Genomic DNA, 72,089 nt, shown 5'->3' with positions numbered 1-72,089 from the left:
TGGCCGTACACGTCCCTGTATGACCATACACCCATTTCAGTCGACTTTTGATGCTTCTAACACTTAAATCTAAGTGTTTTCTAAGTTCTAGGGTGTTTTCCTTTCATGATTAGTGGTATATAGACTAATTATATTCATATATGTGCCAATATATGCTCATTAGGATCCATTGTGTTCAAGACTACACTTGACACTTAGCATCCTTCACCAATCTTACGTTTGAGTAACTTACCGCAGGTGAGTTCATACCCCCGTATTTTCATAGTTTTTACTGTTTTAAGGGGGGGGGGGGGGAATACAAGTCTAACACAAAGATTTTGTGTTATAACAAATAATTTCAAATAGATTACAGTTATCAAAACAAATGGTTTCAAATATCTTATCGAAATGAATTTCAGTATCATCAAATCAAGTGGTTTTAAGTGATTGTTTCAAAAAGACATCAAATCACCAAAATGAATTTCAAAATATGAAACTTCTTTTAAATGTTTTATAAACTTATATTTTCCTCCAAAAATCACGTTTGTATATATATATATATATATATATATATATATATATATATATATATATATATATATATATATATATATATATAAGATTTAAAAGGTTTAGGACTGACAACCCACTTTGGTTCCTTTTCCTTGTTTGGATGTGGGATTATAAGTAACAGTTGTCTGTCTGAGTGTCATTTATATTTTACTTATATATATATTTTTATATGTATACAAATATAAAAGTTAGTTCATTAAATTTCAATGACCCTTTGTAACATGTTGAGCAAGGGGTTACATTCATGAATACTCATTATCAATTCAGAATGATCATATAAATTATAGTAGATGTAATTTATGATTCATAGTACATTGATTTAAAATTCAAAGTATACTAGAGTACATTATTTTACAAGAACAAAGGTTGATTCAAAACTATTCAAGGGTATACATTCTTTCAAGATTCATGATAAGGATATTAATTCAAGAACATACAAAAAATATTCATTTCAGAAGGATTAGATTTTCATATCTATTATACAAATAATGTTATATGCTTTTATGAGTCAAGTAGTACAGTTTGTTTAATTCATTTTAAACAATGTTGTAAAGTCCTGATATTATGACCAGAATCTTCAGCAGGGGATCGAAACAATGTCTGTATAGATCTATATTGGGATTGACAATCCCTCACTCGGTCTGCTAGCTACAGTCAGGCATACACGCCTGTGAGTGACAATTGTTATCATCAACTTTCAGCGCATTCATAGCGTTGGGTCAGGCCACCTAGTCAGTATGGTTATAAAAACTCATTTAAGATATTAACAACATGTTAATGTATAATTAACTAAACTTAAGTACTTTTTTAAAAGTACTAGTTTTACAAGATACAATTTATAGGTTACAGTTTACTATATTTCAGTTTGAGTAACTAAAACTACTTTCTCATACAGCAGAAAATATAGGATTTTCTGGAAACATTATACATATCCAAGAAACAGAAAACCTTCTTTCAAAACATAAATACTTATGCACTCACTCAACTTTATGTTGATACTCTCTTTTCAAATTACTTGTATTCTTCCGGAAACCAGTAGACAGGTACACCCCGAGCTTTTGAGAAGATGGAGTTGTTTATGTCTTGTCTTCTTCTTTTGTACAACTTTTTAGTTACAATATACATTCGTGAAACTCAAGTAAACATTTACACTTTTTAATACAATCGTTGTTTGTACTTTGATTACTATTATACATGTGTTGTGATACTACAAATGAAGTCCTCCACCCTCAGACGTTTCCGCCGTCTGGTTTGGGGGTGTGACACCTAACCCTAAGCATCACTTCTCTTGCAGCCACCACCATTCCATCGTGACCTCTTCAGCCGCCACCCAGCCAAGATCTTCCGCCGATGCGGTGCCAAGCCCGCTGCCGCCGCTACACCGCGGTCCGACGCCATTGACGCTCCAGTCGCCGGTGAAAACGAAGAGTCACGAGATCGGGAAGCTCAGTTCGTGGTACCATTGCTGTTCGCGTTGGGTCGCACACACACTCTCTTCTCATTTCTTCTGGTGCTGCCTCAACCCACGTCTGCTGCCGTCGTGTTGATGTCGTCTCCGCCCATTTCTTGTCGTCGAGAAGGTGGTTGTGGTTGCATTTCGATATTTTGTGTGAACTGCCGATTCACACTTGTTCATGGCGGTGTATGGGTCATCTAGTGTAGGGGGTGTGTTTCAGTTCATGTCAGCGTATATGTTCAACTGTTAGCCGGAGATTGCTAGGACCACCACGGGAACCACCATAGCGGCCCATCATGGTGGTTGTTATCTTGCTGTCGCTGTACACCACCGTAAGGTGGGAGATTGTGTGCGTTTTTTCGAGCAAAATATGGATGTGTGTGTGTTCTGGTGTGTATGAATCAGTGGAGGTTTTGATTTGGCCGGAAAAGTCACCACCACCACCATGAGGTGGTGGCTGCCACTCTTTACCGTCGCCTGCCGCTACAAGGTGGTTGTGCGTGTGTTTTTTTAGTGTGTGTGTATTTTTTTGGGATAAACATTGTAAAATGTAATTAGCGGATAGTATAATAAAGAAAACATATAACTACCACCGTCAGGTGGTGGCTGCCGCCACCAGCCGCCGTGTTGGGTGGCGGTGTGCCTTGTTGTGTTTTGACTCATTGGGATGATTGGACAGAATGGGCCCAATGAAACCCTGGTGGGCCCGATGAAACCCTAATGGGCCCAATAAAGCCCTAATTGACCTAAAAGCCCAAACATGTGACTAATGGGCTAGTATTGGGGTGGAAACCCTAATTAGGGTTTGGAAAACTCTAATGTCATGAAACCCTAATTTTGGGATTGGTCGGGACCGCACGAGAATTAATTATTAAACCTAAAATAATAATTAATAATCATTGAAAAATTAACCTAAGGCAATATTGTACTTAATGGATCAAGTCCTTAATGGGTTAAGTAAGAAACACTTAACCCTAATCGTCATTTCATGTGGAAACCCTAATTTCACTTGGGCCTTGAGTTGGGCCTTTCTATTGGGCTTTGGTGATGGGATTATTAATGGTCTTTCCAAGAATAAGTAAATGGACTAAATAATTGTATGGGTTTTAGGATAAGGCCCATATGAGAGTCTTGGGCCCAATTTGGAAAATTGGGCCATAGACGGGCCATATTTGGACCTTTATAATTATGTGATATTCCGCCATGGGAATACCAAGAGTTTGGACTAGAATAATTGGATGGGCCTTAAGGAAAGACCATGTAGAGGTTTGGGCCCAATTTCGAAAATTGGGCCATATGTTGGGCTTTAGTTCATTGGTTGACTATTGAGTCTTTGGAGTGTGAGTTGGACCTTAGGCTTCGAACCTAATTATTAATTGGGTATTGTTTGATGTTGACAGTTTGGGAATCTGTCAACCAGCAGCTGGAGTTTTATCTGCGGGGCTTCAACAGTGTCAGGTGAGTTTTCCTCACTATACTCAAGGGGTCTAAGGCATCAAGGCCGGCCCTTTTTGGATTGTTATCATGATATGTTATGCTAGTATGAACTGTTAGATCGGTATCCTGGTAGATAGGATGGTATATGATATTATGATCTGTTAGATCGGTATCCTGGTAGATAGGATGGTATATGCTATTATGATCTGTTAGATCAGTATCATTGTAGATGGGATGTTATATGCTGTTATGATCCGTTAGATCAGTATCCTGGTAAATAGGATGTTATATGTTGATATGATCTGTTAGATCAGTATCCTGGTAGATAGGGTGTGCTACGTTGTTATGATCTATTAGATCGGTTTGTCTGTCTATAGACTGTTATGTGATTATTTTTTATATGTGCACATGTTGTTTGGCGGTTGAGGCTTATCTGCTTTGTACGAAAGCCAATAGACCTGGGCATTCCAACCTGTTGGTTGTGGGTCGTGAGTATTCCATCCCGATGATGATTGGGCTCATAGTATGTGGGCATTCCAACCTGTTGGTTGTGGGCCTGGGGTATTCCATCCCGAGGATGATTGGACCCATATTATGTTGTTTGTGTTTATATGTGTATTGTTGTGTGTATGGGTATTTTGGGGGAACTCACTAAGCTTTGTGCTTACGGTTTCAATTTATTGTTTCAGGTGCTTCAGATGTCTCGACAAGGCGAAGGCGTGACCGTACACATCCTCGTGTTTGGACTTATGGTTTCTGGGATACTCTGATATTAAACTATTTTGAAAACATTTTGTAATAACTAATGGCTTTTGGATGTTTGAAAAAGTTTTAAATTTGCTTTATTTTTATGGGCGTTACACAGTCAGTCTTACCATTAGTAGGTCTCATTGACGAAGCCGATCTATAAGGGGGTATAAGGAAACTGCCTGTAAAATGGCGGTTGAATGGGTGGCCACTCTCACCCACCGCTTCCTTGATTGGTGGAGGGTCGTTAGCAGAACGGGTAGGATAAGCCATTTATCTCTCATTTATAAGTATAATGATAAATATAAAGTAACTAAATGTTTTTATAAATTCCTAAATCTAAGTTACTTTAGGAAAATGTGAATTCGATGCTAATCCATGAAATTTCACATTGCACTTTGTCAAGTCGTTAGTGGAGCGTGTGTGGTTAACCGGCACACTAACTTGGACTAACAAAGGGTGGAAATGGGTTTCTCGTAAATTATCATTGATTAATGGATCGCATGTGGTTAACCGCCACATTGATTAAGTGGTAAATGATAACGAGAGTACCAAGCTAATTTACATAGTTATTCACAACTTATTTGTGATCCTCGGTATCCCAGTCAAAAATTTGAAGGGCATAATTGAGATTAATCATGCCATTGAATAGTTCAACGAATCTCAAAGATCTAGGTATTTCATTTCATTCAAAAACCTAATTCATTTAAAATTTTGTTTTCATGGTGGAATTAGTAAATCGTCATTTACCCCTTCAAATAATTTACAACTGGATTACGGCATCCATCTTCCGAATTCTGAATTATTATGTTGGGTTCTAGCCTTAATATTTCATTTTGGGTGTTATATTAAGGATTCCTTATCTAATCAAAACTTTTCCTTCTTCTTTTGCAGATGTCTGTCTGCCTCAAACAATGCTCCCGGTTCCTCCAACAACACTTTCTCGCTCTTGAGTATCTGCGCCAAGGTGACATTCGATGGGTCCAATTTTAATGATTGGATTGCAACATCCAAATGACCTTAGGGTTCGAGGACAAGGAATACATCCTCAACAAAGAGCTGAACGAGATCGATGAGCCCAAATCTACTCTTGAAGAGATAGTTGAGTATAAGGCCCACTGCAAGGACGCGACCAAAGTGTCGTGCATCATGGTGGCCACTATGACTCCTGAGCTACAGCGGTTCTATGAGGACTACTGGCCTTATGAGATGTGCCAGGACTTGATGGAGAAGTAACATCCATGAGCATGTAAAGAGAGGTACGAGATAGTCCGGGCACTCATCACCACCAAGATGAAGGATGGAGAGTCCATCACAAGCCACCTGCAACGCATGCAGAGATATGTGGATCGTTTGCTCAAGCTAAATATGAACTTTGATGAAGAGTTAGATATTCACATAATCCTACACTCTTTACCTCCTTGCTATGATCAGTTCAAAATGACTTATCATTTGAGCAAATAGGATGTCACATTGAGCAAACTTCAAGGCTTGTTGAGAACTTCTGAAAGTGGACTAAAAGGAAAGTCTATTGAATCCACTCCTCCTACTGCTGCTTCTCCAATCATGGTGATTGGACAAGGGAAGGGGAAAAAGAGGTAAGCTCCCTCTAAGCAAACCTAGAAGGGAAAGTCTCATGATGGGTCTTCTTCTAGTGGACCCAAAGCAAAATCCGGTTCTGCTCCCCCTGCCTCATATCCAAAAGATGCAACGTGTTTCTACTGCCAAGACAAGGGGCATTGGAAGAGAAGCTGCCTTAAGTACCTGCAGGACATTAAGGATGGCAAGATCAAGCCTACCTCGGCAGGTATTTACACTATTTTGTCTAAAAACTCATCGCATTCTATTCTTGGGTCCATGATACAGGATGTGGTTTTCACATTTGCTCTGACTTGCAGGGACTAAGAGAAAGTAGGAATATGGATCTTGGGAAGATGAACCTGATAATGGACAATATGAGATCATCACCTGTTACCAAGATCGGCGTTTATTCTTTAAAGCTTAGTAGTGGATTATGTTTAGACTTAAATAATTGTTGCTACTCGTCAGAAATGACGAGGAATATTATTTCTTTTCATGATTTGTATAGACAAGGCTTTAGATTTTCATTTAATAATGAAATTGGTTCTATTAATGCTTATTATAATGGTGTTTTTTTTATTCTAAAGTATTGCCTTGTGATGGTGTATATGAAACTGTGATGGTTGTAGACAATTTAGGAAATAGTGTGTTACAAATTGATTCGTCTAATTGTTTAGACAAAGCATGCTTGTGGCATTGTCGTCTTGGAAATTTCAACAAGAAGCGCATTGCCCAACTCCAAAAGGATGGAGTGTTGGAATCATTTGACCTAAGGTCAGATGATACATGCGAATCTTGTCTGCTTGGAAAGATGACTAAATCACCTTTCCTGGTACTTGTGAAAGAGGTGGGGGATTTTTGGATCTCATACACACCGATGTGTGTGGGCCCTTCAGATCCGCCACAAGGGATGCAAATCGATTTTATGTGACTTTTACCGATGATTATAACAGATATGGATATATCTACTTAATCAAGCATAAGTCAGAAACCTTTGAAAAGTTCAAAGAGTTTAAACATGAAGTCGATAATCAAGTGGGCAGGAAGATCAAGATGCTCAGATCCGATAGGGGTGGTGAGTATCTTAGTATCGAGTTCTACGACTATCTTAAGGAATGTGGAATTGTTTCACAATTGAAACCTCCTAGGACACCACAACTTAATGGTGTGGCTCAGAGGCGTAATTGAACCTTGTTGGACATGGTTCGTTCCCTGATGAGTCGAGCTTCGCTTCCGATATCATTCTGGGGGTATGCCTTAGAGACTACCACCCATATGTGGACACGGAAGGTTCCCTCGTTGGCAAAGAAGGTTGCAAAAACACCTCACAAGATGTGGACACGGAAGGTTCCCTCGTTGGCACACATCAAGGTTTGGGGTTGTGAAGCTTCCGTTAGATAAGAGACTCACGACAAGCTTGAAACTCAAAGTGAGCGGTGTATTTTCATCGGCTACCCATAAAAGACCTTTGGATACTTGTTCTACAGACCTAGTGAGAATGTGGTCTTCGTAGCACGAATGGGAGTTTTCCGTGAGAGGGAACTCATGCAAAAAGGAAAGTGGGAGTATAATTGATCTTGAAGAAATTCAAGAGTCAAGCGATGAAGGAACCTATAACACTAGTGCTCAACCCGAGGAAGAATTTCATGTTGAACCTATTGATGAGTTGTTACCGCTTAGGCATTCTAGTAGGGTTAGCGTTCCTCATGTGTTGTATGGTTTTCATATAACTGCAGAAGGTGAAACATTTATCAGTGATAGTACACTGATAAATTTGGATGAACCTGCTAACTACAAGGAAGCCATGGCGGGCCCTGAGTCTACTAAATGGAAAGAGGCAATGGACAGCGAGATCCAGTCCATGTATGAAAATCAAGTTTGGAACTTGGTTGACAATGTACCAGGTCGTAAGATAGTTGGGTGCAAGTGGATCTTCAAGAAAAAGACCGACATGGATGGAAAGGTGCACACGTTCAAGGCACGAATGGTTGCGAAGGGATTTACTCAAACCCCAGGGGTTGACTATGATGAGACCTTCTCACCAGTGGCTAAGATAAAATCTATTAGGGTTATGCTAGCCATAGTTGCGTTTCATGATTATGAAATATGGCAGATGGATGTTAAAATTGCTTTCCTTAATGGAAAGTTGGCTGAAGATGTTTACATGAGTCAGCCAGAGGATTTTGTAGATACCAAGTACACTAATAGAGTGTGTAAGCTTTAAAAGTCAATCTATGGATTGAAGCAAGCTTCTCGCAGATGGAATATTTACTTCGATGAGGAAGTCAAAGAGTTTGGTTTCTCTAGGAGTGAGGATGAGTCATGTGTATATGTCAAAGCTAGTGGGAGTATAGTTAGCTTTCTAGTATTGTATATTGATGACATACTGCTTATAGGAAACGATGTTCCAACCTTGCAGGAAGTTAAGTCCTAGCTTGGAAAGTGTTTCGCTATGAAGGATCTAGGAGAAGCTACTTACATTCTAGGAATAAGGATCTTGAGAAATAGGAGTAGAAAACTAATTGTACTTAGTCAAAGTACTTACTTGGATAAAGTGCTAAAGCGTTTTACCATGGAGAATTCCAAGAAAGGAGAATTACCTATCTAGAGCAACACCAAGCTGAGTAAGACTCAGAGTCCGAGTACCGATGCCGAGATAGTACAAATGAGTCGGATTTCATATGCTTCCACTGTTGGATCGATCATGTATGCTATGACATGTACTCTCCCTAATGTGGCTTTTTCTTTGAGCATGGTTAGTCAATATCAAGGAAACCTGCGTAAAGCACACTGGATAGCGGTTAAGAACATTCTTAAGTATCTATGAAGGACTAATGATTGGGTCCTTGTTCTTGGTGGCAGTGATGACTTAAGAGTTACTGGTTATAGTAACGTCAGTTTTCAGACAGACCGAGACAACTTCCGTTCTCAGTCTGGTTGGGTGTTTACACTCAACGGAGGAGCAGTGACTTGGAAAAGTTCCAAGCACGAGACCGTGGCTGATTCAACGTGTGATTCAGAATATATAGTTGCGAGCGAAGCATCAAAGGAGGCTATATGGTTGAAGAACTTCATTGGAGACCTTAGAGTAGTGCCAGCCATAAATGAGCCTATGGAAATTTTATGTGATAATGAAGGAGCGGTTGCCTTAACCAAGGAGCCAAGGGATCATGACAGATCCAGACATATTGACAGAAAATATCACTTCATCAGGCATCATGTAGAAGAAGGACTCCTCATCGTCAAGAGGGTACCGTCAGAAGAGAATCTTGCAGATCACCTCACAAAGGTTCTGAGTAGGATTAAGCACATTCAGCATGCAAGGAACATTGGTCTGAAGGACGATATTAGTTTTAATGATTAGATAGATATTTTAGAAACTTGTAACAATATAAATATAATTGACATTGACGATTATGTAATGGAGATTTATATATAAGTAACCGTTTACTGTCTTTTGTCAATTGTTTATCTTGTGTTTCACTTTTTCATGTTTTACTTCTTTAATAATTGGATTGTTAAAACTATCCACAGTCGTTCATACTTTGTAAGTAAGTAGTGAATTAAGACTGTCATGAATTGGCTTGTAGATTGTCTAAGTGTTTAGACATAGAAATGATTTGCTACAACGTTTATGAGTACTCCTGAAATGGGGATGTGAGTATTGGATTAAACCTACGCTCATTTGAATTACTTCATCGAATTTATCACGAGTAATTATGAGACGATAATATTGTATAATCTTTAAACCGAGATATATGAGTTGTTGTTTACGAGTTGGTTGTGCATTGATAATGCGTAAATGCATTAGTAACTTGATGTTATAAAACACATTGTTGTGTATGATTGATGAGTAAATAATACAAGCGATATGTTGGGCCCCTCGATGATTTTGTGTTGACTTATGAGTCGGGCCCGATCAGGAATGAGTTGATGTGTTCAATTAAGCTCTTTTTTATACAAATTAGAAATCGGGAAACAAACTGTTGGACAATGAGAATGATTATATTCCATGTATTTTTCCGCATGATATCTTGAAGAACAGAAGATTATGTAATCCCTTATCTTAAGGACACACGACTGACTAGGTCAGAGTTAGACAACGGCTTTTGATAGCTATGATTTCTAATTAGATTCTGAAGTCGTACTTGAAATTATAGGTATTAGACTTATCCAAGTGGGAGGCTGTTGGATTAGGTGTCTAAGCTCATAACTATAATTGGTATGAACTTGATTTGATAGTAGCATGGTCCTTTTGGGTTGCCTTCACTTTAGCAACTTGATAAGATGACTTATGGAGAGAGAGGTTAATAAATGATTTATTAATATATTATGAGAATAATATATTAATTAGAAATCATATTATTTAATTAGTATTTGATCAGAAATTAATTTGGAATTAAATTTGGGATTAAAGGAACTAATTAAAAGAACGATGACTGTTTTGCAAATCATTGATAGTTGCAAAATTGGGTTGCTGGACTACTTTGGAATGGAGTGGACGAAATCTATAAGGATGCCTTATTGAATTCATCTAAGGATTCTAGAATAGGAGGTCCATGGACTACTTAAAGCGTAAGCAAGAAATTAGGGGTTCTACCTGAAAACCCTAGCAACCTCAGCTATTTAAAGACCCCTACACCTAGGTTTTTCGTCCAATGCTTAGAGCATAGAAACCCTAGCCGATTTCTGCATATTCCGTCCTCTCTCCTCTCATCCTCTTGCTATAAGTGTTTGTGAGCCATTAGAGGTGCAACATTTGGGGCACTAAGCTTTCAAAAGTCAAGATCAAGCAAGGAATTCTTGTTATTACTACATAACAAGCAACGTAATCTTCTTAACCCGTTTAATATCTGAATTTCGAATTATATATGCTAGATCTAGGGTTATTACTTTGGAATTTCTTTTGCATGTTCAATTAGTGAAAAACTTCGATCCAAAGCAATTAGGGTTGCATGAACACATAGGATGTTGTTATGCTCAAAACCCATCAGGCAAGACATCTCCTTCATGGCGCAACTTCCCTTCTTAATGGAGCAACAACATCTTCATGGCTCAACATCTCCTTTGCTCAACATCTCCTTGGCTTAATATCACCTTGGTGCAATTTCAGACATGAAGACGTATCATGTTATCATTTGGTGCAACATCCCCAAGGCTGGCGCAACTTCCTTCAACATGGCGCAACATTATGTTCCATGTTGCTCCAAGTGCTCCATGTTGCTCCAAGTGCTCCATCTTGCTCCAAGTTGCTCCATGTTGCTCCAACCCACTCCAAGTTTCTCCAACTCACCTTTCGGAAGATCCATTCCTTTGTTACTTGATCCATTCCATTTTCAGATGATCTGAAGCCATCTTAGCTGATCCGTTCCTTTGTCATTTTCTCCATGAACTACAAGTGCTCCATTGAGATCTAAGTGCTTCAAATGCTCCATGAGAATACTCCAAATGCTCGAGTCACTTTAACAGTCTCTAATTGCTTCATGTGTGCATTTGATGCTTTAAACTACCATCATATCATATTTTAATTTAGAAAACTAGATCAAATTCATATATATATATATATATATATATATATATATATATATATATATATATATATATATATATATAAGCTTAAATGAACTTATTTATGGAAAATATAAGAATTGCCTCTACAAGATTGTTGAGAATTTTTCTCCCATCATGGAAATAAAATCTCAAGGATGTTAGAGAAAGATTGTTTGTCAAGGCGAAGAAATCTACAAAGCTTAGAAACTCAAATTGTGTAAGGTTGAGGAATGTTACAAATAATAGAAATTTCTCCAAGTGAACTATGAGGTTTTAGAATCGATACCGTCTCTTAGATCCATCTTCACATATCCCAATTTCCTCATGTATGTACATAATTTCATTTCATTTCATCAATTTTAATTAAATAACCAAAACTTTTACTATCTTTATTTAAAAGAGAGAAAGGAAGTTACGCCAGTTCACGATGACAGATGAAATAAAGCTGCTCAACCGCATTGCCTTGTTCCATAATCACTTCCCCTGGGAGAAAAAACTCTTCATACACTTTAGTTACAATTTGATTGATGAATTCTAAAGAACATCCTTTGAAAAGTGAAACTTTTTCAATGTATGACTTGTAGAGCGTTTGTGATATCCGAAAAGAATGACATTCACAACATCATTTCAAAGTACAATTTGCCTTAATAAGAAAAAAGATTGAAATTAAAAATGTTGTAACTCTACCTTCGTACGAATGGAATCGGAAGATCGCGAATAATAGTGAAATCAATGTAGTTGCTCTCATATTGTAATCGAAGGTGACCTTTTATCTGGTTTCATATGTCTCTCCCAAGTCTATTTCTATTAATATATTTAAGAAGATTTGTCATTCTATCTCTATATCTTTGTGTCATTGATCCTTTCACTATTAATGCTATCATTCACCGCATGTATTTCACCATGTCAAATGACACATAAATCATTAAAAATATTTCACCATGTACAAACAAAAAATCCACACAACTATGACATTGTACTTTTTATATTTATCTTAGGGAAAATGGCACAAAAGACATTATGTTTTCACTTTTTTCGATTTTGATACTGCATTATTTTTTGTTTTAAATAGAAGATCATATTTTCCTATTTTGTTTAATTTCAACCGTTTCATCAGACCAGAGTGTGTCATGCTGAGTTGGAAAATACGATGTCCAAATCATTAAAAAAAAGTGAAGATAGCGTCTTTAGAAACAAAATTGGAAAATGCACCGATAAAGTTGACAAAAAATGAAAATGTAATGTCTTTTGTGTTGGAAAAAAATGAAAAGGTCAAAATTGAAGATAGTTGGGAAATGCAGTGTTTAATGTCAAAATCGAAAAAATAAAAGAATGAAAAGGTGAAAACATAATGTTTTTTGTGCTATGTGCCCTTTATCTTATTAACACTATACTTGGAACAATCTATAATTTGGTAGATTATTCAAAGTACAAATTCATTTAAGATATTAATAATAAACAAATCAATGAAAGTACATTGTTATTTATAACAACTGTGATGGAGGTGAACTTAAACACGATCAATGCACCTGTTTTCCATGGCAAGTTTGAATCTACTGCCTCTCTGTTATTTACCCAGTTGAAGGATAGAAATTGAATCTCATCAAACACTATATCTTGATGATTATAACACCTATTAAAAACTCTGGAATTGCGTGTTTTCCAAAGCGACCATATAACTGTATAGCACAAGGCACCCAACAATTCTACTTTCAGATCCCCGCTTACACCATTGACGAACCCAATTCCAGATTCCCAAGTGCAGAAACCGCAATTTATCAATTGAATCCATCCAAATCGCAGAAAATTTATCAACTTCAAACAGATTGGTGATTACACAAAAGTGTGAATCCATTTCCATAGTAGACTCAGAGTGGTTGAAGTGTAGTTCAGGATGGTTGAAGTGGATATCAATTAAAAGGTATGTATTGGTGTCTTTCCTCATTTTTCTGTGCTATCTTCTTCCAACACTCCTATTGGGATCACTTGTACATGCTCCTTGCAAAAATGTTAGTCTGATGAATATTAACTGTTTGATGAAATGCCTGGATGAATTTTATTTATTTTTTGAATTTAATGCCACATCAGCTGTATGGTATTGGTTTGTTTATAGTGCAGTGTTGTGATTTCATAGAGTACTTGATAACAAAGAATATTTACAGAAAATAAATGGTCTCCAAACATTTGTTAGTTATGCCCCAAACATTTTGTACACACCCAATATTACAGAATGAGAGAAGTATGGTTTTCAGGCAATGCTATTGATATATTAGCTAACATTACACTTTAAAATGTGAACCAGACTTACTTATTTTTGTAGCTAGTTAATGTTCTTATATCCTTGGCAAAACTTGGTTAACATTAAATAGCATGTCTTTGGAAAAATTTGATGCCCATCAATATATGTGGAGGGAGAGCCCTTGTTTTACTTCTTTCCTGATTGCAGTAACAATGTTCACAAATGACAATCACTTTGCAATTTCTTCCATGATCCATTGAGTATCCATGCATGAAACTACTGGTGCCAATTTGGTGCTAGCTACCAGTAGACATGGAAGGGAGATTCAGATGAAGAAGCTTTTTATACTTGCATTAATAAGATTACATCTAACACGCAGGTGGTCAAAGCTTGACTTTTTTGTGATGGTGTTGTCCTTGGTTTCCAGTAGTCAGTTTTTAGAAGCATAGTAATTTGCATTTACTTATTTGTTCACAAACATATGTGAAGTTTCTTAACAAAAAGCTATTCAAATGAATACATATTGACAAGATGCATATATATAGGGAACTTAAGAAAAGTAAAAAGAACACTGAAAGTAGAATATATTGATCAAGCAAGAGATGTCAATTCAAAGCAGATCCTTCGTTAACCGATTTGAAACTTGTTGCATTGTTGGTCTTTCATGTGGATTGGAGTTCAAACATGCTCTTGAGAGACTCAAAACCAACTTAACTTGTTTCTCAACTTGGGATGAGGGAGGATGTATCCGACTATCTCCCACGTTTGCTTGCACCAAATAATCATCATCATCAGACAATGTTGGTAAAGATGTTATGAGATCTCCTGGATGCTTTCCCATTATCACTTCTACTGGAACAACTCCAAAGCTATACACATCGCATTTCTCATTTGCCACCATCGTATAAGCAAGCTCTACATCCAAAGACACATGAGATAAAAACAAAAAAGCTATATCAACCCCACAAGATTCTAACATAGATACATATATGTACATATACATATTTATATATATCATAAAAGTTAAGAAGATGTAGAACTACAATCACAATATAGTATTACCTGGCGCGATGTAACCATAGGTGCCAGCAATTGCAGTCCAGTTGGATGAATCGAGCTTTAAAATCTTGGATGTGCCAAAATCAGAAATATGTGCCTCATAATTAGAATCAAGAAGGATGTTGGCTATGGATATGTCTCTATGAGTTATAGGTGGTGAGCAGTCATGATGCATATAAGCCAAACCATTAGCTACACCCTTTACAATATTTACCCTTTTCAACCAATCCAATTCTTTTGCCAAGACATCGCTTCTTAAGATTGATTCAAGGCTTCCATTTTCAAGGTATTCATAAATCAGAAATGAGTGGCGGACATGGGAGCAATATCCATAGAGTTTCACTATGTTTCGATGCCTTATGTTCGTTAATGCTCGTACCTCATTAAGGAATCCATTATGATCAACATTCTCAGATGATGGGTGTAGTTTCTTGACAGCTACCACATGGTCAGGTTGTAGCTCAGCTTTGTAAACTATACCATATCCTCCGGTCCCAATGCAGTATGCTTCATCGAAATCATTTGTTGCTTTCAAGATATCAACATACACCACTTTTCCATCAAAACTTGTAATAGAGAAATAATCACCGATTTCTTCATCCGATGGTTTTTGTGGAGACTTTTTCTTTCGTTGTTGATAAGCAATGAGGCGGTACGTGAATACACCAAGTAAAACAGACCCGATAAGAGGGAGCATAATTACAAGGATAAGCTTATGATGAAAGGGATCATTTTTCTTCTTCATAGTTTGACTTGGACAAAGTTTCACTCCCGTAACATTCCCACACAAATCTGGATTGTTTTCTATGGACGCATTCACAAAGTTAGCACAAGGGGGGATTGGACCTGACAGCTTATTGAAAGAAAGGTTGATATGAATCCCGTTAGGCAAACTTGTAAAAGCATCAGGAATAGAACCAGATAGTCTATTGTGAGAAAGATCCAATTTTATCAAACTTTGCAGACTTTGAACTTCAGATGGTATCTCTTTTATGAGAAAATTCTGAGATAAATCAAGTTCTGTGAGCTGAACTAATTTACCAATCTGGGAGGGAATTTTCTCACTGAGCTTGTTATTACTAAGATTCAAGTAGTGGATATGTGCCCATTGACCAATACTTGTTGGAATCGACCCATTCAATCTATTTTTGGATAGATCGACTACTTCAAGGAGTTCACAAATTCCAAGCTCCAGAGGTATAACGCCTGAAAGTTGGTTGCCAGCCAAGTACAGTTCCAACATACTTTTTATCTTCCCAAACTTCTTTGGGATCTCACCAACCAAACGATTTGAAGACAGATTAAGTCTTCTTAGTTGAGTTAAATTTCCAAACTCTGGAGGAATAGAACCACTAATTTGATTGTTGTTCATCTGAAAATCAGTGAGAGACTTCAACTTCCCAAGTTCACTAGGAATGGGACCAGCAAGCTCATTGTAAGACATATAAAGGAGATTTAAAGATGTCAAATCACCAAACGATGAAGGAATAAAACCACTAAGCTGATTTACTCTCACCGAAAGACGAGTGAGAGACTTCAACTTCCCAAGTTCACTAGGAATGGGACCAGATAAATTATTCCCCTGGAGGTACAATGTCTGTAGGTTGCTGAGGTTTGCTAGTGATGAAGGAATAGAACCACTAAGCAGATTGGTGCTCATGAAAAGTTCAGTGAGAGACTTTAAATTCCCAAGTTCAATAGGAATGGGACCAGAGAGTTGATTTTGGTGCAAATAAAGGACATTCAAAGATGTCAGATTGCCCAGTGATGAAGGAATAGAGCCATTAAGTTGATTGTGGCTCACCTGAAGATCAGTGAGAGACTTCAAATTCCCAAGTTCAATAGGAATAGGGCCGGTTAGTTGATTTCTGTACAAATAAAGGAAATTCAAAGATGTCAGATTGCCCAGTGATGAAGGAATAGAGCCACTAAGTTGATTGGTGCTCACATGAAGAATAATGAGAGACTTTAAATTCCCAAGTTCAATAGGAATGGGACCAGAGAGTTGATTGTTTTGCAAAAAAAGAACATTCAAAGATGTCAAATCACCCAATGATGAAGGAATAGAGCCATTAAGTTGATTGTAGCTCACCTCAAGATCAGCAAGATACTTCAAATTCCCAAGTTCAATAGGAATGTGACCAGATAATTTATTCTCACTTAGGTACAGAAATTGTAGGTTACTCAGGTTTGCTAGAGATAAAGGAATAGAGCCATTAAGTTGATTGTGGCTCACCTGAAGATCAGCAAGAGACTTCAAATTCCCAAGTTCAATAGGAATAGAACCAGAGAGTTGATTTCTGTACAAATAAAGGAGATTTAAAGATGTCAAATTACCCAATGATGAAGGAATAGAACCACTAAGTTGATTGTGGCTTACAGCAAGATCGGTGAGAGACTTCAAATTCCCAAGTTCAATAGGAATGGGACCAGATATATTGTTTGAGTATAGGTACAAGATGGTTAGTGGGTGCAGGGTTCCTATTTCAGGTGGGATTACTCCAGAAAACATATTCTTAGAAAAATCAAGATGGATAAGTTTGGACAAGTGTCTTATTGCTGGTGGGATGGGGCCAAAGAAGTTGTTTAGACTGAGATCAAAATGCGTAAGATTGCGTAGCAAAGAGAATGAAAATCGATGAAGCGTACCCTTTAATCCAGATGATGTGAGGTTCAACCTCTGAATGCTCCCATCAGCATTGCAAACTACTCCAATCCAAGAAGTGCATGGAACTGATGCACTGGAATTTAAAGGGAGGGGAATCCATGAAGAGAGCAAGGAGTTGCTGGGGATTTGAAGGCTTGTTTTCCATTTAAAAAGAGCATTGGCTTCCTCCAAAGAAGCAGAACTGAAATTTTGTCTGTGGGAGAGTGTTATGATTAGTAGAGCCAGAGAGAAAAATAACAAGTTTGAAGAAGACATTATTTGCTTTGTCATGTTGCTTTTAATAAAAAAGGAAAGGTTTGCATGTCCTAATTTATACTTGAGCTACCTTAAGCTTTTTCTGTTGTCTTCTTTTTTCACGTGCTTGAAGAGGAAATTTGGACAATTTAATAATTTTCCACTAGGCGTGTCTTTTATATAACGTGTGATCAAACTTTTCCACAAAGATGTGTATTACACTTTGAATTGTATGTATCTGTCATGACATTAATCCTTTTTTAGAACAATAGAATTCATTGTAACCTGAAGTTTAGCAAGGCGCTAGGATAACAAAAAGACAACATGCCATATTATATGTTATTGCTGGATTTAACAATATAATAATATAACTTAACTAGATTATTTAGATGTATTTATTTTTGTTTTCTGATAAGTGATAATAGAAGTTTTACTCAAATTGTGTGTTACTTCATAATCAGTTGTGTAACTGATGATTATTATATTAATAATAAGCAGGTGAAAACAGTGTGAATGGGTCAATATATATAGGGACATAAAGGTCCTTTAAAAGGACATAAAGGTCCTTTAAAAGAATCTGAAAAACAAATGGACATGGTGTGTTCATTGAAGGCGTGAATGAGGAAAAATCGTAAATTAAAGAATTTAATATGAAGATAATTAAATAAAAAGTGATGGTTCTTATTGTTCCCTGCATGTATTTCATAAGTTATTTCCTTTTATCTCCTGAAGCAGTGGGTATCCAACTCAAATAAAATGACAAAATAAGCAAAAAAAAGTAATTATTGGACGGGATTGTCAATAATATTATCTAAAACAAAAATTATATTAACCCTAATCCCAAATATCAAACCTAACTTTAACAAAAGCTCATAAATATCTTAAAATTGCTACAGGGGAGTTCTTATATTCTAAAAACAATCAATAACCAACATAAATAAATCAAATAAAAAAAAGCAATATCATTTATAAACAATAAAAAACTACCAAAATACACTTTATTAATAAACAAATATATAATTTAGTCTACTTTGGAATATATATATATATATATATATATATATATATATATATATATATATATATATATATATATATATTGCAACATGGGTTTCTAAAAGTGTTCTTTACCTTTTACTAATGAAAGATCAAAATAGACTAAGTCCAAATCAAGGTACAAATTGTATAAAATATAATATACTAACCTTAGGTATATACGAACAACTTGTCTAACTAGAAGATCATTCGTTCAATCCCAAACATATAGTAACTACGTCGTTTGAAAAAAAAAAAAAGTCTGGATCAAGGTATAAGTTTTATAGAATATAATATAAATTGTGAAACAACCATTTTCCTGAAAATAGCAAATTTGCACCTATTATTAATAATTCTCGTATTTACATTTTCTTCTCTAAAATAATTTCGACTAAATAATTTTTATTCTTCATAATTTAAACTTAAATTATTGGTAATTTTAAGTTATGATTTTAGTCCTTACTATATTTTAAATTTATGGTTTTGGTTCTTTACATAATTGTTTTTATAGTTTTTATTTTTATTAATATTACTTTTTTATTTAAACGTTTAATTAATAAGTTCAAGTTTTCACACTTTATTTTGAATGTCTACTCCATACATAATTGTTTGGTTTGAAACCTTATTTTATACTTTTATGATCCAATTTATATAGGATTTTTCCGCCGCAACGCGTGGGGCGACGAAATACTTGTTATTGTTACTTTGAAACAACAATCGTGTAACGTGTGTAAGTTGTGATATGATATTGTTCATAACTAGGGCTGTAAACGAATCGAACGAATACGAACGAGACTTGTTCATGTTCGTTCGTTTAAGTTAACTGAACAAATGAACGAACAGTAACAGTTAAACGAACGAGTTTTCTTGTTCATGTTCGTTCGTTTAACAAATTACATTGTTTATGTTCGTTCGTTTATGTTCGTGAACATGTTAAACGAACATAAACAAACGAACATAAACGAATAAAGATAAACAAACATATATGAACATAAATGAACATATAATATAGTAATGTAATAAACACACTTAAACATATATAAAGATAAAAGGAACTTATATAAATGAACATAAACAAACGTAAACGAACAACATAAACGAACGTTCACGAACATAATTAAACGAACGAGACCATTGTTCATGTTCGTTCGTTTAACTAAACGAACGAGAATTTGTGCTCATGTTCGTTCATTTATTAAATAAACGAATATAAATGAACTTCCCGACGAACGGTTCACGAACAGTTCGCTGAACATTCAGTTCGTTTACAGCCCTATTCATAGCCAAGTACTAGTGCCTAGTTGCAGACTACTTTTCATCTACTGAGTACGACTTTTTAGCTTACTAATATTACCAACAGGCAACATGCAATAGAAGTGAAACTCTATTCTAGTTATTTCATCTTTCACTTCCAATTTACCAAAGTAAAGGCGAGACTAGAGAGAGAATAAATACCGACAAAAAGAAGGGAGCGCAAGTGAGGTGAAGACAAGAGTGGAGAAGCAACAAGCAGGTGGTTGGTGGTCGCCGGAGAGGAACATATGACAACAGAAATAGGCAGCAAGTGGCTGAGATGAGCCGAACCGCTTTAGTGATGTGGAGGCGGAGAATAAACTAACAATAAAAAGTGAAATACAAGTTATGTTATGGTTTGTTTCAACTGATTAGTTTACACAATCCTTAGAATTCATCTTCACAAAATTTTTGATGGAAATAAAAGCCCAATATAACTTCGATTAAATAGTTAGAGGTTGTTTGTTTTTTTTAGAGAAACCTCTTCAGAAATTTTTTTTGCTGGGCGACGCAACACACGCACAACATTTTCCTTCTTGCAGCAGTTTGTTTTTTTAGAAGACTTCAGACTATAAAATCTATGTGTGTGTTCTGCGCGGCCCAGCACTTGACTTGTCTCTTCAAACATCTTCAAATTTCATTTTTTCCAAATGATTTTTTTTAGAAATTTGGTATAACTTGATTTTTTTTTTTTAAAAAAAATTTGATTTATGGATTTGATACAATTTCTTTTTATAGTTTCCATAATTTTTTATAACTTGATTAAAAAAAAACTTTGATTTTTTTAATTTTTTCTTTTAATAATATTTTCAGTTTCGGTTGCATCTTTTTTAATATGTGTGATTATTTTACGAATTTTCTAGACATTGTTTGCAATATTTTCTTATTTTTTTATAATTTTCTTTTTTTATGTTATTTAAAATTAGTTTTTTCTAGAAAAAAACTAATAGCTTTTTTTTCACATTTTTTTAGATTTTTTTAAAAGTTATATATTTTTGCTTTTTTACATGTTATTTTTAGTATTCTTTAAATGTTTTAAGACCACAATTATTAAAATTTCAGTTTTGAGAACTATTTTCAGTTTGTAAAATCAGTTTATTTAAATTTTATTTTATTGTTGCAGCCTGCAGATGTTAAAAAACAAACATGCTTTTTATTATAAGTTGCAACTGTATGGTCCACCTCTTCTCCTGCAAATGATTTCATTTCAGAGGTAGTCCGCAGACTTCATGAATTTTCGCTTCGAAAAAACAAACAACACCTTAGACATATTTATTTTTGTTTTCCAAGTAATTTTAATAAAACCTTAATTATAAAAGCAAACATACCTATCAAATTGATCAATGCTCCCAATTTACCAGCCAAAAGAAACGAGGAATTATGTCTTGAAACGAAGCAACACCAAAAAAAAACTATAAACTTTGATATCTTCGCATCGTAAGAAAGAATTCTGCACATGAAGCTTTAAGATGAATGCAAGGGCAACACCAAAAAACGGTTGAATTTCGCCAAAGCAACACTAGGGGAAAAATGGTCAAAAGTTGAATCAAAAAGGAGAAAGCCATCTCACAGCATGTATGCAACAGTACAAAAAATGTTAATTTCACCAAAGTAACATGAGGGGCAAAACAATAAAAAATTGAATCGAAAGGGAGGAAGCCATCTCACAACATGAATGTACACCACCATAAAGATTTATGAAGGACATCCATCCAACAACAATTACACAAGTGTAAAAGGGAAGCCAACAAATTTTTATCAGCTTACACAGTTAACAAAACCAATTCAAGACTCCCAAGTGCAGTAACCGCAACCAAATCATCTGAACCCATATCGATTACCAAATTCATATTGAATCCATTGGAAACCACTACTAAATCATTTGAATCCATCCAAATCATAAAAAAATTATCAACTAAAAACAGATTGATGATTCTTCAAAAGTGTGAATCAATTTCTGTTGTAGACGCAGAGTGGTTGAAGTGTGTTGAAATATATACTTGTTTATCAATCTTAACATTAATTTTGTTTAAGGGTTGTTTATGTTATTCGTGATATAGTTGTGGGGTATTGTTGTTTATTCATTGCGGATGTCGGTTTGTGCATGGGTCATGGGTCGCTCCATGGTGCTCTGCGCGTCTTTATTATACCAAGCTACTTAATATGTATTTCATTCATTTTTTCTCTAACTCCCTTTAAACTTAGATATTTTTCTCTCGTCTCTCCGAAGAGACTTCCGATTAGGGTTTTGTGTAATAGTTGTGTTCTTTAGTTCTTGCTTAATAATCAGAGCATGAGTGTATTCTGTAGTGAGATTTCCCTTGTAAAAGTTCTATACGAACGATTTGGTTTACAATAAAAAGTAAACTGATCATGTTGGGAAGTTCTTGAGTTTCTAGTTTCTTAACAGGGTATCAGAGATATAGGCTATTCGATTGCTATTGTACATCGATCTTCAAAGCTTGTGTGTTAGTAGTTTATCTCTATTTCTGCTTTCTTTGTTGTGTTTCACATTGTTAAACCTTTTAGATTTGATACAAATCGTGTCGGATATAGGGTTTTGACTTGCTATCGATTGGTACTGCGAACTGATCTGATGATTCCTGAGTTAATCATTTCAGATGTTACTTTCTTAGATCTTGTTACTGTGAAGTTTTTTGTAACATCCCAAAAACCATGTTAAGGGTCGGGATGACTATAAAAAGTTGAGAGAGATTTTGAGAGAGATTTGGGAGTGATTTCACATACTTGGAGAGATTTGGAAGAGATTTCACATACTTGGAGAGATTTCACATACTTAGAGAGATTTGGGAGAGATTTCATATACTTGGAGAGATTTCACATACTTGGAGAGATTTGGGAGAGATTTCACATACTTGGAGAGATTTCACATACTTAGAGAGATTTGGGAGAGATTTCACATATTTGGAGAGATTTGGGAGAGATTTCACATAATTGGAGAGATTTCACATACTTGGAGAGATTTGCGAGAGATTTCACATACTTGGAGAGATTTCGCATACTTGGAGAGATTTGGGAGAGATTTCACATACTTGGAGAGATTTCACATACTTAGAGAGATTTGGGAGAGATTTAAACTTAGCCATTATTATCGCATAATCTCGTATGCAAGGTTCGTGAACCCCGTTATACTTCGTTTATGATTGTTTTAAGTCCCAGAGAGGGTCCTTAGTCGTGTTTTGAAGCGTTTAACTCCCTTTTTAGGGTTTTTACATTGTTAACACTTAGAATATCTGGAACACTTGAATCCTTGACATACAAATGCCCAGTTTATACATAGAATAACTTTTAGCATACTAGTACTAATTAAGTTTGACTTGTTAATTTTGACTTTGACTTTGACTTGAATTTGACGGTTGTCACACATACTAATATGACGGAAGCCTGTTTTGGCGTTTCTCAGGCGCCCTCATTCTGGATAAAGACATTTGTCACCCTAGACTGGCCGGTCTAGCTATAGCGAACAACGAAGGTGCGGGATGTCAACCCCGTATAGATCTATACACAAATTCCCGATCTCCCTTCAGGAGACTCTGACTATAACTCCTTACAGGACTTTAGACGTACACTAATATTTTTATATTTAGGTACTTTTGAGATTTGTCTGACTAGAATATTAACAACCTTTTGAGCAATCGCTTGAGGTCCATTATTCGTTAGATAAATAATGAATTTTGTACTCATTGAATAGAAATATCGTTCTCGTTCCATATCGTTTATTGAAAGATAAGCCATTTTGAACGCTTAACAAAATGACCCAACATAATCGGTATTGACAAAATGGACTTTCCTTTTTATAAATTGTTGGCTCAGGCCCATATTAGTCAAGAGAAAAAGTGTCAAGTTATAATTTGTGTAAATTTATGATTGCAGGTTATGACACGCATTTTTTGTTTTATGACATATAGAACATTACTTATGTTCTTGAAGGTTTTACGACAGCAGTTTATGACATGCAAATATGCTGTCATGAAAACTCTGTTTTCATATATTTTTCTTGATAAAATTATTTATATTAAATATTTATAAATAACCACAAATAGTTTGTTAATCTGGTAAAAAGTCATAAGTATGACATAATATTCCAATATAACCCTTGTATTTATGTTTGGCCAAAAATGATCCAAAATATTATTATTTCCATACTTTAATCATTTTCAAAATATTTTGTCCAACAACTTGTTTAAGCAAATATTGAAGCAAATCCTTATAGTTGTTGTTATAAAAATTCGTGACTTATACTTGGTAACATACTAGTTCTTGATTCCAAATGTGATTTGTGAGATATAATCCAAACTCTTGAGACTTAACCAAAATCTCGAGTTTTTGGACTATTTATAAGGGTTTTCATACTTAAACACATGTAAGATGACATGCATACACAAAAAGCAAATAGATCATGATTTACACAAGACTTTGACTTGTATTCTCCCCTCAAAAACAATAGAAATCTCGAAAAAATGGGGGTATGAAGCTCACCTTGAGTTAGTTTTGTGGGTGATCTGGCTAGTTGATGAGGAGTTTCCAAGTTCTAACCCTTGGAGAGTTTGATAAACTCTTTGAACTTGAGGATTTCCTAAGGATATTAACACATAATTTTATGTGTACATATAGTGATATTAATAGAATAATGTGAAGGATCACTTAGCAAATTGGAGATACTTACAAGAATTTTGGAAATATCTTTGGAGAAATCAGATTGAAACTTGAATGCACTTGGGAGCATCCGCTTGCTCTTGAAGAGTTTGTTAAATGGGTGAGGAAAGGACTCTTGAAGGAGGGTGAAATCTTCCAGGGAGTGAATATGGAGTAAAAGTGAGGATAGTAAGATGGAGTTCTTCTTTTGAATAAAGGAAAAGAAGTTGATTTGATGTGTGCTTGGATATCTGGAGGATATTGCTAGTTTATCCGTGATTATCTTGGAACTTGTTGAAATGTCGCATCATAGAGTCAATGGCTTTTGTCTTATTCACATCTTATGTGTTAGAAAAATATCTTAAAATGATGAAATGATGAAATGGTTCGAAATCCGGAGCCAAATCGCAAATTCCGGAGTCAAATTCAAAATTCCGGAGTCAAAACATGAGTTCCAAAGCCTCCAGGTGAGCTCCGAAGGCCATTCTCGTGTTCCGGAGGGAGTTCATAAATTCCGAAGCTTCAAATTCCGGAGTGGAAATTCCGGAGCCAAACCTCCAATTTCCGGAGCCAGGTTAGGAGTTCCGAAGATGGTTCTCAATTCCGGAGCTGATTCAGAAATTCCGTGGTCGAAGGCGGAGTCAACATGTCCGAACCAAACATGCGAAGCCTTCTGGAGAGGCACGAGATCGAAGTCAGATATTCCGGATCAGAAGACGTCCGGGGCATGCTTCATTCCGAAGCACCTAAGTTCCGGAGCATATGCATTCCGAAGAGGGGTGTTTTCTGGATCTAAGGAGTTCCGAAGTGAGAGAGAAGTTTCCAAAAAAAAGAAAAGAAATTCCTAAGTGAGAGAGTTCCGAACTAGGCTTGCTCTTCTAAGTTTCTTCCTTTCATTTTTGAGTTGGTTTGACTAAGGAAAAACTACATAGAAAGATTTGATACACATGGAGAGATTTGGGAGAGATTTCACATACTTGGAGAGATTTGGGATCTAACTTTACTTGGCTCATTAGGAATCATATTGTACGCTTAAATGTGTTAGCACAAGTCTTCACAATAGTTATTGCTTACATGAGGAAGGAATTTCCTAGCCAAAATGCTAGTTATGACATCATCCCCCCGTTAGAGGGAATTTTGTCCCAAAATTCTTTCGAAAGGTAGGGTCATGAATAGGGGAATAAGTGAAGGTACTTTCGATTCATCTGGTCTTCGCGTTCCCAAGTGAATTCCGGATCACTCCTAGTGTTCTCTCGAACCCTCACAATCGGGATGCGGCTTTGTTTTGTGTGCTTAACTTTTTCGTTCATTGTCTCGATAGGCTGATCAATGATTAGGAGGTTGTAGTTCACTTTAGTCTTGTCTAGTGGAACCGGGAGGGTTTTTCCCGATAAACACTCCCTAGGTTCGACACATGGAACATAGGGTATACGTCACTAAGCTTGGAGGGTAGTTGGAGGTTGTAGGCTACCGGACCGATCTGTGCAAGGATCTCGAATGGTCTGATGCTTTGGGGATTTATTTTACCTTTCTTTTCAAATCGTGTCATCCTTCCTCGAGGGAAGATCCTTAGTAATACCCTGATCCCCTACTTGGGATTCCAAGGCTTTGATCCGCTATCTGCATAGCTCTTTTATCGGCTTTACGATGTTTGGGATCGTGTTCGGGTAGATTATTCAAATACAAATTCATGTAATATATTAATAATAAACAAATCAATGAAAGTACATTGTTATTTATAACAACTATGATGGAGGTGAACTTAAACACGATCAATGCACCTGTTTTCCATGGCAAGTTTGAATCTACTGCCTCTCTGTTATTTACCCAGTTGAAGGATAGAAATCGAATCTCATCAAACACTATATCTTGATGATTATAACACCTATTAAAAACTCTGGAATTGCGTGTTTTCCAAAGCGACCATATAACTGTATAGCACAATGCACCCAACAATTCTACTTTCAGACCCCGCTTACACCATTGACGAACCCAATTCCAGATTCCCAAAGTGCAGAAACCGCAACTTATCAGTTGGTGATTACACAAAAGTGTGAATCCATTTCCATAGTAGACTCAGAGTGGTTGAAGTGTAGTTAAGGATGGTTGAAGTGGATATCAATTAAAAGGTATGTATTTGTGTCTTTCCTTATTTTTCTGTGCTATCTTCTTCCAACACTCCTATTGGGATCACTTGTACATGCTCCTTGCAAAAATGTTAATCTAATCAAGGTTGTAGAACTCGTTACTCGGTACCTGTTCGGCCGACTACCGAGTACTCCTGAGTACTCGGGAGTACTCAGGAGTACTCGGGGAGTACTCGGATTTGGTAATTCATGTAGAAATATTTTTAGGGAAATTATATATGTCAAAATCATAAGTTAAAATCATAAACTGATTGAAATATATAACAAAATTAGATACTATGAATACACAAAAACTAAAAAAACACGTAATGGTCTCACTTTGTGAATAATTATAGAAAATTTAAGATATATATGTAGTAAGAATCACACGTGTGTGTGTTAAATAATAAATCATTAAGTATATTATACATATTAATCACCAAGTTGATCGATTTTTACAACACTGCTCAGTTCAGTAAGGGGCCGATCGGGGAGTACTCGGGATTTTGTAACTCGCTTCGGTAAGGGGCCGAGTAGCGAGTACTCAGAGGAGTAATCGGCCAACTCGGCGAGTTTTACAACACAGAGTCTAATGAATATTAACTGTTTGATGAAATTCCTGGATGATTTTTTTTTTGAATTTAATGCCACATCAGCTGTATGGTATCGGTTTGTTCATAGTGCAGTGTTGTGCTTTCATAGAGTACTTGAAAACAAAGAATATTTACAGAAAATAAATGGTCTCCAAACATTTGTTAGTTATGCCCCAAAAAATTGTTCACATCCAATACAGAATGAGAGAAGTATGGTTTTCAGGCAATGCTATTGATTATATATTAGCTAATATTACACTTTAAAATGTGAACCAGACTTACTTATTTTTGTAGCTAGTTAATGTTCTTATGGTATCCTTGGCAAAACTTGGTTAACATTAAATAGCATGTCTTTGGAAAAATTTGATGCCCATCAAGATATGTGGAGGGAGAGCCCTTAATTGTTTTACTTCTTTCCTGATTGCAGTAACAATATTCACAAATGACAATCACTTTGCAATTTCTTCCATAATCCATTGAGTATCCATGCATGAAACTACTGGTGCCAATTTGGTGCTAGCTACCAGTAGACATGGAAGGGAGATTCAGATGAAGAAGCTTTTTATACTTGCATTAATAAGATTAGTCAAAGCTTGACTTTTTTGTGATGGTGTTGTCCTTGGTTTCCAGTAGTCAATTTTTAGAAGCATAGTAATTTGCATTTACTTATTTGTTCACAAACATATGTGAAGTTTCTTAACAAAAAGCTATTCAAATGAATACATATTGACAAGATGCATATATATAGGGAACTTAAGAAAAGTAAAAAGAACACTGAAAGTAGAATATATTGATCAGGCAAGAGATGTCAATTCAAAGCAGATCCTTCGTTAACCGATTTGAAACTTGTTGCATTGTTGGTCTTTCATGTGGATTGGAGTTCAAACATGCTCTTGAGAGACTCAAAACCAACTTAACTTGTTTCTCAACTTGGGATGAGGGAGGATGTATCCGACTATCTCCCACGTTTGCTGGCACCAAATAATCATCATCATCAGACAATGTTGGTAAAGATGTTATGAGATCTCCTGGATGCTTTCCCATTATCACTTCTACTGCAACAACTCCAAAGCTATACACATCGCATTTCACATTTGCCACCATCGTATAAGCAAGCTCTACATCCAAAGATACATGAGATAAAAACAAAAAAAGCTATATCAACCCCAAAAACAAAAAATGAAAATAAAAAAAATAAAAAACTATATCAACCCCACAAGATTCTAACATAGATACATATTTATACATATTTCTATATATCATAAAACTTAAGAAGATGTAGAACTAAACTCACAAGGTTGAGTTACCTGGCGTGATGTAACCATAGGTGCCTGCAATTGCAGTCCAGTTGGAAGAGTCTAGCTTTAAAAGCTTGGACGTGCCAAAATCAGAAATATGCGCCTCATAATCAGAATCAAGAAGGATATTGGCTATGGATATGTCTCTATGAATTATAGGAGGTGAGCAGTCGTGATGCATATAAGCCAAACCATTAGCTATACCCTTTACAATATTTACTCGTTTCAACCAATCCAAATCTTTTGCTAACACATCGCTTCTTAAGATTGATCCAAGGCTTCCCTTTTCAAGGTATTCATAAATCAAAAATGAGTGGCGGACATGGGAGCAAAATCCATACAGTTTCACTATGTTTCGATGCTTTATGTTCGTTAATTCTCGTACCTCATTAAGGAATCCATTATGATCAACATTCTCAGATGATGGGTGAAGTTTCTTGACAGCTACCACGTTGTTAGGTTGCAGCTCGGCTTTGTACACAGTCCCATATCCTCCGGTCCCAATGCAGTATGCTTCATCAAAATCATTTGTTGCCTTCAAGATATCAGCATACACTACCTTTCCATCAAAACTTGTAATAAAGAAATAATCACCGATTTCTTCATCCGATGGTTTTTGTGGAGACTTTTTCTTTTGTTGTAGATTAGCAATGAGGCCATATGTGAATACGCCAAGTAAAACAGACCCGATAAGAGGGAGCATAATTACAAGGATAAGCTTATGATGAAAGGGATCATTTTTCTTCTTCATAATTTGACTTGGACAAAGTTTCACTCCCGTGACATTTCCACACAAATCTAGATTGTTTTCTATAGACGCATTCACAAAGTTAGCGCAAGGGGGGATTGGACCTGACAGCTTATTGAAAGAAAGGTTGATACGAATCCCGTTAGGCAAACTTGTAAATGCATCAGGAATAGAACCAGAGAGTCTGTTGTGAGAGAGATCCAATTTTTGCAAACTTTGCAGACTTTGAGCTTCAGATGGTATCTCTTTTATGAGAAAATTCTGAGATAAATCAAGTTCTGTAAGCTGAACTAATTTACCAATCTGGGAGGGAATTTTCTCACTGAGCTTGTTATTACTAAGATTCAAGTAGTGGATATGTGCCCATTGACCAATACTTGTTGGAATCGACCCATTCAATCTATTTTTGGATAGATCGAGTACTTCAAGGAGTTCACAAAATCCAAGCTCCAGAGGTATAACACCTGAAACTTGGTTGCCAGCCAAATACAAATACAACATACTTTTCATCTTCCCAAACTCCTTTGGGATCTCTCCTACCAAATGATTTGAAGACAGATTAAGTCTTTGTAGTTGAGTTAAATTTCCAAACTCTGGAGGAATAGGACCACTAATTTGATTGTTGTTCACCTGGAAATCAGTGAGAGACTTCAACTTCCCAAGTTCACTAGGAATGGGACCAGCAAGCTCATTGTTATGCATATAAAGGAGAATTAAAGATGTCAAATCACCAAATGATGAAGGAATAAAACCACTAAGCTGATTTCCCCTCACCGAAAGATGAGTGAGAGACTTCAACTTCCCAAGTTCACTAGGAATGAGACCAGAGAGTTGATTGTTGGGCAAATAAAGGTGATTCAAAGATGTCAAATTACCCAATGATGAAGGAATAGAACCACTAAGTTGATTCACAAGACGAGTGAGAGACTTCAAATTCCCAAGTTCAATAGGAATGGGTCCAGATAATTTATTCCAATCGAGGTACAGAAGTTGTAGGTTACTCAGGTTTGCTAGAGATAAAGGAATAGAACCATTAAGTATATTGAAGCTCACATCAAGATGAGTGATAGACTTCAAATTCCCAAGTTCAATAGGAATGGGACCAGTGAGGTAATTGTGGAACAAATAAAGGACATTCAAAGATGTCAAATCACCCAATGACGAAGGAATAGAACCATTAAGTTGATTCTCATTCACAGCAAGATCAGTGAGAGACTTCAAATTCCCAAGTTCAATAGGAATAGAACTAGAGAGTTGATTTCTGTACAAATAAAGGAGATTTAAAGATGTCAAATTACCCAATGATGAAGGAATAGAACCACTAAGTTGATTGTGGCTTACAGCAAGATCGGTGAGAGACTTCAAATTCCCAAGTTCAATAGGAATGGGACCAGATATATTGTTTGAGTATAGGTACAAGATGGTTAGCGGGTGCAGGGTTCCTATTTCAGGTGGGATTACTCCAGAAAACATATTCTTAGAAAAATCAAGATGGATAAGTTTGGACAAGTGTCTTATTGCTGGTGGGATGGGGCCAAAGAAGTTGTTTAGACTGAGATCAAAATGCGTAAGATTGCGTAGCAAAGAGAATGAAAATCGATGAAGCGTACCCTTTAATCCAGATGATGTGAGGTTCAACCTCTGAATGCTCCCATCAGCATTGCAAACTACTCCAATCCAAGAAGTGCATGGAACCGATGCACTGGAATTCAAAGGCAGGGGAATCCATGAAGAGAGTAAGGAGTTTTTGGGGATTTCAAGGCTTGCTTTCCATTTAAGAAGAGCATTGGCTTCCTCCAAAGAAGCAGAAGCGAAATTTGGTATGGGGGAGAGTGTGATGATTAATAGAGTTAGAGAGAAAAATAACAAGTTTGAAGAAGACATTATTTGCTTTGTCATGTTGCTTTCAATAAAAATGGAATGGATTGCATGTCCTAATTTATACTTGAGCTATCTTTTTCTCCTGTGTTCTTTTTCATGTGCTCGAAAGGAAATTTGGACAATGTCATATTTTTCCACAAGAAGTGTCTTTTACATTAGAAGTCAATGTCATATATATTTTTCCACGAAGGAGTGTATTACACTTTGAATGTTGAGTGTGAAGCCATTGGGTTAGTCAAAAGAAGTGGCAGGAAACAAGGACTCTCATGTGAACATGGAAAAATTGTTACGGCTGCAGAATTTCAACAATGGTGGCCTTATCAATTTCACATGTATGTGAATGGAAGAAAAGGCTTATGACTCAAAATATTATAAATATGCTTCTTCCTTTCATTTGTAAAACTTGTATCTAGTGTAACAAAGAAAGAGTGCAGATTAGCACCAAGAAATGTAAATTCCTAGTTACCGGTGGACGTAGGTCAGAGAAGGACCGAACCACGTTAAATCCATCATGTTCATCCTTGTATTCTTGTTTTTTCGTGAGCTGTATGTGTTTAGAGTCGTGTGTTAAGTGTCTCGATCCTTGGAATGGATTGCATGTCCTAATTTATACTTGAGCTATCTTTTTCTCCTGTGTTCTTTTTCATGTGCTCGAAAGGAAATTTGGACAATGTCATATTTTTCCACAAGGAGTGTCTTTTACATTAGAAGTCAATGTCATATATATTTTTCCACGAAGGAGTGTATTACACTTTGAATTGTATCTATCTGTCATGACATTGTTCCTTTTTTCTTAGAAAAATAAAAATTCTTATAACCCGAAATTTAGCAAGGCACTAGGATTACAAATAGACAACAATATTAGATGTTATTGTTGGATTTAACAATGTATTACTATAACTTAACTTGATTATTTAGACATTTATTTTTGTTTTCTGATAAATGCTAATAGAAGTTTCACTCAAACTGTGTTTTACTTCATAATCAATTCTGTAACTGATGACTATTATATAGATGATCCACGTCTAAACTGTTTGCGTTGGTCAATGGAGATATGGATATATGGGTCCTTTAAAAGAATCTAAAAAAATGGACATGATTTGTTCCTTGAACCTGTGAATGAGGGAAATAATATAAATATGAAGATAATTAAATAAAATTTAATGGTTATTATATTGTTCCCTGCATCTATTTCATCTGTTAAGTCCTTTTATCTCCTGAAGTGTCCTTACATAGACTTAAAAATGAAGATAATTAAATAAAAAGTGAAATACAACTGTATTATTGTTTGTTTCTCATATTTCCACAACTGATTAGTTTACACAAATCATTAGAATTAATCTGCACATCGTATTTCTTGAATCAATTCTCTCTCTTAGCAGTGGCAAATCTAGAACCAAAATCAACGTGGTTCCCTATATAAATGAAATGGAAAAAAGTATGAAAATGTAGGTCTTTTGGCAAAAATAAGGTAGTTCTTTATGTTTTTTTATATAGAATTTTTGTATTAAAAAAGAAAAAAGGTAGGTCCTACTTGAGTGTGAATAGTTACGTCCCTGTCTCTTAGGGTCCTTATCTTCACATATTAGTGACATCCACTAATGTTCTTGGGTCCTCTCTATGTCAATGGGTCAATGGAGAGAACTTCCTATGGTCTTTCAAAAGAATCTAAAATAAATGAATGAACCTTTCAACGAGGGAAAAGCAATGATTTAGAAAGTGTTATTTTTTTTAAATAACACCAAGCTATCATATTTTAATTTTTTTAGTTACAAAAGACCATGTATCTCACGGTTAAAAAAGATCATGAATCACCCATTTCACAAAATGGGTTTTTCAATGAATATTTTGTGAAAATGATGTCACTTCTAAAAAATTTCAATTTTTTTAAAGACGAAGCTTCTTAAGATCATTTTATCTCATTTTCAGTCACCTCATGTCAACTGAGCATTCAACACCAATCCCCGATCTCGTAAATCACCATGTACAATTCAAAACAATATTGATAAATTTATAAGTGTAACTAATTTCGAATTTTGTGTGGGTTAAACCCAACCACAAAGATGTACCACACTTATGATGCATCTAGTACAAATCCACATTGCACATTGTATAAAAAGTGAACGGAAAGTGAAGTGTGACAGTTTCCTAGGTTTTGAAAAGTGAGGGGAAAATGAAGTGAAGCCGAGGTGACCGAAAGAAGGTGAAAGGTAAAATATGACCCCATCCTAGGGCATTAGTCTCACTTGTACAATACCACAGCCTCCCCTTAGTTACTCTAGTACATGTGCTCCCTTTTCAATTCAAATATCAACTCTTAAGATCCTGCTTATTTCTAATTTCCAAATCACAAAGGAGCTGCTCCTACTCCTACTGCTACTGCTATCTTAAATCTATTATCTACATGAACTTAGCTCACATTAACCTGTCAAAGCAACATTCGAAATTTATGTTGTAATAACACTCCATTTTTTTTATACAGTTTCACCAAACATCGTCAATTATCAATATTTACTCAATTTTTGTATGAAATACAACTTTGGATCGGAATCAAGAATAACCTATTAAAATTTTAGAACCCTCTTTATAGTTCCAGAACTTAAATCACTCATCTATTCACATAAATTTGGAATTAATCAATAATGTCCCCCATTATAAGAGAAAATTACAAATATAGCTAAATTCCTTAATAACTTGGCCAAAAATAGCGTTTTTCCAAAAATATTCTTCCAAATTGATGGCCATTAGCCTCACCTGAAATTTGGGACTCTCTAGCTGCGATTTGGCCTTGTTGGGCTGAGATTTGGGCCCATTTTTGGCCCATGGTCCGGAGGTTTATAAATCTAAAATTTGGAAATAACCTTTATTTTTACATTTTCAACTTTAAGAAATCCTCTTTAGCTCTCTCTAATAGGTCAAGAATATTATTCTCACAAAATACATCTAAGTTTCTATCAAGTGTAGTACAACCATTGTAGTTTAAAAGAAAACAATGATATTCTCCTTACACCTGCCAGAAAAACGTTATATTCCATGTACTTGTACAACAATCAACCCTTATATTTCACATCTCAAATTATAAAACAAAAAAGCAACGATACCAAGAGTTAAAATAATGGTTTTTCTAGCAAAGCCGAAAGATACCTCTCATTTAACTGAGGTCCTCTATCCAACTTCTTCCCGACCACCCACTTCACTTTATTAAACCCTACACTTTCCAAAAGTGGCACATAAACCCCTTCAAGTTCCTCCCCTACACAAAAGAAATGATCAAGCCAAAACAACCCACCAGGCCTTAAAACCCTATAAATATCAAAAAACAAAAAATGTAACAAAGTAGTCGGAATCCAATTGCTCAATACATGCATCGAGTGAACTATATCCAGAGTGTTATCAAAAAACGGAAGCCTCTGCGAAACACTTATATACATAGGCACAACACCTCTTGACGCTATAAAACTATTAAAAGGGCCATTTAAATTCATTGAAGTTGTTATTATCGTTATATTCCTTTCCATCATTCTAACTGCAAACGTCCCCACACCACCTCCGATATCGAGCCCGATTCGAATCGTTCCGTGTTTCTTCATCGCTAACACTTCATCAATCGAGAAATCTGTTCTGCTTTTACCCTTGATCATCCACCGTGTTTTCTCTCTACCCTCAAGGTCAAAACAGTCTTTACAGTCGTCAAAATGTTTTTGGTTGTGGGACCGGTTTATAAGGCATGTGTAGTTCTTGCAAGTGTATGCTGTCCAAATGACTGATGAATCGGGTGGTGTTGACCAGAAGCTTTTGGGAATCGGGTAGGGTTCAGTGTAGTCTGGTGGTGATGGTGGGCGGCAGCGGCGGCGGGGGAGCGGCTCGCAGCCTTTGAGGAGGAGCTTTTGTGCTAAAAGTTCATCATCCGGGCAGGACCCGTTGACCGGGTAGGTCATGTAGTTTTTAAGTTCTTGAAAAAGGGTACACGGGCTACCCACCGGAGGGTATAGTTTGTCTGAATCGAAATTTGAGTTCAGTCCAAATGGGAGGTGTTTTGGTGAGGTGAAGGCGAGGAATTCCGGCGGGAGGTGGTGGTCGGACGGCGGTTGACTGGAGGAAGGGTTGATCACCGGTGGTGGGGTTAAGGAACAATTAGGGGCGTAGAAAGTGGTGGAGATGAATAAGGTTAAGAGATTTGATGACAGAAGGATGAAAAGATAGAACATGTCCATGGCTGACTTGAAATTGGATGGAGTCTTTTTAATGTTCTTATAAAAGGAAAAACAAATAAAGAATTGTTATTTCGTACTAACTATCAAGTTAATCAAATGTGTGTAGAGTTTTTTTTAATATATGTGAAGAAAGAATCTATTGGAAAGTAAGAGTAGGTACTATTTTTTTAATGAGTTTCTCATATTTTAGTGTGTGACATTGGTATGGAGCTGGTAGAAGGTCGTCACTCAGCTGGGTTCAATGTAAGGCCAAGTTTATATTTTTCAGACATCATTTTTAGTGAATAATATCATGATCTGCTAGCTTAAAAATGTGTAAATATTTGTTTTTGGTATCATAAATTGATATATATGGTAATTTTTTGAAATTGGTAACTTGAATTTTGAATGGACCCGCACCTTTCCATTAGCTAATCGGATATTGCCAAAATGTGGGCCGAAGCCCAAAATAATAGCAAATAAACAGAGTTATCACTACACACTTAAACAGCATGAAGAATTTGCATGTAGATGGGCTAAGGCCCACTTAGATTTGATTGTTTCACCTTTCCTCAAGTTTTTGAAATACGTACATTGTATTAAAAGTTACTACATGTTTTGCCACAAGTATGACAAGATTCTTAAACTTTGGCCAATAATATGATAACATTTGTATTCTACAACTATTGGGACTTATAATATACGCAGAAGATTATCACGTTAGCTTTGTAGGTAAATTGCGAATATGCAGAAAATTATCACGTTAGCTTTGTAGGTAAATTGCTAATATTTCGAAAATTGTTTATTTACAGGAGATCTTGAGTATTTAAAGGTTGAAACTTAAGATGAAATTTATTTATATTGCAATGAAGACGATAATGTTTGTGTTACATAATCACAATGATACACAAACCACACACTCATTCTTCACTTATCAAATACAACTTTTGTCCATCTAAAATCATATCAACATCAAGAATTTTACCTGCATCTTCTGTTACTATACAACAAGTGTCATAACTTTCCAACTTCAATTGTTCGGCTGCTGTTTTTATAAGTTGCTCTGTTGTTCGTGGAATCCATAAAACCACTCCACACGTGCTTTTGTCCTTATGTTCCCATGGGTGAAATGGGTATACTGTACATTTCCTAGGATGCATTTTATCTGTCATCAAATACATATATATTTTGTCACTTGTCTTCTTATAAGTCTGACAAACATGAAACATAGCCTTAATAAGAAAAAAAAATTAAGTTAAAAAGTTTGAAAAAAGACCTGTTATTTCTTGAGCACCTTCCGGAAGTTCCGACAACTGAGCATCTTTTGCTTCTTCTAGTAATTTGATCAACATCTTGTTTCCAGACATCCTCCCTTCATCAAGTGGAGTATTACCCCATCTACATATATACATTCAAATTAACAAAACTAATACTAACATATATATAACCAAATTTTGTTAGTTAATATTAGTGAATTAATTAATTATGGTGTAGATACTATACCTGTCCTTTGATAGAACACTAGCTCCAGCTTCCACCAACAACTTGACAATTATATAAGATCCTTGTGATGCAGCCACATGAAGTGGAGTTCTAAAGTCATAATCTTTTGAATTTGGATCAATCCCATTTGACAAAATCCTTCTTATATAATCAATATCTCCTCTTGCTACACTTGTACACAAAAACCAACCAGCATCATCTATCTTCAATGAGCCTCCTTCTTTCACTAATATGGAAGCCACTTTATCATGTCCATTCTTAATAGCTTCTAATAATGGAGTGTTCCCAAAATTATCTGTATATCACCAAAATTAATAAAACCATTAACACGAGTAAAACTGATGCATAAAAGTGAAAATATATAAAGATTAAAGATGGAATGAAGTTTAATTACCTAAAACATTCACTTCTACCTTTTCTTGAATAAGAAAAAGAGTGATATCTTCATATCCTTTTGATGCAGCAAGATGCTGTTTGTTCATTTCAAGAATTTGTCAGATGAGATCTTTTCTTTTACAAAATTAGAATTTAATATTTATTAAAAGTAGTTTAATTACCAATGGAGTCCTTCCATCATAATCTTTCTTATTTGGATCAGCTCCAGCTCGAATCAAGCTTTTAAGCTGATACAAATCACCATAGAAAGCTGAACTGTTGACCCTGAGTGCAAGCTCTGCTTCATGTTTTCCAATGTGTAAAATGATATCTGTCTCTAATTGCTTCATTCGTGCATCTGATGCGTTAAACTGCCATCATATCATATATTAATTTCAAAAAGCCAGATTGAATTCATATATAAAAGCTGAATTGAACTTATTTGTGGAAAATGAATGAATCACCTCTACAAGATTGTTGAGAATTTTTCTCCCATCATGAAAATAAATCTCAAGGATATTAGAGAAAGATTGTTTGTCAAGGCGAAGAAGTCTACAAAGCTCACAAACTCGAACTGTGTAAGGTTGAGGAATGTTACAAAGAATAGAAACCTCTCCAAATGAACTATGAGGTTTTAGAATCGATACTGTTTCTTCAGATCCATCTTCACATATACCAATTTCCTCCTACACACATATAATTTCATTTCATTTCATTCTTAATTAAAAATCCAAAAGGTTTACTAATTTTAATTAAAAAAGGAGAAGGAAGGAAGTTATACCAGTTCACCATGACAGATGAAATAAAGCTGCTCAACCGCATTGCCTTGTTCCATAATCACTTCCCCTGGGAGAAAAAATTCTTCATGCACTTTTGTTACAACTTGATTGATGAATTCTAAAGAGCATCCTTTGAAAAGTGAAACTTTTTCAATGTATGACTTGTATAGCGTTTGAGATATCTGGAAAGAATCACATTTACAATATCATTAAACATATAATTCTAATGATTTCAGAACATAGAATGTCTTAATAAGAAAAAGATTGAAAGTCTACCTTTGCACGAATGGAAATTGGAAGATCGCGAAGAACAGAGGAATCAGTGTAGTTGCTCTCGTATTGTAATCGAAGGTGACCTTTTATCTGATTTCTTATATCTCTCCCAAGTCTATTTCTATTCATATATTTAAGAAGATCTGTCATTCTATCTCTATATCTTTCTGTCTTTGATCCTTTCACTATTAAAGCTGTCATATTACCAATCAAATATGCCCCCAAAACCATGTCAAATGACACATAAATCATCACAAATATCATTTCTCTCATATTCACCGCATGTATTTCACCATAACCTATACAAAGCACAAACAAACAAATCCACACAATTATGACATTGTAATTTAGATTTTTCTTATATAATAAACAAATGAATGAAAGTACATTGTAATTTATGTTGATGAAAATGAACTTACCAACTGTGGCCATAGTAACAATGGCAAAATATAAAGAAGTTGTGTAGCGTTTCCAAAGATCAATCTCTCTGAAATTTGAGTAGCTATAATCGCCTAATTTTAAGCTCCCAATCCAGGTGTATCCTTCTTCGACAGCTGGCAGAGTCGTAGCCAAATAATAGAATATGCAAGCAGCCGTATGAGTGCAATAGAGTTCAACAGCGATTAATTTTATAATCCTTGAAAAAAGATAATTGACACGAATGTCCTTTTCTAATCTTGAAAAGAATTCCAAGACTTTGCGTACTCGAACCAATCTAATTAGCAAAAGGTACCTCACTTCTTCTTTTCTTCCGGAAGCCTAATATAAATAAATAATCGTTTTACCATTTAGTAAATAATAATTTTATCATTGCATAATGTATTAATGGCTTAATGCGTACCCTGTAGATGTTATCCCAAGGCATACATGCTAGTATATCAAACAAAAAATGAGATTTGAGGTACCTGAAATCACAAAAAGGTGGATTTTGATTTAAAAAAAATTTATAGAATGGTTTATTGATTTGGATATGTAGAGAAGAAATTACAAACCTAACAGCGATTAAGTTGCGATTAGAAATCATTTTGTAAGTTTGGGTGTCTCTGTAGGCTATAAAGAAATGGAGAACAACATCTATGAGGAAAGCGATTTGACCAGCTATGTCTAAGAAATAGAGGTTTTTAGGCAATCCCCTGAAGAATCCAAATTCCATTGGTGTGAAGAAAGAAGAGTAAACTGCCCATATTAATATGAACTTCTCCCATGCTTTATACCAGCTGCATTCAAAAGTTTTTGTGCCATATGTTAGAATTTTCATCCTTGGTTATACTTGTATGATCTTATAGTATAAATGAGACCAATTTAAATGCTTAAATGTTATAGAAGAATAGGATATTGTTTATTGTATTCCTTGTATCTAAGGGTACAAACTTTAAACCAAAAGCTAATCATCCAACACCTACTTCAAACCGCTTTTGGAAGCTTTTAGCTTTTATGTTTTATGTCTTTTTACATAATTCAAAAGCTAACAGTTACTTTTGAAGAGCACTTGTAGACAAATAAGAGTTCTATATTCAGCTAGTTTTGTCAAACATACTTTTTAATAAATGGAACGAGTACCACAAATCTTCATTTAAGTGTGGAATATATGGAATAAGAAATACTAAATTTTGGAAACTGAATCCTTTTTAGGTGGTATGTAAGTTCAATATATGATAATTATACATATTGATATTTATTTTAGAATTGTAGGATATGGATTAATGTATATTATGATGCCAATATATGTGACTCCACTGGGAGATGAAACCTAAATAGAAAAATAATTAACATAACAATTTTCAAAGGTATAAATAATTAACATAGCAATTTCTTTTTAGGAATTTAAACCTTAAATAAATATTTTACTATGAGCAACATAACAAATGAAAATTATTGTAAGTATCATAAACCATCACATGGGGTTTTGGAGAGGACATAAATATTTGATTAGATATTTTCCTAAAATTTCGTTCCAAGATTAGTGGGATCACAAGTGGTTTGTTATGAATACAATATAATTAGTTTATTCCCCGCCGTACAAAAAAAAAATATATAATTAGTTTATTTATTTAATTAGAAATTCAAACAAAATAAGTAATATAAACATTTATATATAAGAGAAGTATCAAAATAGGGACTCACAATATAAATCAAGATCGAGTTCACATGTTTATCTAACAAGTGGTGTTTTTAATAATAAATAGCCCCCTTAACAAGTGGTGTTCACATCTAATTAATACCTTGCAGTTTTTAATAACAATAACTCTATTGTCAAACTCTAACAAAATAGATGAAATATTATATATATATATATATATATATATATATATATATATATATATATATATATATATATATATATATATATATATATATATATAGAGAGAGAGAGCTAGGTTCATTTGTTTAAACTAATTATTGTGTTATTGTATGCATAATTGTGGGCCAATCAAAATTAAATAAAAAATTAAATAATTAAATAAATAAATAAGGGTAATTTAGTAATTTGTTTAATAACTTCCAAAAATAATCCCTATAATCATGGTATTGACTTTTATTAAATCTCGTTCCCCTCTTTATATAAAAACCGATTTCTGAAAACCCTAAATTGAGCAACAGGAGCGACGGTGAGAGTTACTTGTTTGGCCGTGCACAAGAACGGATATGAATTTGCACCGTTTTCATTCTCGAGTTGTCCGGCAGATGTGAAGGGTTACTTCTTGGCCAAAATATCATCGTCAGAGCTTCTAAAAAATGATCTCTGGGAGGTAACTGAGTGCAAGTCTTTCCTTGAGAACTCACCACGGACAAGCTACAAAGTTCCTGAAGACACAAATGGAGGAATCACGGGTGCTCATCTTAATTGATTTCTTTAATTTTTTGTGATCACATGAAGATGCGACTTGTAAGATTTAATATTTGATGTTGCTTTTTTTTTAATTGAATTTGTCCTTTAAACATGAAACAATATATATTTGTGTTCAAAGATTAAGTATCTAAGATCATTTTTTCACACCACAAAATTGATTTTGTTATAATTTTGTAATAATATTATTTATTTTGTTATAATTTTGTGATAATATTATTTATAAAGGTATTGTCATAAAAAAGATGGAATACATAATTAATTGTTAAAAGCAAAGTGAGTGTTACCAGCCCTACAAACGTTTGCAGGTATGTACACCCAGATATAATCTTGAAGTTGAATATGCTTGCTTGCTGTAATTTGTTTTAACTCTGTGTACGTGTACCTATTATTTAAGATACATGCTTATGTATATTTAGATTCTGCCCACCAACTGTTCGCTGAAATGCTTGAATGAAACAGTTCCTCTATTTCCATCCAAACAGAAAGACAAACAGTTCCTCTAATTCTGTTGGCATTTGTTCACGAATTGTATGAAATCACGAATCCAATTCTGTTGGAATGAAATCATGAATTCTAATTCTGTTGGAATGGAATCACGAATCCATTTCTCTTTAATGGTTTTTGCGTGACTTTATTTTGGTTTGCTTGAATTTTATGCTTGAATTTTATCTTATATTGTTGGTTAATAATGATCAAGTGTTGAATACCATTATTTTTTGTAGGTACGAAACGAGAGATATCAAAGCAAAACATGGTACATATGAAACTTACAACATTCTACTGGAATGGAATCTTGAATTCTGATTCTGTGAGAACAGAATCTTGAAGATGAACATTGTATGGGATGAAGATTATCAATGACCACCAATCTTCCAAAAAGAATGAAATATTCTACCAGAATAATATACAATATAATGAAAAAAAAATATATGTAATAGTATATTCTGGTAGAATGATTCATATATTGTGTTTTTTGTGTTATTAATAAGTGTAACATTCGCATAGAATAATATATAATTTTTTTTTCTTTTCTAAAAATGTAATGAAATTTTTTTTAACTTGTATCCAAATTTTTGTTACTATTCTTCAAGAAGTTCATTAAATCAAAAGATATATTATGTCAGAATGTGTAATTCTTGTATGGTTCAATCATATTTGTTATTTTTCCATATATTGATAAACATATTCCGTCAGAATTTTCGAATTAGGAGAATTATCATCCATACAATCAGATTTTTAAAATTAATAGAATCTATTTTCCTTAAAATAAGTAATTTTCCTTTTTTTAAATTTATGTTAATTGACTAAAATACCCTTAGAATGAAATTAGTTGGTATTTTTTTAATTATATTTAATTTAATTTAATAATATGTATTATTCACTTTTCAAAATTAAGTAAAATGATTGGCCCACAATTATGCATACAATAACACAATAATTACTTTGAATAGAATAACCTATATATATATATATATATATATATATATATATATATATATATATATATATATATATATATATATATATATATATATTTGTATCAAGTTAATAATAATACACAACTTGAAGAAAAAATGAGGAAACCAAATTTAATGTAAAAAAGTTGAAATCTCAATCGTTATTAAAAAATTTATTAAACTTAGACAAAAACAAATTAAACAATCGTTAATCTAATCTATTAAAACATAAAATAAAATTATTATATTTTTATCATAATTTTTAATATTTTTAACTATATAATTAATAAAATAGCACCAATATGAAATATGATATATGTTTAAACATATAAAATATTTTCTAAAATATTTTAAATAAACAGAAATAAATATTTAGTTATTAAAACTCTTACCAAGAAAAATTTTGTAGTGGAAATTTTTTTTAAAGATAATTTGTATATACATTTAAAATAATAAATAAATTTTAGATATGGTTAAACCAATTATGGATGCTCTAATCTAGACTTTTCTATTTACGAAAACAACTAATAAACACCTTTAAAAAAGCATGTTGTAAATAAACAATTCTATTTTTATCTTGTATGCTGTTTAAAAGTTGAAAATTGAAAAACGTCCATTCATGAACATATTATGAATGAACATATTATGAACGTATCTTCATCTATGAATATGAAAATATGTTCACTAGACACTAGTGGGCATAAAAAATACATACAACTGATATTACTTTTTATACATGTGTAATTGTGAAAATCTATTAAAAAAATTCTTTTTATTTTGATAACACGTTAACTATAAAGTATAAACACCTTAAAAAAAACATGTTTTGAATAAATAAATCCCAAACGACCCATGCATATTTCTAAACATATATAGACTTCATGATTTATAATTTATATGATATAGCTATATATGGCAATTTCACAATGACCCTTGAATCTTGATGATTCATTGTCGGCTAAAATATTTTATCTTATGGAACATGTACATCAATGACGGCTAAAATATTTTACAGCGAGTCAGCGACCCGATGACTCAGACCCTGTTTAGGTGAGTATTATCTGATCCACTTTAAAAAACAATTCTTCACTTTTAATCCAAAAATAAAAAAATAAAAATTGAATATATGTTAGATTTTGGGATAAATTTTGCAAATACGAAAAGTGCCAAAGCGAAGTAACGGTTGAGATTCCTCTTGTCACGTAGTTTCACACACACACACACACAAAATGAGTCGACATAAATACATATACAGAAAGAGAATGCAGCGTGTGTATATGCAAATATATATATATATATTCATAGAGAGAGAAAGAGAGAGAACCTGTTTTGAGGATGAATGAAGAGGGCAGGAGAGCATCCTCTGATTCCATCGATGAATTTCTCTGTATTGAAATCTCTACGACTCGGATCTAGGTCAAGATCCCCTGCCAATAACGTGAATCGACTCCGACGTTTCGTTAACCTTCCGTGATCCTGATCTCGAACATCCTCCACCACGTACTCCTCCCCCACCACTTCATCCTCTACCGCCTTCCTCCGCCTCTCATCCGCCGTTGATCCAATCCTCATTATATTATCTATATCGATCAACCACAACCAATTATCATAAGAGTGCCCAAATTAATCGATCGAAGTAATTGATTAAGGCAAATTGATAATGACCTAACTGATTGAAGATTGAATGAGTGATCAGAGTTGTGTATTAGTTCTCTGTAGATTGACTAGGGCAGTAATGACGATTGGCAAATTGATTGAACTAGGTTAATTGTTAACTGTTTGTAAATGAGAAAAAATGTCACGGGAAATGAGGTCTGTATTCAAGTGGCGAAAGAGATGGAAGGAGAGAGAGAACAATTTCAATGGAAGATGGATGTAGAAGACGATGATAATTGATAACATATTTAGCACTATTTATATAAGCCATTCAAAATTATAAAAATATAGAATAACTGATTCACTACAAAAATATAATAAATACTCAATATTAATATGCCACTTATATAAAAAAAAATTGTTAATACGTGAGACCGAACAAATATATTTTTTTATATTTGTTGTATTTTTTATATTTTTCTAATATATATTAGCAAGTGTTTTTTTTTTCTTTTTTTCTTAGACAATGTTCTATATAACTTGAAGTGTGGCAAAAGGTCGAGTCTTAAGCTTTAAAAACTATGTTGAGATCATGACGTTTTTAAAACCTAACTTTCAGGTAGGCGGGTGTGTGTATGTGTGTGTTAAAAGACTTTAAGATGATGTTTCTTATGATGTGAGGTCTACCCCGCGCATGACGAACCTTTAACGACATTTTCAATCCAATACTAAAACCTATTTTATTATATAATTTTTAGCGAAAACTTGTTTCAACGCAACAGCAAGCCTCGAAAATTTCATTAAAATGAGGTGGGGAGGTAGAAACATCAAAGTTAAGTCTTTTAATCACTTGAGAACTAATTTGTTAACTATAATCTCCCATAATTTGACCCTTCGTTTTTACTTGCTAATTAGTAGATTTAATGTGTACTTTTTATGCATAATGATCGCGATCAAGGCACGAAGTGAAAACTCCCCATATCCAACATCGTACTATCTAATCTCTAATGGCTTTCAATGGAACAAATCATCACTATGTATGGAAAACTTGTTGGGTACTTGTTTAACAATGGGTGAATTTAAATATAGGCAACCTCCCCCCACCCCCACCCACCCCAATGCTAAATTTATATAAGGTTGAAAATAAAAGGGAAAAGGACTCATGAAAGTAACTTTTGATTGTGTCTACATTTAGTCGTGTACATCATATACCATCCAACTTTGTTAAAGTTGTTCACATTTTACCTTTGTGACCGGGTGTTGCAAGTTAAAAGGGTAATATGTTAACAAGTTCAACAAGTTAGATGATATATAATATAAAAAATGCCAAAATCTAAACAAAATCAAAGTTTTTTTAGAATCAATATTTACATGAGAACTAAATAATTTTTTTCCCGGGCAAAATATTTCAAAACCAACACCACCACACAACCTCTATGTATCGTCTAAGTCAGTCACACCATAATAATAAAAACGTTTGGCTATGATCTTGTACTTCACTCCAATTATGTGATAGGCTTGTAGTCATTAATACCCAAGGGATTTGCAACTTTTGGGATTAAAGGAAGGATAAATTACACGAATGGCCTGTATGATGGGGTAGTTTGTACGTTTGGTCCCTAACTTTATTTTTTTAACTCGGACCATCCTTATATTTTTGTTTTGTTTCAGGATGAGTTCCTACCAAACCTAAAAAAACTATATTCCTTTTTTCTTTTTCTTTTTAATTTATTGTTTAATATTATTATTAACAGTTTGCTTCCTGTATGTCTTCCCTTCCCCTTCCGTTTCCCTGTCACTATCTCCATAACCATTATAAGACTCACCAGATTAAATCATGGGCACCCCATACATTGCTGGAAAACTTGCTACCACTCACCAAACCCTAGTGCATAATTACCTTTTGCTTCATAGTTCCCATCTATTTCACCAAACCCTAGTGCATAATTACCTTTTGCTTCATAGTTCCCATCTATTTGATCTTAGAGTAAATTGCATAATAAATCCTCCATGTGTAATCACCCATCCATGAAAGAGAGAGAGGAACATGGTGGGGATTGGAGATGCAAACTCTAGTCGACCTGGATTAACTGAAGAATGTCAGGTTGGAAGAGGGTGTGAGAGGGGAAGAAGAAGGCGAGGCGGCTACAGAAAAGAAGAATGAGAGTGAGAGGTGGTGATGGAGATATGGAGGTGAACGTGCCAACCTCGTGAATACGATCGTGGAGAGATGAAAAGGCTTAGGTTTAACGTTTTTATTTCTTACTTCTTTTATATATAATTTATACAATAATAAATAAATAAATAAATTATAAAAAAATTATAAGGGTAGGGATGAAATCTGAAACAAAACAAAGTTGTTTTGTCACTTCAACAAGCCCAAATTGCATCATTGACCACTTCTTGAATAGGCATAATCAGAAGCGGAACACAAGCTATAAAACCAGAGGGCCAAAATCATAATTTCAAAACATAGTCAATTTTAATATTATAGTATAAATTTAAAACATATTAAAAATATAAATAAATAAATTAATACGAAATGTTGTTACATTTGTGAAAATGGGAATGGTTAATCTGTTTTTGAAGTATAATAAAATTGTCTTTTAACTTTACTTGAATTGTTTTACAAATTTTATAGTAATACTCTTAACAACAATTAAGAAATTACAAAATTATTTGATACTAACTAATAAATATAAAAAAAACTAACAGTTAAATATATAACTTTTAGCAAATAAAATTAAACTGCAAATTGAGGATTTCTATACCATTTTCCGTCACACACCTTGATTTAATAAAAAAATCATAAATTAATAGATAATAAATAAATGGTTTGCAACTTTTGGTTTTACTTTCACAGGTTTTCATTTACCTCTTCGTATCTTTTTCACATTCCTACACTTTATTTTATCACATTCAAGAAAAGAGAAAGAGAAATAGAAAGATAGAGACCCAAAGTGAGAGTGAGAGCGAGAAAGAAAAAAAAAAAAAAAAACTTTACAAAAGCGGAGAGACAAAGCACATATTCGGCAATGGCAAAGAGGATAGAGGGAGTGATGAGCACTCCGGTGGTAGCAGCGATGTTCAACGGTGAGAATTCCATCAAATTTCAGGACTCCGTTAGTGACATTATTTCCCGATGAGCAATTTTTCAGACAGCAGAGTTATTCTTTAGTTTAGGGTTTAATACTTTACGAAGGAGTGTGTAAATTGAAAGTAAATTAGAACAGTTTTTTGGGTTTATTTGTAGAGTTTCAGTTTCCAAAAATCACGATTTGGTTATGATTTTTTCCGTAAATTTCTGAAATTGTGTTGCATACTTGTATAATTTCCTTTTTATTACTGATAATGATAACCGAGGGGCATAAAGTTAGCTTAAAAAATAAAACCCATCTTATATATAATAGAGGTATTAATAAGTAAAAAAATCAGGGGGCATGGCCCCCGTGGCCCTATACAGGATCCGCCACTGCCGGCATAATATCCAAGCTAAGAACGTGATTCGGCTCTAGCCTCTTAAACCGACGATTAGCAATCGAAGAAGCTAGGATTAAGGTGCCATAATTAATGTTTCCAACACCATGCTTTCTAGGGCATGTTAAGTAAGATTAATTCATTGGCGAACTCATGCATGTTAAAAGAGTTATAATTAAACAGAAACGTTGGTTTTAAGACTTTTTGCATGATCTTCTTAAACCATTCGCTGATTTTTTTAGAGGAGAGTTGCCAATTCCACTTAAAAAACGTGGAATTAAAGATTAATTGGGTAAACATATACATAACAACCATTCATATTATCACAAAGCTACATCACTTTTTTTAGGAAATGAAAGTACGAATATGAAACAAGATAATGTGCAACTTCCCACATGATTTTTCAATAAAAAAAATGACGATAAGTGTGATGTTGAAATTGATGGTGGTGTAGATTTGTCGTTAAATCTTTTTCTAAATTGCTAGGACGTTTGTTTTTTAATTATCATTTTACAGTAAAGTTAAAATCATAAAAACGTGTATTTCTATATGTATCACAAAAGACCATTATTTATGAATTAGGGTAACTGAATTATCAAACTAAATGTCGATGTGACATCTACATGATAGTTACGCATCCATTTTTACACTTATGTATGTTTCTTTAACTCGCTTCAATATATATATATATATATATATATATATATATATATATATATATATATATATATATATATATATATATATTAACAATATAGATATGTACTTATACTAATGCTTAAATTTCATCCATCTTTAGTATACTAATGTATACCTTTATCCTAAGTTTTATGTTGAGAATGGAAGTCCACATTGCCATAAACCACTAACTGTTCATATTTATAACACTTTGCCAACTCAAAAACCTCTAATGGTTGTCTTTGGAGCATCCACTCCTCAATAACCTACCATGCTTTTGTGATTATAGTATATTTCATGACAAAGACAAATGTTAAGAAAATTTGTAATTTTATATTTCAAGAAGTATGTTATTATATCTTATGTTTTTACATTTATGATTATAACGATTTCGATTGTTATGTATAGTTTTTCTTGGGAACGTCATAATTTTAGCAAGAAGCTAGCTAGAAATAGGGACATTACAAACTTGAAATCTCTTAACTCAAGTTGTGCAACAAACCAGCCTGGTTTAAGACTTTAAGTTACAATTCCGATTTTTTTTTGAACCGGCAAATGAATACATTAAAAAAGAGAGAGAGAGAGAGAGAGAGAGAGAGAGAGAGAGAGAGAGAGAGAGAGAGAGAGAGAGAGAGAGAGAGAGAGAGAGACCACTGCATAGCAAGAAGCTAGGCGAAGGCGAGAGTCGAAACAATCACACGTAAGTGAGACAGAAAGAGTAAAGCGACATTTATAGAAATGGACTGCAAATCCAGTTACTCCATGTTAAATCGCCTGAGTTGGATCTATGTTTGAACCAAAGGAACACCGTCGACTTCATGAGATCCGCCACCTTGATTGGTGGAAGCCTAACCTTGTTGAACAGTCTATCGTTTCTAGCCCTCCATAGCCCCCAAATCGTACCATAAATTATACCCAACAAGACATTTCTTTTCTTGGGGCAGATGCCCCATTTTGTTGCAAACTGTATCACCTCTGTCGCTGAACTATGAGACTGTAACAAGTTTATTCCACACCATTTGGAAGTCCATTCCCATGTAGTTATCGCAAACAGACATTCACATAATATATGTTTTGTGTTTTCCTCCATATGTATACAACCACTACACTCCATTGTTGCAATGTTAAGTCCCTAGAGTTTAAGGGCAGTAGCAGACGGAATCGTGTCCATCATTGCTCTCCATACAAAACAGGAGACTTTAAGAGGTACCTCTTTAATCCAGTCGAAACATACATTATCCACCATGTGAGGTTTTTCATCAATTTTCTTACGCAATGCTGTTATGTTGTAGTTCCCACTCGAATTTAAGATGCATCGCCAGGTGTCCCTGCTACTAGAAAGATGAACATTTGAGAGTAGTTGAGACAGTTGATTGAGAGAGTCCTCGTGAGGTTGTGTTGTCGAGTACCATGAGAATCCATGAGCATATATACGGTCTGCCGCTTTACACTTTTTATGTGACTCCAACACGTAAAGGATAGGGAACAATTGTTTCAATGTTCTGTGACATGTCCAGTCGTCCATCCAGAACATAGTTTCCTCTCCACAACTGACTATTTTGGACATTATGATGTTTTGAGAGATGTTCCTTTTTAACAACTCATTTTTAACATTGGCAATGTTTTTCCAGGTTCCCGTAATCGCCATATTGGCAAGATATACTGTCGGTTTGTTGTTTAAGAAATGTATGCTCGAGATCGTTTTTGCCTACAGAGAGTGCGGATATGTCTTTAATCTCCACCACCATTTACAAATTAATGCCAGGTTGGAAGCTTTAATTGAAGCGATGCTGAGACCACCATCTTTTTTTTTCTTTTTCAGTTGTGACCTTACACCAAGCTACCCAGTTGATCTTCTTATTTTCGCTTGTCCCACCCCAAAGGAATTTACGTCCGATCTTCTCAAGTATATCTATGACACCTGCAGGAGCAAAAAAGAGTGCCATAAAATATGAGGAGAGATTCGCAATGACAGATTGTATTAATGTAGTTATTAACTAGGGTTTCTAACTTCTCTTGAAAGGGAGGGGTTGATTGATGGGTTTTGAGCAAGAACATCATTCCTATGGTGTACATGCAAACCCTAATAGCTTTTGGATCTAGTTTATCTAATGAACATGCAATTGAGTAACCAAAGCTATAAACCCAAGATCTAGCATACAGTTAATCATATTAACATGTGAAAGGGTTTTAGATCTTACCTTGATTGTTATATAGCAATAACAATCTCAAATCCTCTTTGTAATGGCTTTGGAAAGCTTAGAGTCACAAGTGTCACTCCTCTAATGGCTCACAAACACCAAGAGCAAGAGGATGAAGAATAAGGAGAGAGGAGGCTGCCCAAAACGTCCAAAAACCCTAGTGGAACTCTTAGCCACGTTTTTGGGGCTTAAGGGTACTATATATACATGTAGGCTATTAGGGTTTTCAACTAGGAAACCCTAATCTGACTGCTTAAGCCCTAAGCAGCCCATGGACCCTTTTAGAATATCCCTTGGACGATTTCTAATGGGTTTCCCCATAGAATTCGTCCAACCTATTATTCCAAAATGATCCATAGCCCAAATACAATTATCTTATAATTACAGTTCCAGTCCCTTAAGTTTAATTAATCTCTTTTAGCCACAAAATTAATTCTTAATTAATTATTGACTAATATTAATTAAACAATATGATTTCTCCTTTAATATATTATTCTCATAATATATTAATAAATCATAATTAATCATTTCTCTTCATAATTCATCCTATCAAGTTGCTTTGGTGAAGGCAACCCAAAAGGACCATGCACCATCGGGTCAAGTACATACCAAAATAGTTATGGACTTAGACACTAATCCAACAGTCTCCCACTTGGATAAGTCTAATAACTATTCTGCGTATGACTTCAGATCCTGGTCCGCAATCGTAGCTTTCAAAAACCGCTGTCAACTCTGATCCTATCAGAAGCGTGTCCTTTAGATAAGGGATCATATATTCCTCCATTCTAGATATCATATAGACGTGAGACATGGATTGAAATCATTCTCTCAGTCTATGTGCTGTTTCCCGATTTCTGATTTACGACGACTGACTAATTGAACAAATCAAATTAGCCCTGGCCCAGCCGAGCACTTTCCTTTGTCATTACTAAATCATCGAGGGGCCCACATATATCGCTTTTATCCCACATTGGGTAAAAGGAACGGATAAACTTCGACTCAATGCTCGCTTGTACTCACTCACCGAATCACACACAACAATACGTTTTATAACACCAAGTTACTGGTGCGTTTATATATTATCAATGTGCAACCGACTCACAAGATACAACTCACACATCTCGGTTTCAAGAATATAAGATATTATCGTCTCACCAATCACTCGTGATAAAATCCATGAAGCGATCCAAGTGAGCGTGGGTTTAATCCAATGCTCAAATCATATTCGTAAGCACTCATGAACGTTGTAGCAACCTTTTGCTATGTCTAATACACTTTAGACAATCTACACACCAATTCATGACAATCTTCTTTCATACCTACTCCCAAAGTATGAGCGATTGTGGAACGTTCAAATAATTCGATTATTCTCAATAACTCAATTATTTAGGAAGTCAAAACATGCAAATTGAAACACAAGAATAATACTAATCTTATATGGCCCCAAACTTTGAGTATAAATAAAACACTTTTATTTAATCACCATATTTATTACTCATTATTTGTTGTTTCGGTTAATCAACTTCTTACTTGAATTATAACGACAATTGTCCCATGCTCTTAGCATGCACACTATGTTTACTTATGGTCCTTACTCTGTAAAATAATATAATTGAACAACATTTTCAATCACACTCATTTTACAATTTCCAATCCTTACCACAAATGTAAGAATACCAAATTCTTGCCACTTATAGAACATGTTAGATTCTAACACTTTATGCAACAGTCCTTTCGTAATGTCATGGCACAAAAGTCACAAAGACTCGGCCAATGAAATCATAAAATGCTCTATTTACAAGACAATTCCATAGACATGAAGTCTCACATTCAAAGTACATTCCTTTGAACATCCTTCTTGCATAAAAGTTTCTAATCTAGACATATGGATTTCCATATTTCCTATATAACAACTCATTATTAATAGAATCATATCTAATGATAATAATGTCAATATGGTCCTTCCATTATTATACTTCCAACTGTTCATAAGTGATCAATCCTTGGCGAACCTTAGATTATCCTTGACAGTGGTTTAACTAATTCAGTCAAATCCGATTCTAGTCCTCTTTCCCTCTTAATGCCCTAGGCATTCGGAAAATTTTAGAACAGTCGAATATTACAATGACATGATACTTTACCAGTCTTTTGCTATAATATTTCTATTTGCCATGTTCTCACGATTCGAACTATGAAAATGGATGATGTAATCATAATCGAGTGCGAGAACGCAACAAATATTCCCATGTATAGAATTCTCTTACGTTGAATCCTTTCAACATAACATCCATATATCTTTTGGACTAAATTTGATCAAAATTTATCGATCTAAGCCTTTAGATTTGAAACAAAGTATAACATTCTCTCCCTTAATTATAGCAAAACAACTTTTCAACCTATGCAACTTTGCAAAGTGAAACTTTTGTTTTCTATAATTAATATTGCTATCTTGCAATAATAATCATGCTCCCACTAACATGATGATTATATCCATACTAGCATAACATTTATGCTCCCACTAGCTTTGACACGTATTCAGAAACTAGCTAAACTTCTAGAAAACAATACTTATTGACTTCCAAAGTTCATTGTTTCTAATACGATATGCTTTGATAAGCTTTTATCTAAGCATCTCAAACTCATACACCCTTCTTTAGACAGCTCGCATGTGTGTCTAAACAATTCCAGAACTTATAGCAATAAGTCTCGATTGTTCAAACTAATTGTCAAATCTCACAATTCGAACTATGAAAAGGGATGCCGTAATCCTAATCGAATTTGAGAATGCAATTTACATAATCACTATCTCCTTAAAATCTCTCTTAGCGAAAGCGTTTCCTCACAATCATTTTCATGAAGGAGAGAAACCTTATGACACTTAGATTTTATGGTGCATGTGTTCCTATCCATGCAAATTTGTTATAATCATAATCGTAAGATAATGTTTGTGACAAATTCAACCTCTTATGGACAGAACTTGTTCATTCTTAATTTCTTGCCATCAAGGGTCCCACCATTGCTTCCAAGTTATTTAGCAGCTCACCTATGCCAGTCAATGTACTTTCAATGATCAAGGTGTTTGCCCTTATGCATTCAATTGAGAATTCGTAGAACTCATATGCATAATCACTCAACTGGATTGGCACAGAAATAACACGATAGGTTACAATCCTCTAGTCGTGTGCTAGTGTTTAATAGGTTTTCTTCTTGATTTGTTCTTGCAACTTTTCAAGATCCTTTGACTCCCACTGACCTCTTGACATATAAGATTCTCTTGTCAAGAACATTTATTGACAAACAAATACTCAAGAGTTAGTGTGTGTCTTTATCAAGACAAACCTTCTCACAATTTGGTTACTAGTTGGTCTTTGTCTTATTCAAGACATCACAACTTACAAAAATGTGCAAATGTAAGAACATTTCTACTTAAGATTATCTCACTCAATTCACAATCTTGGAGTATGACTCTAAGACTTGATATTGGAGCGAAGTATGATACATCTTATCGACTTAACCATTTATACAATTCACCATTCCTCTTCTTAGCCAAACTAGTGAACTAAGGTATCCTTAGAGGATGAATTGTAATATGGTTCCTACAAGACGATCATAAAATACGATACAAAAGTACTCTCCCTTCTTCTTAGATTGGAGAACCCTTTATCTTTTCTGCCTTCATCGATTCTTCTTATTCGTTCTGCTATTCATTGAAACTTTTCAATAATTCAGAATTACACTTAATCTTGTAAGCATAATCATGTTTACTAGACTTTTAGTAAATCATGACGAATAAACTTATCGTTCTTGGTGGTGGATTTGACCAGTGCACAACATTGTGTACCAGATTTCCTAGTCCTTTACTTGACTCACATACTTATGTGAACAAGGAATTAGTCTCAATTTCCCAAATACGAAGGTTCTCATTCATCACACAATACCAGTTGCATGATTCCAAGTTTCTGTCCAATTGAAACTTGGGTGATGAGAAACTTTCCTCATTTGGTAAATTTCTGACATAGCACAAATAACGTAACTAAGAATCAAATCCATTCATAATATTGCTAACAATAGAACCATTCAAACACCAATTCTCATAAAATCCATCGCAAGGAAATATAAATAAGATAAATCAAATTTTATTTTATTGCGGAAAATATTGTCCTTACAACACGATTACAAATGAAAACTATGTAAATATTACTTAGCAATCTATCCTAACTCTAAAGTAGTAGCTCAAACAATCTGATGGGATCAAAATCTATTTCTTCATGACCAGATTTAGCTCATTTCTTTCCTTTTAAGCTTCCCTTTTCTTCGATTCTACAAAACACCAAATGTAATCTTATCACATCATGTATTAAGAATCTAAAAGGAACTCAATGGAGTAGGATAGTGGATTTTACCTGATGCAAAGTCATACATCTTGACTCTCCCATCTCTTAGATCTCTCAGGTAGTTAAGGCAGCTTCGTAACCAATGCCCGCTCTTTTGGCAGTAGAAACATGTGGATTCTCTTGGAATGGTACAAGGGACTATCTCAGACTCAGCCTTTCTCTTGCGTAGAGAAAACTTTTCTGGACTTCCAATGTTACCATTTCCCATAGAGGGTTGGGATATTGATTTACCAGACAAATTTGCTGACCGGTGCGCCAAATCATTTCTGATTCAGGAGCAATAAGCAAATGAGTCAAATCAATAAGGGTCATTTCGTGGTCCTTCATATAGTACTCTCTAACGAACTTACCATATGATCCGGGAAGTGACTGAACAGCCAACTTCCTAACAATCCCAATCTATCAATATGTAACCTTTTATCCAAGACATGAGCACATATAGACTTTCCATTTTCTTGTCTTTTTCCAATAGGGCTTGAGTGACCTTGAACTTTTCAAGTCTTCGAACATGTGGGTCAGGGAGAATTATTGGAGGAGGTGGAGGAATAGAAGCATGATTTCTATTTCCACAATCAAATCATGGAACATCATCTCCATTTGGAAAACTTTTTCCAACGGATTTAGGAAGACCATAGTTGTCAGACTTTGACATCTATAAGACGGGAGAAAATTCAAGTTTAGTTGATTGAGTCCTTAAAACACCCAAATGAGATATTAAGGCTAGGACCCAACACAATATCCTACAAATTGGAAGAGGGATGCCGTAATCCAACTTGCAGAATATTTGAAGGTAAGTGAATTACGATTCACTAATTTTCCACCATGAAAAACGAAAAAGAATTTAAGTTTTAAATGTATTGAAAATTCCTAGATCTTTTGAGATTCATTGAACTTTTCAATGTCATGTTTAATCTCGATTATGCCCTTCATTTGTGACTGGGATGCCGAGGATCACAAATAAGGTGTGAATAACCATGCGAATGTACATGATGCCCTCAATGTTACAGTCACCTAATCGACGTGCCGGTTAACCACACACGCTCCATCGATCTATGACAAACATCGAGTCACCCTTCGCTACCAATGCCAAACCCAACTTAGTGTGCCGGTTAACCACACACGCTCCACTAATTGTCTCGACAAGGGTACAAAGTGTAATTCCATAGAATTGCATCGATTTCACTTTTTCCTAAAGTAACTAAGATTTGGGAATTTAGTAAAAACATTTAGTTACTTTATTCATTATACTTTTAATGAGGAGAGGGTTCGCCCTATCCTACCCGTTCGGCTAACGACCCTCCACCAGTCAAGAGTGCGGTGGGTAAGAGTGGATACCCATTCAATCGCCATTTTATAGGCAATTTCCTTAAACACCCCTTATAGACCAGCTTCGTGAATGAGGCCTACTAACGGTAAGACTAGCAGTTTAAGTTATATATATATAATATTAGACTTTTAATGTTATATATAGTATAGGGTGTATTTTACACTTTTAAAATACTAGGTGGCTTAATTTTATAAATTACACTTTTAATTTAAATTAAATTGTAAACCAAAACTTTATGGATTTATTAAATCTCTTTTAATTATACACTTTAATTAATTAATAAAACCATAAGGGTGTGATTTGAACTTTTCAAAACAATACTAGGGTTTTAGAATTTAACATTTTAAATTAAACTTTTAACCAACTCTTAAATTCCAAAAACTTGAGGGCAAGTTTTGAAACATTTCAAAACATTAGGGTTTAACTTATTTAAATTTTCAAAAACAAAACCTTTAAGTTCAAATTTAAACTATAAAACCTAAAGGGATTAATTTGAAACTTTTCCAAACTTTATCAAGAATATTCTAGATCACATAATTCAAATAAGGCAATTAACAATTAATTGGTGGTTATCTAATTAGATCTAGTTCAAATTCTTGCAAGATAATGATCAAATAATTCAAATAATTTAACATTTATCAAATAAGGTAACAATTATCTAATTAGATGACCAAAATCTTTTATTTTGACAAAGATAATCATAAAGAATCAATAAAATTCGTATTTTATTAATTGTAAACAATTATGGCAATTATCCTAAGTCAAAAAAGGTAAAAATCCCGAAATCTGCTCTAACTGATGCTCGAACTCGCCGAGTTCCTCTATGGACTCGCCGAGTTGGAGCTACTCACCGAGTCCACATTGGAACTCGCCGAATTCATCAGTCAGGGGGCCAAAAAACGATTTTTCAAGCAAGCAATGAACAATTAAGCATCAATTCATTAACAAACAGCCCTAGGCTCTGATACCACTGATGGGTTTTGAGCAAAAACATCATTCCTATGGTGTACATGCAAACCCTAATAGCTTTTGGATCTAGTTTGTCTAATGAACATGCAATTGAGTAACCAAAGCTATAAACCCTAGATCTAGCATACAATTAATCATATTAACATGTGAAAGGGTTTTAGATCTTACCTTGATTGTTATATATCAATAACAATCTCAAATCCTCTTTGTAATGGCTTTGGAAAGCTTAGAGCCACAAGTGTCACTCCTCTAATGGCTCACAAACACCAAGAGCAAGAGGATGAAGAATAAGGAGAGAGGAGGCTGCCCAAAACGTCCAAAAACCCTAGTGGAACTCTTAGCCACGTTTTTGGGGCTTAAGGGTACTATATATACATGTAGGCTATTAGGGTTTTCAACTAGGAAACCCTAATCTGACTGCTTAAGCCCTAAGCAGCCCATGGACCCTTTTAGAATATCCCTTGGACGATTTCTAATGGGTTTCCCCATAGAATTCGTCCAACCTATTATTCCAAAATGATCCATAGCCCAAATACAATTATCTTATAATTACAGTTCCAGTCCCTTAAGTTTAATTAATCTCTTTTAGCCACAAAATTAATTCTTAATTAATTATTGACTAATATTAATTAAACAATATGATTTCTCCTTTAATATATTATTCTCATAATATATTAATAAATCATAATTAATCCTTTCTCTTCATAATTCATCCTATCAAGTTGCTTTGGTGAAGGCAACCCAAAAGGACCATGCACCATCGGGTCAAGTACATACCAAAATAGTTATGGACTTAGACACTAATCCAACATTGATAAGGTATCTACTTCTCATTAAATCACAATAATAGTCATGTCCAACAATTATTATGTATAGCAATTATATATTCTCATTTAATCACAATAATAACCATATACAAAAATTATATAGATGTCGAGATGCATTGAGAACTAATAAACATGGGCTACTATATTTGGAAAAATAATAATACAATCTAACATCCCCTATAGTTTCAACGGAGGTTTACTAATGGACTTTCACACTGAAATCTAAATCGTGGGTCAACTACTTTGTGACGATATCCACAAACATGATGACGATGGAACATAGATGTAACATTCTAAATTTTCCAAACAAAATTTTCATTTTTAATTCCAAAATATTAATCATAAATCCAAATCATCATATAAATTGTAATTTATTTTCAAGACTACATCAGAGTATCCCAAAATCCTCAAATCTCTATAAGCCGACATATGTGTACAATCGAGCCTTCGCCTTCCCAAAATCTACAGTAGTACCTGAAACACATATCACACAACACTATAAGCATGAAGCTTAGTGAGTTCCCCAATATACCACACGCAAATAATTAGCCTCTCATGGCTATATCTCGATAAGAACCCTCCGGTCCATGTGTTCCAGTGAGGACCCTCCGGTCTCATAACTCGGGTTGGACCCTCCAGTCCTAACCAATAAAGCAGAGAATAATATACAACATAAATCACAAAGACAAATGCATGATATCACATAACTCATTATAAGCATATAAGACCCTCCGGTCACACAGTATTACCACTCAGACAAATATAGCGAGAAGACTCACCTCGTAGGTAAAAGCAGATATGTATCGTACTCAAATTGCAGGTCTAGACTCCGCCTACATATATCACAATCACCTCTAATTAGCAATTTATCAATAACTTTAAACTGCTAAGCTAACTCCTTTGCTAAATCTCCAAAAATGGTGAAGGACCATTTTACCTCTCCTTGATCTCCAGAGTTCACATTTTGGTCAAACCCTAAAAGTCCACGGGAGTCAACACTCAAGTCAACAGTTCGTGTTGACTCAACTCGTCGAGTGCATCTATGCGACTCGTTGAGTTCCCTCTATTCTCATGAAAAATCGGGAAAACTCGGGTCAACTCATCGAGTTGTCTCACCAACTCATCGAGTCAGCACAGTGTCCAGAAGACCTGGAAAACCCCAGCTACTCATCGAGTTGTCCCAATAACTCGTTGAGTTCACTCTAAATCCACAGACGGGTAAAACCCTCTCAACTCGTCAAGTTGGATGTCCAACTCGTCGAGTTCTCTAGCCAATTCTCATTTCAGTCGATTCCAGTGCTCCAAACTCCAGATCTAACCTCCTAGCATGGAGTTACCACGTAAAGTTGCTAACTTTACGATCATGCAAGGCCTCACAAGGCTAGAATACCCAAAACTATGCTCAAGAAGGGGTTTAGGACATGAAGAAGGGTGAAAGCTTCATAAATCTTGAGACTTTATGTACATGAGGGCTTAGAGGAGTCCAGATCTGCAACTACCCCCCTGGACAAGCTCAACCCGAAAATATCCCTCATTTTGCACCAAAATACCCATAAAATCACACAAGAAGAGATCTAAGAAATGGCAAGCCAAGGTAAGGACTTTTTACCTCCAAATAGATGCTACAACTATATGAATGTTGGATCTAAAGACTCCTTCTTGTTCCAAGTTCTTCCCTCTTCAAGCTCCCTCCAAGAATGCACATTTTTGGCTTCACACACTCAAAATATGGGCTAGCTCACTAGGGTTTCTCTCTGGATGTGATAGGGTGATGAGGGAGGCGGGGTAAAGGAGTTAAAGTCCTTTAAATAGGGTGCAAACCCGAATAATTAGGGTTTTCTCTAAACAGCCTCAACTCATCGAGTCCAACTCTCCAACTCGACGAGTAGGCTTCATAACTTGCGCATCCAGATCAACTCCTACACGATGATTTGGGCCATCCAACTCGTCGAGTAGGCCCTTCAACTCTCAAGCCCCACATCCAGGAATCGGGGTGTTACAATTCTCCCCCACTTAAATTAGATTTCTCCCTTGAAATCGCTCTTTATCAACACATCGATCGAAACAAACACCCGAGAAGCACCACCGGAAAATCTCATATCATACAACGATCTCCTTCCCAAGACACCCGAAACCAAGCAGGAAATCCCAACCCGAAGAAGGACGGGCCCTTCTACCGTTGCAATGCCATCTTTGACTCTCCAGATGCTGAAAACTATAGTGGTCTGTCTCCCCGACAGACCGCCCATGCAGAATATCATCATGTTAATAGCTCATCAAATAACAGACACTGATAAAAACTTCTAACTCTGATTATCTTTTTGCGAGTGATGGGAACAAGTCGTTGACCAATAATTGGCTGCTGATCACTCATGAATGACATACTAATCGATCCCAATCGTAACTCAAAAGGAACGGAGGGGTCACATTTCACCAAGGACCAACCACTGGTACCGCTATCAGAACCCTTCTAAAGAATGAACCTCAATACTCTGTCCTCAGACACTAGAAGAATGACCATGCCTGGTCGGAACTATCCTCTGATATCTGAAATCATAAGCCCCAACTTCCTCTCAAATGTCCCTTCCAACAATGAGTACCAGGTCAGCTCCCGACCCAACAGTTGAATCTCTAAAGGCTACCCCTTGCACACCCAATAAAACGACTTTACATACTTCCTTCTAACACTAGCTATCTCAACCCATCATATGATGCACAAAGTCACGAAGTTCGCTTTACCTTGAGCGAATACTACAACCCATCTGAACTCGCCTCACCTCCGACCTCTGTCGTCTACCACTTACTAGTTCCATGCGTCTCGTGGTCCTTCCCAAACCAACGAGCTGACCCACTCAAGTCTAAAAACATCATATGGAAACCATTACCACTCAAAATGAAGTCCATATGAAAATCTGGAATCTCATCCTACCTACCCAATACACAAATAGAGCCAAACTCAAGCTCGAGAATCTGGTTTGATAGCAGAATTGGAACCATTCATATCCAATCTGATACCAAACTCACGACCCGTGATCCGTGAATCTACGCGTACATTACTTCTTCAATTCCTTCTGATTTGCGACAACCCCTCTCTCAATCAAGATAATACGATTTCCAACCATCATAGAGACCCCAGTCTCGCCCCTGGTCCGGCCACCAGGTTCCCACAGACTCAATTGGCAAGGCTACCCAGGCCTAAGAACCCCTCTGCCTCACACTCTAACTAGTGAAGGCTACGGCTCCCCACATTCTTATGACACTCTTTCACTGCCTCGTATATGTTGGGTTTTGAGCATTCTAACATTCCTAAGTGTACATGCAACCCTAAATACCTTGGATCTATGTTTTCTCTATTATTCATGCATATATGAATATCCAAGGTATTATACTAACTAGCATACAAAACCTTTGATTCATATGAAATATAACAAGTTAGAATACATACCTCTTTTATGTAGAATGACTTCATGAAGCTTGAGTGCCTAATGTCCAAAGTGTGACACCTCAAATGGTTCACACAACACCAAATACACTTAGAATAACTTGAGAGAACATCACACTTCATAAAAATTGGCTAGCCCTTATTCTCATACTCTAGTGGCCGATTTTGTCAACAATAAGATGCTTATATAGTTAGTGACAATTAGGGTAAACCCTAATTGTCATGGCTTTCTATTTCCTTGGATCCATTGGTTCAAACATACCATGGAGCATCCATGGAGCATTGATAGTGTCATTTTTATTACTTCTTTTTATAGTTTATTTTAGTTTATTTCATTCATATTTTAGTTAATTCTCATGTATATTTTCCTTTTTGTTATTTTATGACTATTTCGGGTACTTTCTAGTTTCGTGAGCTTAATTGCAGATTTTAAGGAGACTAGCGGAGCAGGATCCTTAGGAGGAGATTGGACTTGGAAGATAACAAGAATTTTGGGCTTGAAAGCTAGTGGAGATGATGCATGGAGGGAACTTGCTTAACAATTGGATGCTTTGGAATAACATAAATGGGCTACCAAGAGTTGTGCAAGTGGGCTGGAGCATAAACTAGAAGATTGGGTTGGTTTGCATTTTTAATGGCCCAAAGTATACCATCAGCTAGACCCACGTGGTCCGCGTGAGTCCATACGCGGTCTGCGTGAATTGTGCTGGAGTGAATCCGGGTTTTGACTTGTTGACTCCATTATTGGATGCTTAGTGGGTATCTTTTGGTGGCTTTTTGAATCCGGAAAATGGTCTTTTTAGCTGGAAAATGGGTGCACTTTTCATGCCCATCCCTCATTTAATCATTACTCTTACTATAAAAGAGAGGGAGGACAACACAAAAACACAAGTTGGATACTTGGAGACTTAGATACAAAATGTGACACTCTAGGAGAAGGCTTGAAGATTGGTGTTTCTTACTTCCATCTATCATTTTGAATAATGTTTGGTATTTCTAAACTCTTTTGTATTTCTTTTATCTTAGCCATGCTTGGCTAAGACTTTCATTTGGTTGGCTTTGATGTAATTGCTTGAATGTTTTGGTTATTTTGAAGAACACCATGAACTTTGTTTAATGTTTATGATTATATTTTCTATGAAAACTTCTTTGATATTTACATATCTTTAGTCATGAATATTGATATATGAATGTTATTTTTGTTGGTTAAATTCTTGGCTAAGTAATGGGTCTTCAATTTAACAAGCAACAATTAGTTTAAATGTTTGTTTTCATTTCATTTAAACTAAGGAAATATCTTCTCCATAGTGGTAATGAAAGCAATTGATTACTATTTGGATTTGGTAACTCTTAAAACTTAATGCTAATTGATTTTCACAAAACTACATGCTTCATTAGTTTTGTGACTTTAATTTAGGAAATGTACTATGAGCTTCTCTAGTCATTTTAATACAAAAGAAGAGTTGAGGCAAGTTATGCTTATAAATTGCTATAGCTAAATTAAATTAAAAACACAAGTATTGCACCTTGGTATTCTCATGATTAATTAACCAAATGTTCAACTGATGAAAGTTCAAAGTCAACCATCTTTCTCTTATTGATTTTACATCAAACTTTATTTTTGTTGAAATTGTTTATTTAAATCTTAGTGTAATTCTAATTCTCTTTTAAAACATCTCAAAAGATAACCCCCCCCCCCCCCCAATTATATTTTATTTTACTTTCACAAGTGTTTGTACAACAAGAATATCATAGAGTTATAAAATTGAACCAATCTCCGTGGATACGATCCCTTTACCACTATACACTTTTTTTAGTGCGTAATATTTAGGGTATTTATTTTTGTTGGCCTCGACAACCACCAAGCATCTTATGGGTTTTAGCCCAACTTGACAATCCATGGAGCATTAGCCCACTATACAAGTATGGGTGATTTACACAATCAACCCATATATTTAATTAGTCTTCTTTTGATCACTTAATTAATCCTAGATTAATTCTTGATCAATACTAATTAAATAATCTTATTAATATATTATATCTTATAATGTATTAACAAACCTTTAGTGTTATTTCTCTCATTATAGCCTATCCAAATGCATGATGTCATGCAACCCAAATGGACCTTGTCGGGTCGGGTCAAGTCTTACCAATTATAGTTATGGACTTAGACATTAATCCAACAGTCTCCCACTTGGATAAGTCTAAAACTATTATTACGTATGACTTCAAGAACCGACTGGCAATCGTAGTTGTCAAAAGCTTCCGTCGAACTCTGACCTTGCCGATGATCTTTGACCTTTTTCAATGACTTGTCTATTAGATAAGTGATCATATATTCCTCCATTCTAGATATCATATGGACTGAGACATGGATTATCAATCATTCTTTCTGTCCATTTGTTGTTTCCCGATTTCCAATTCATGACGACTGACTGATTGAACAAATCAAATTAGTCCTGGCTTGGCCAAGCACTCACATGTGTCATCATTAAATCATCGAGGGGCCCACATATATCGCTTTTATCCTGAAGGTAAAAGGAATGGATAAACTTCGACTCATATGGCTTGTTCTACTACTTGTTGAATCATACACAAAAACACGTTTTATAACATCTAGTTACCAATGCGTTTTCGTGCAATCAATGTATAACCAACTAATAGTAACAAATCATATCTCTAGGTTTGAAGAATATAAGATATTATCGTCTCATGATCACTCGTGATAAAATCCATGAAGTGATTCAAATGAGCGTGGGTTAAATCCAATACTCAGAACTTATGAGCACTCATGAGTGTTTTAGCACCTATTTGTCCAACATCTTAGACCTCTACAAGCCAACCCATGACAGTCTTGATTCATATCTACTTCCAACATATGACCGAATGTGGATGGTTTGAATAACTTAGCCATTCAGGAAGAATGACCTAGTTTATTCTGGAAGTCAAAACATGCATAGTGAAACACAAGAATAATTGAATCTAATATGGTATCAAAACCTATGAATATAAATAAGACACTTTTATTTATCACCATACTGATTACTCATTATTCATTGTTTCGGTTTCATCAACTTTATACTTGAATTAAAAACACTAGTTGTCCCATGCTCCAAGCAAGTACACTATGTTTTTTCAAAACAATAGCTTTGCCATACACCAAGTATGCACTCTATGTTTTTCTATGATCCTTACTTTGTGAAATAAACCAATTGAACATAATTTAAATGATTCTAATTTCACACTTCCAAATCCTTATCGAAAAATGTGAGAATTTCAAATTCCTATCATTTATCGAAAACTGTTTAGATTTTAAACTTATATGCACTGACCCTCCTGTAATGAATATGTACAAAGTCACAAAGACTTGTCAACATTCATTATAAGGTATTCCAATGGAGTTCAACTCCATGGAAACTAAGTCTCATATTCAAAGTACATTGCTTTGAACATGCTTCTTGCATTAAGTTTTCTAATCTTACAGAGATAACTTCCACCTATGGAGACAACTCCGTATTCTCATTTTGACTATCACTTCTGAACAAGAGATGCCTCTTTTCAGAATATGTCAATATGGTCCTTCCAAAATTAGCACTATACTTCCAACTGTCCCTGAGCAACCAATCTTTGGTAAACCTTAGATTGTCCTCGACAATTGCTTAATCATTTTAGTCATATCCAATTCTAGACCTTTTCCCTTCTTAATGCCCCAGGCATTTGGAAAATTTAGAAAGGACAAATATTATAGCACATGCAATCGATCTTGTACCCAAAGCAAATGGGACACTATTCATGATGTCTCACATAAAGACATGATTCTAGACTAGTCTTTTGCTACAATATTTTGATTTGCCATGTTTTCAAAATTTAACTATGAAGAGGGATGTCGTAATCATAATCGAATTTTGAGAACGCAATATATAGAATTTCCTTAAGTTGAACCAATCCAACATTAAATTCATATATATATTCTTGACTAAAGATGATTAAGTTCTCAATCTAAGCCTTTAGAACTGAAATGAAGTATATCCTCTCCTTTAATTATAGTAAAACAACTTTTTCAACCCCTGCAACTTCACGAATTGAAACTTGTGACAACCGTCAATTTTTGGCCAAGTCAAAGTCAACTAAAGTCAACAAGTCAAATCGGTCAACTCATCTAACCCTTGTATATTAGGGTTTCCATTATGACTCTTATTGTACTACTCGCAATCTTAAAATAAAGTATCACTTAGAGTTTTCACGTGTTCGGAAATTCTAAAACCTAATTAGGGTAAGTGATGAATCTACTCGATAAAACATTATTCCATACCCCTCGGGAGCGTATAACATTCAGAACAAGGCTTAACAGAGTGTAAGAACCTTGCGTTGCGAAGCCAAACACTCAAAAAGGTCACAAAAGAAGTCTCTCCAAATCTCTTTCACTCTAACTCTCCCAAAAACTCTCTAAGTAAGAGAAATCTCTCTAAGAATGTGAAATTTCTCCCAAATCTCTCCCAGTATGTCAAATCTCTCCCAAATCTCTCTCTGTATGAGAAATCTCTCCAAGAATGTCAAATCTCTCCCAAATCTCTCCAAGTATGTGAAATCTCTCCTAAATTTCTCTCTGTATGAGAAATCTCTCCAAGAATGTCAAATCTCTCCCAAATCTCTCCAAGTATGTGAAATCTCTCCTAGTATGTCAAATCTCTCCCAAATCTCTCTCTGTATGAGAAATCTCTCCAAGAATGTCAAATCTCTCCCAAATCTCTCCAAGTATGTGAAATCTCTCCCAAATATCTCTCTGAATGAGAAATCTCTCCAAGTATGTGAAATCTCTCCCAAATCTCTCCCAGTATGTCAAATCTCTCTCAACTTCTTAGAATCACTCGGGGCATCCCGACCCTTAATTTAGTTGAAAACCGCTCGAAAATGGAAGTCTACGCGAAAAACAGCCTTAAGGAGCCGAAACTCCTCTTAGGAACCGAAACTCCTCTTAGGAACCGAAACTCCTCTTAGAGCCGAACCTCCTGAGAACCGAAACCCTCTCAACCGAAATGGACCGAGCCCTCGGTCTATTTCGGTCCCCTGATCATGCTGAACCGAGACTGACTTTCGGCTCTACCCTTCTCACCTTCGGTCCGAGGAGCTGACTTTCGGTCCAAGAACTTGAGCTTCTGTCCGAGGAGCGAGCCTGCACAGCCGAGACCGAGCCTCGCCTTCTGTTCCTTCTCCTCGCACTCTCGGTTCCTCTTCCCCTCCTCTCGGCTCCCACCTACTTTCGGTTCTAAGCATCAGGAACCGAACCTCCGACCCCAAATTTCGGAATTTGGCAGTTTTTGCTCGGTTTTCAATATTTTTAGCGTTTTAAGCCCGTTTTTCGTGATTTTAACGCGAGATTTTCTCCAAAAATCATATTTTAACATATAAGACCGTAAATATTCATAATTTAAACATATTTTTATGGAAATCTTTATTTAAGAATAAAATCTAGTGGGTGAATCTTTGAGGTGGAGTGTTGACTTTACTTTAGTGTATGACACAAGCAACCACCCCATACCCACTCCAGGGACCAACCATTGTCCTTCCACCATACCTGGTCATTCAAGAGTACTTTTTCCACCATTTCACCAGCCACACTCTTGGTCAAAGGCTGAAAACTCTTATCTCTCCTCACCATTCTCTCATTTCTCTTATTTTTCCTCCAAAAGACAAACACCATTCTCTCTCAATTCTCTCTCTAAATTTCGAGATTCAAGGCCATTCTCCAAGCTTTTCTTCTACTATTGGTAGGTATCTTCCTACCACACTTAGATATTCTACTATCTTTCATCCAAATAATAGATTGCTTACACAAATATCGTCATATTTGTGTTAGATCTTCAAATCTTCAAGCATCTCCCAAGTGTTCTTGAGTTGAACACTTCTTCCCTCCATCATCCATCTACTGAAATCACTCAAGGTGAGTTCATACCCCTATCTTTTCATGTTTTCTTATGTTTTAAGGGGGGAAATACAAGTTAAAACACCAAGAACACAACTAAACTCATTTAACAGCCTTCATCAGAATAGTTCAACTCCATTCACGGACTGTTTTGGTCAACTTAAACATTTAAGTTTTCAAAACTGTATTAGATGCAAATAGCTCAGGTTCATACCTTTAAAATGTCTATTTTCACATCTCCATACGATTTTTCTACGATTTATGGTGATTTTTACAAAACTGCCTATCATTTCAGAAACAAATTCGGACCAGTCTGTGAATATGAACATTTCAACACAAGTTAAAGACTTCTAAAAATCATAATAAAAATTATGAATAAACTAGACACATTTTGCGAACTCTCAGAATTTACGGAATCATTTTTCGACTTCGTATGATTTTTCTAGGATTTTTCTAAAACTATGTAGAAAGGTAAAAATCTAGATAACAGTTTATAACTTTCATCACACTTTGTAACTTGTTGAGCAAAGTGTTAATATTGAAGATTTCATATATTACATGTGTTTCTTGATGTGGTATAATTACATAACAGATAAATATTCACTGAAGTGTAAGAATCCTCCACCATTACCATTAGTACAAAACAAGAATGATAAACATAGTTATATTTTGTCATACATTCGACTTACATAGAAAAGGGTTCTTATACACCACAAACAAACATACTAAACTATAATAGGTATAGTTAGGTTGCATATACATTACAAACATTTTGATAAGCTATAATAGGTATAGTTTATGCTCATTTACATTACAAAAGGTTTTCATACAAAAAGGGGTACAAATACAAAGTATCGGTCTTATACAAAAAGGGGTACAAATACAAAGTACCAGTTTTCATACGAAAAGGGGTATATATACAAAGTACCGATTTCATACAAAAAGGGGTACAAATACAAAGTACCGGTTTTATACAAAAGGGGTACAAATACAAAGTACCAGGCTTTCATACGAAAAGGGGTACAAATACAAAGTACCGGTTTCGTACCAAAAAGGGGTACAAATACAAAGTACCAGGTTCACACAAAATAGTTTTTATGATATTAAAACTATATTTCATCTAGAATTGTTAGACTTCAGCTATAATTGCTAAGTGTATATGCTAGAGTTATATAAGAATCTAGTCACAATCGACTTAGAATTGGTGGGCCCGCCTCATCTCCTGTTCCTTGTTTGGTTGTGGACCTAGGGCAGACCCATTATATTCAACGGTCTATTTAACTTAAATTTTATATAACTTATATACACTGGGCGATTATAGAAGGAATCTATGGGTCCCTCTAGGGTTCATTATCGCATAACTTAGAAGCATTCATTTCACACTTACTAAAGAAAATATTGGATTTTCTGGAAATCAAACTCTATCGCTTTTACAAGGAAAACGGTTTCATTCTCAAACAAAACTCTTATGAATTCACCAACTTAATTGTTGACACTCTTTCAAAACTACTTGTATTCTCAGGAAATCAGTGAAACAGGAAAACATCAGCACTTTGAGGATGAGACGTTAAATCGTCAAACAGTTTATTTTATCATCATAATGTAATTGATTTTGAAACATGTAAACATATACTATGGTGTAACCTTATCAATTATATTTATGATGGTTGTATTTACTTTGAGCACTATTATACTCGTTGTTGTGATACTTTACATGAAGTCCTCCACCCCCGGACGTTTCCGCCATCCTTGGTTTGGGGGTGTGACAAAACTTTTGTTTTCTATAATTAACATTGCTAACTTGCAATACTTATCATAATTATCATGCTCCCACTAACATGATGATCATTAGCATAACACTTATGCTCCCACTAGCTTTGACATGTACTCAGAAATCAGCTGAACTTCTAGAAATCAATACTTTATTGACTTTCTTACCAAAGTTCAGACTTCTGAGACGAGATTGCCTTGATAAGACTTTATCAAAAACACACACCTTTCCTTAGATAGCATGCATGTGTGTCTAAATAATTTCAGAAATATGAAAAGGGATGTCGTAATCATAGTCTCAATTGTTTAGACCTTTTGCAATCTGCTTCAAATCTACTTAGTGGAAGTGTTTCCTCACCATCATTTTCATGAATCGGAGAGAAACCTTATGACCCTTAGATTTTATGGTGTATGTGTTTTTATCCATGTGAATCGTCAAAACCATAGTCACAAGACAAGGACAATGACAAATCCAAACACATATGGATTGAACTCAATCTTAATTTCTTACCACCTGGCAACTCAAGGGTCTGTCATTGCTTCCAAGTTGTTATGCAACCAACTGAGAACTCTAAGAACTCATATGCAAAGCCAACTTTAACTGGAACGGGCACAGAAATAGAAATATGTCAACACGATAGGTTATAAACCTCGCGCCGTGTTCTAGTGTTAAACTACAGGTTTTTTATTCTTGATTAGACCTTGAAGCTTTCAGAATCTCTAAGACTCCCGCTGTCCTCTTGACATATAAGACTATCTTGCCAAATATTCAAGAGATAGTGCAGCTTCTTTATCAAGACAAACACTTCACACACTTGGCCTAAGTTGGTCTTTGTTTAACACAAAACATCACAACTTACCAATTTCAAATGTACAAGAGTAGGACACTTTTACTCTTACATTTGACAAGTGTTTTAAACCTTTCTTTATGATATGTCACTCAAGTTACGATCTTGGAGTATGACTCTAAGAATTGTTTTGGAACGAGGTATGACTCATCTTCTTGATTTAACCATTTCAACAATTCATGACTCCTCTTCTTAGTCATAAGAATGCACTAAGATGACCTTTAGAGGACTAATTGTGATATGATTTCTAAATCATTAAGATGACCACAAACAAGATACTAAAGTACTCTCCCATCTTTTCAGATTTGAGAAACTTTTATCTTTTTGCCTAATTTGATTCTTCTCATTCGTTCTGCCATACATCGAGACTTTTCCAATGCTTCAGAATTATACTTAAACTTGTAAGTATAACCATATTTACTAAACTTTAGTAAATCAAATAGTCTTAACGAGCTTTGTGGTGGACATGACCAGTGCACAAGAATGTGTACTCGATCCCTTTAGTCCTTTACTTGACTCACACATCCATGTGAACAAGTAATTAGTCTTAATTTTCCAATGCTTGAAAGTTCTCATTCATCATACTATTCAACTTGCATGATTCCAAGTTTCGGTCCAATTGAAACTTGGGCGATGAGGAACTTTCCTGACTTGGTAAATTTAGACACTACCACAAATGAAAGAATCAAATCCATTTTCCAATATTGCTGTCAGTGGAATCATATAAGCAACAATTTTCCACAAATGCCATTGTAAGGATACTTCAAATAAATAAAATTAAACAATTTTCTTTTATTTTAAACTTTGCGGAAAAACTTATCCTTACAATCCACATGGAAACTTGTTGTTATCTATTCCTTAGCAATATATCATAACTTCTTAAGCAACTGCTCAAAATTCTGATGCGATCGAAATCCACCTTCGCGATCAGAATCAGTATATACTTCCTTTAAGCTTTCTCTCTATTCTTTGATTCTTAAATCATCAACATGTGACCTAGTCACATCATGTAATGAGGATCTCAGAATAGAAACTTAACAGAGTTAGATAATGGGCTCTACCTGATGTAGAGTCAAACTTGTTGACTTTAACATCCTTAGGTAAATTTGGCAGCTTTGCAATCAACGCCCCTTCCTTTGGCAAAATAAACATATGGACCCTTTGGTAATGGGACTATCTCAGACTTAGCCTTTCTCTTTACTATTTGGTCAACCGGGTTGACTATGGTCAATCCCTTTCCATTGGGAAGAGAATGCTTTTTCTGGATTTCCAATGTCACCATTGTCACTGTCCATAAAGTTTTGGGAAGTTGATCTTCTAATCTAATTTGCTTTACTATCGTTCCAAATCATTGCTGATTCAGCAGCACCAAGCGAATAGATAAGATCTTTAAGGGTCATGTCATAGTCTGTTTCATAGGAGTCCCAAAGGAACTCACTATGTGACTTAGAAAGTGATTGAACATCCAACTTTCTCAAGACTTTGACACCCAACTCTCCCGGCTTGTCAATATGTGACTTCATCTCCAAGATGCGATCACACATAGACCTTACTTGCCAATAGGGCTTGAGTGACCTTAAACTGGTGGGTTAGGGAGAATAATTGGAGGAGGTGGAGGAAGTGAAGTTCCAAGAGATTTGGGAAGATCATAGATGTCTGAACTAGACATCTTTTGGGAGATATTCAAGTTTAGTTGATTTAAAGTCCTTAATATAACACCCAATATGAAATATTAAGGCTAGGACCCAACAACCTATTTATAACTGGAAGAGGGATGCCACAATCCAAGATATAAAATAGTTGAAGGTAGGTAAATGACGATTTACCAATTTCCACCCTGAAAAACGAAATAATTTATTAGGTTTTTAATTGGATTTGAAACTCCTAGATCTTTTGAGATTCATTGAACTGTTCAATGGCATGTTTCAATCTCGGGTGTGCCCTTCAGCTTTTGTGACTGGGATGCCGAGGATCACAAAACAAGGTGTGAAGTAACCATGCAAATATACTTGGTACCCTTAATATTTACCCCTCAATCGATGGGCCGGTTAAC

At 35.0% G+C, this 72,089-nt stretch overlaps 3 protein-coding genes across 3 annotated transcripts; all 3 read right to left on the bottom strand.

Moving 5' to 3' along the window:
• Window positions 1-13,886: 13,886 nt before the first annotated feature.
• Window positions 13,887-17,554, bottom strand: LOC145166635 (uncharacterized). Its single transcript, XM_079085654.1, has 2 exons — window positions 14,625-17,554; window positions 13,887-14,477 (listed from the first exon to the last, which is right to left on the bottom strand). Exons 1-2 carry the CDS (start codon window positions 17,542-17,544, stop codon window positions 14,173-14,175), a joined length of 3,225 nt encoding a protein of 1,074 aa, XP_078941780.1. The 5' UTR covers window positions 17,545-17,554; the 3' UTR covers window positions 13,887-14,172.
• A 16,577-nt stretch (window positions 17,555-34,131) lies between these two features.
• On the bottom strand, window positions 34,132-35,427 carry LOC145166634 (putative methyltransferase At1g29790). The gene has a single exon (XM_079085652.1). The coding sequence runs from the start codon at window positions 35,365-35,367 to the stop codon at window positions 34,261-34,263; it is 1,107 nt and encodes a 368-aa protein (XP_078941778.1). The 5' UTR covers window positions 35,368-35,427; the 3' UTR covers window positions 34,132-34,260.
• A 752-nt stretch (window positions 35,428-36,179) lies between these two features.
• Window positions 36,180-44,479, bottom strand: SKOR (STELAR K+ outward rectifier). The gene is made up of 13 exons (XM_079085651.1): window positions 44,250-44,479; window positions 43,909-44,164; window positions 39,269-39,493; window positions 39,118-39,181; window positions 38,696-39,035; window positions 38,280-38,575; window positions 38,006-38,185; window positions 37,689-37,910; window positions 37,407-37,595; window positions 37,244-37,319; window positions 36,850-37,144; window positions 36,623-36,744; window positions 36,180-36,511 (listed from the first exon to the last, which is right to left on the bottom strand). The coding sequence occupies exons 2-13, from the start codon at window positions 44,154-44,156 to the stop codon at window positions 36,267-36,269; spliced, it is 2,502 nt and encodes an 833-aa protein (XP_078941777.1). The 5' UTR covers window positions 44,157-44,164; window positions 44,250-44,479; the 3' UTR covers window positions 36,180-36,266.
• Between the last annotated feature and the right edge of the window lie 27,610 nt (window positions 44,480-72,089).

Source organism: Lactuca virosa, chromosome 3, assembly GCF_052849685.1.
Source record: "Lactuca virosa cultivar CGN04683 chromosome 3, Lactuca_virosa_CGN04683_v6, whole genome shotgun sequence".
Taxonomy (NCBI): Eukaryota; Viridiplantae; Streptophyta; class Magnoliopsida; order Asterales; family Asteraceae; genus Lactuca; species Lactuca virosa.
Note: the sequence above shows the minus strand (reverse complement) of the source record. Positions and strands in the feature narration are given on the sequence as shown.

Bases quoted from the DNA above. Each gene is read 5' to 3' on its own strand.
- LOC145166635 (XM_079085654.1), bottom strand. From the start codon at position 17,544: ATGTCTTCTTCAAACTTGTTATTTTTCTCTCTGGCTCTACTAATCATA. The intron at 14,478-14,624 runs GTAATACTATAT...CTTTGGATGTAG, and splicing joins CTATGGTTACATCGCGCCAG to AGCTTGCTTATACGATGGTG.
- LOC145166634 (XM_079085652.1), bottom strand. From the start codon at position 35,367: ATGGACATGTTCTATCTTTTCATCCTTCTGTCATCAAATCTCTTAACC.
- SKOR (XM_079085651.1), bottom strand. From the start codon at position 44,156: ATGAGGATTGGATCAACGGCGGATGAGAGGCGGAGGAAGGCGGTAGAG. The intron at 37,320-37,406 runs GTAATTAAACTA...ATGAACAAACAG, and splicing joins ATGATGGAAGGACTCCATTG to CATCTTGCTGCATCAAAAGG. The intron at 36,745-36,849 runs GTATAGTATCTA...GTATATATGTAG, and splicing joins AGTGTTCTATCAAAGGACAG to ATGGGGTAATACTCCACTTG.